We start from the raw sequence: 71,777 nt of genomic DNA, 5'->3' as shown, positions 1-71,777 counted from the left end.
AACCTTTTGGGGTACATTTTTTAACAACCCCCCCCCTCCCATTGTTATTATTAATCATAACAATAAGCATAACAAAAACACAATATTATAGTTTTCAATGTTTATTATGGTCCCATGTGTATATATTCTGGCATGTAGATGATAATGTGTTGATGTTCTCTGTATCCATAGCCAGAATGATTTTGCTGTGAGCGGTGATCGAACATGTTTTCCTGTTATATTCATCAGAGGCGCATGAACTCTGCAAATCCCCAAAATAGTCATTATACAGCTGATTAACAAAACATGCACACGGCAGTATTCATACCTTGGTTTTCGTAGTAAATGTGAATGAAAAAAACTGTTTTGATAATTGTTTTCATACGCATTCCTTGTCCATAATGTAGAGGCCTGTGTGATATTCATTGAAGAGGTGAGGGAGGAGGGCGCTAAATGTGATCTGCATAACATACCAACACCAATTGACATGCCTTTGTTTGCCTCCTCTTCTGTATGCCTGCAGACACAGACACAAAAGTGAGCAGTTCAGTCATCTGCACCAATACAGCTAGACTTCAACATATTGTTATAGCCTACATATTCTTACCTCTTTGTTGATTGATATCCATTGAATTGCGTCCGATTTCTGCTTTAGAAATATTTGTACAACTATGAAAAGATAGATGTTATCATCATAAATCAATATCAATTTAGATCATACAGTTGACAAACCTTATCTTAAATTGAGGAGATCTTTACATTTTTTCAGTTAAGTGACTACTCCTGCTGTCCTTTCAAATTCAAATCCAAATGTTTCTCCTGGGCAGTTAGGTTCCTGAAATAAAAAAACACTAACTAAGGATGTTCCTCAATGAACCCTGTCTCCTATGGTGTTCTCGGAATAACCTTTTGGGGGCAATTTTCAGTGCCAAGAACCCTAAGGTTTTTCAAAGAACTTTGAGAATCTTTGAAGAATCCTTGTTTGAACCCCTAATTTTCAGAGTGTAGGACCGACAAATTTGAATAGCCTATGTTCGTAGGAGCCGGTCTTTGTTAAATGGACAAGAGGCACTCTTTGGAAATGGGGGATGGAAACACACGAATGGAGTAAGCACTGTAGGTAGGCCTATGTGAATTGTGAATAGAAACATGTTATGGATAAGCTACTTGGCTAATGTATGGCTGGGATACAAGAGACACGAGAAGCATTACTGTTGAACGAGCTTTCGTTATTGTAGGTACTAAGGGCGTGTTTTTTTAATGAAAGTAAACGGAAAATAAGCAATTGTTGGAAAATAACTGAAATGTTTCTAAATACAAATGTCACCGGATTATCGCATTTCTCCTTCCATGACATATACTGTCGCCTACATGGACATTTTTTTTACGCACATCCAAAATAATAACAGGGGTTGATAATCTAATAGCCTACATATAGCCTTTACAGACTGACTACTTACTGTATATCACCTGTAAAAAAAAGGCCATGTTTTTTAGAGCCCAATTCATACAGTCCCATTTTAACCACATTATTGGCAAGATAAGACTTTTGTATATTTGTGCACATGCCGGCAAGTTTAGTAGTGGGAGTTGAGGTGGCCTGATGTGGGCGGACTTCTATTTTAATAAATACATTGAATATACATTATCACAAATATATATATTATTAAATTTGTTTTCTGCAGGTCCTAAGAAACATTCTAAAAATGTATTTTCAAAAGAATAGAATGGCATATTTTGAATTGCATCACCGCAATGTGTGGAACCAATGCCGTATGAAAAAGGGAATTTTGATATTTATTTTAAGACGGAAGTCCTAAGTCTCTTTTACAAATGTGCCCTGTATGTATGTATGTATGTATGTATGTATGTATGTATGTATGTATGTATGTACATATTGTTAGGTACTACAGGTCTACAGTTTTTTCTGAGGTCTTGACTGATTTCTTTAGATTTTCCCATGATGTCAAGCAAAGAGGCACTGAGTTTGAAGGTAGTCCATGAAATACATCCACAGGTACACCACCAATTGACTCAAATGATGTCAATTAGCCTATCAGAAGCTTCTAAAGCCATGACATAATTTTCTGGAATTTTCCAAGCTGTTTAAAGGCACAGTCAACTTAGTGTATGTTTGTTTGCAAGAAATTTGTGGAGTGGTTGAAAAACTATTTTTAATGACTCCAACCTGAGTTTAGGTAAACTTCCAACTTCAACTGTAAAGGTGAAGTCCAGATGTGCCTAATGATGAGGTGCATTAATCTAAAGTAAAGGATTGGAATTAAGAATACATCAACATTTGGGCGAGGTGTTTCAGAGTGGCATAGACTAAGACACAGTAGAATAGGATAGTATACAGTATATACTGTACATATGAGATGGGTAACGCAAAATATGTCAAATTTATTCAAGTGACTAGTGTTCCATTATTAAAGTGGTCAGTGATTTCAAGTCTATGTATATAGGGCAGCAGCCTCTAATGTGCTAGTGATGGCCTTGTGTTCGGGTGCAGTGGTGATGAAGAATGGAAGACTTTCCTGGTGTATGGTGAGGGTGAGTGGTGCTATGATGTGGATAATAGTCCCGGATCCCAAAGGCCACGTATCTAGGACTTGGAAAGGAAAAGAAAAGGAGAGCGGGTACGAGGCTAAGTTCAGTGAGGAGACTAGGGCCTCGAGGGACAGCCAGCCAGTGAAATAGGAACCATAAAGGGTTTGGGAGAAAACAATGATACTGGAATACTCTAGATGGAAGGTCATGAGGCCACCTCTCTGCTCTAGTGGACCCCGGGTTAGGGCGCACCGGACACCGCTGAAGCCCCTCCTGGCCGCAATAGGAACAGCTGTCTCCAGCAACTCCGCTCTGCCGCAGAGAGGTGTGGCCCCTACCTCCACGGGTTCAGGCTCTACCTCAGGACAGCCAAAGGAGGGAGGCGACTGGCAAGGTGGACACTGGTGCTCCCGAAAGTTATCCAGACGGATGAAACATCCTGACATGCCAACTCCGTCTAGACCTCCAGACAGACCACTACGGAAAAGCGTACGACGAGCCGGCTCATTCCATCCGCTGGAGGCTACCACAGTGCGAAAGATGAGGCCGTAATTCGCAGCAGTCTGGGCACCCTGCCGGAGCTGGAAAAGTTGCTCACCTCCCTCTCTGCCCTCTGAATGATGGTCGAAGACCACCCTGAACAGAGCAATGAACCTCTCATACGAACCCAGCTCCTCCTCTCTCCCAGACATCCGTTGCCCACTCCAAAGCCCGTCCGGTCAGCAGGGAAATGACCGTAGCAACCTTGGACCTCTCGGTGATGGAGGCTCCCATTTGATAGATGAAATAGAGGGAGCACTGGAGTAGGAAGCCATGGCATTTTGATGGAGTACCGTCATATTTATTCAGGAAGGGACAGTCGGGCATCGCTGACCTGGGCGGACGGCTGGTGGGCTGGCTCACTGTAACTGTAACGTGGTAGGAGGCCTTCTGATGTCGGTATGGAGAACATCGCTGGTGGTGTCGAGGTGGTGTAGAACACGGAGGACCTCCTCCGTGGCCGGACCCAATTTCGCCAGCTGGTCGTAGTCTTGATGGAGTAGATGATCTTGTTAATGAACTGTCTGGAAGAGGGTTGAACCTCCTACTGCTTCCATATTGTGATGTGTTTTTCTATAATGTATACACCAGGAGTCAGAAAACAGGTGCAGAAGGTGAGTTTTAATATTGAACAGATACAACAAAAAAAAACTTCGGAAGCGTTCTGAACGTGAGAGAAATACTTAGTTGTTCCTCCATTAAAAGTTGCGTCGTACCGCGGTACACCCTGCGTGCTGCTGCAGCATTCTGTGGCACGTCATTTAATTCTCAGACATTTCTTCTGTTATTGCTAGTTTGACCACCTGAGGGCATCTTTGAGAAGCATTTGATAGTATTCCGTATTGACTTTACCAGAGAACTTAAAACCTTTTTTGTATTAACATAGTATATGGGAATTATTTTAAGAAATTTGGCTTAATTAATTTGATTAATATTATAGCGTTTCAATCGGTGACGTCACTTGCTCTGAGACCTTGAAGTAGTTGTTCCCCTTGCAGAGGGCCGTGGCTTTTGTGGAGCGATGGGTAACAATGCTTTGAGGGTAGCTGTTGTCTATATATGCAAAGGGTCCCTGGTTTGAGGCCAGGTAGGGGCAAGGAAAGGAATCAAAACTGTTACACGGACACCATTTTTAAATCAGGAGAATCTCCTCTTTGTAATGTTTGTCATTGCTAGACCAGAAATAGTCCGAATGTTTTTATTTTTCCCTACTTTTTCATTAGGCAGACATAAGCACAGTTGACACCATCGAGGTGCGCATGTTTACTTTCTACATCCGCCGTGGAGCCCAGTTTCATAATACGACCATATTTCCCAGCTGCTTGTCGTCATTTAGAAGTAATCACGAAAAAAACAGGCCTTATTTTAGTGCAAAGACCCTGCCAGCTCTTATTAGTTCTGTTGATCACCGTGGCACCAACTCGCCTTCTGAACGTTCTATTCCCAGTTTAATGTTCGACATCACAATGCCTATTTCTCTATTGTTGGCAGTGAGACCTGCTCATGTTGTTTAATAGTTCAAATGTAAACAACAAAAATAATATTGGAACTCTGCGGTCTTCCCATTGTTTCCTATGGGGGAAATATAGGCATGTCTGTCTATTTCGCCAAATATCTCGCAATGTGTATATTTAGATTTTTTTCAAGCCGGGTGTGAAATGGCTAGCTAGTTAGCAGGGTGCCGGCTAATAGCGTTTCAATCTGTGACGTTACTTGCTCTGAGACCTGGAAGTAGTTTTTCCCCTTGCTCTGTGGAGCGATGGGTAACGATGCTTCGAGGGTGGCAGTTGTCTATGTGTGCAGAGGAGCCAAGGTTGGGGCGTGGAGAGGGACGCAAGCAAAACTTTTACACAGGCACCATCTAACCACAAGGCAGGTAGCCTAGTGGTTAGGGCATTGGACAAGAAACTGAAAAGTTGCAAGATCAAATCCCTGAGCTGACAAGGCAAAACTCTGTCATTCTGCACCTGAACAGGGCAGTTAACCCACTCTTCCTAGGCTGTCATTGAAAATAAGAATTTGCTCTTATCTGACTTGCCTAATAAAATAAACAAATCTGGAGAATCTCCTCTTTGTATGTCAGGGCAGCGAGCTCATTTGTCATCGATCATTAGTCATAAGATTTTATTTCTTCCCTACTTTTTCATTCCACAGACATAAGTACAGTTGACACCATGGAGGTGTGGATGTTAACTTTCTACACAAATTGTTTTTTTTCCCAGTTTTGTCCGACGAACAGATAGTAGTGGTAAAATAAAAAGGGATACATTTTTAAATGGAATTCTAAGCATCACTCCAAAACAGGCTCTGTGTATGTTCAATTCCACTAATTTGCTATGGGCTCGCGCTAGTGTTCCAGTTTAGCCAACGTTCTTAAGCCGCTTTGACTCGTTCTATTGTTCAGCCTACAGATCGCCAGAGCGAATTTACGAAAGCACCCGAATGTCCATTGAGAAAGCGCAACGACTATACAATTTAGCTAAGCTAAGAATGACGAGAATAATCAAGTCAATAAACGTTGGGTAGTTAGATAGCCTATAGTTAATATACTGGCAAGTTTGATGTATAACTACTAACGGTAGCTGGCTAACATACCGGTACATACTGCTGTAATGATATGCTATGTGGTTCGTAAGGACAGCGTAGCTAACAAATTGTCAGCCAACATAACGTGTAATGTAACTTATTTGAAAAGTAATTACTTTATTACATTGAGTAGCAAGCTACCCCTTGGTCATTAGGGCAAATCTGGTCTGTGATAGGAGGGGTATTTTTCACTCCTAGCTCAGCTATAAGACTATTCTTTAGTAAAGGTTGAATAGTCTATTGTTCAGCTATTAGCCCTCCTCCCTAACTTGCAACAAATTTCTGTTCCCATCTCATTCCATTCCCTCTTCCTCGTGTCATCATTCTGCTCCTGAGTGGCTCGCTTGTGGGCGTGCTGGTAGGATAAAGCAGCATCTTCGGTTGTGCGTCAAGAATTCTGCATACAGTAGCATGTTTGTATGAAGGTGTGGTTATTCACAGGCAAATTGTTATATGCTATGGAGGTACATTTGTGTCTTTTTGTCGAGAGCAAAACCTTTTTTATTTTCAATCAAAAATAATTGTTCTGAAAGCAACTTTTTTTCAGACACAAAGGAAGTCAAAGCGGACACCTACGAAGATGGCATCTCAGGTAAGCAGCACTGTGCTGTACTGACGTATCCTAAAAATGACATCTGCTGCTTTAGATTGAACGGTCATATCTCAGGTATTATTTCATATCTATAAAAAATAAGCTGTTTTCTATCATTTCAGAGAGCGAGCTGACCAAGGGATCGAAAATGTAGATATTGCCACATGTTCACTGTCCGAGGAACAGGCTTTATTGCTGGCAAAAGTGTCCATAACCAGAGGTAATTCAACTGTTCTGTGTTCTTTTTTCCCCATCTCTGCCTGCCTCTACTGTCACGCCCTGACCATAGTTTACTTTGTATTTTCTATGTTTTGATTGGTCAGGGTGTGATCTGAGTGGGTATTCTATGTTTCATGTCTTGTTTGTCTATTTCTATGTTCAGCCTGATATGGTTCTCAGTCAGAGGCAGGTGTTCGTCATTGTCTCTGATTGGGAACCATATTTAGGTAGCCTGGGTTTCACTGTGTGTTTGTGGGTGATTGTTCCTGTCTATGTGTTTTTCACCAGATAGGCTGTTTTAGGTTTTCGTTACGTTCATCACGTTCTTTATTTTGTAGTGTTTGCATTGATTCGTGTTTTACGTTTGTTCATTAAAACATGGATCGCAATCTACACGCTGCATTTTGGTCCGACTCTCCTTCTCACGAAGAAAACCATTACAGAATCACCCACCACAAAAGGACCAAGCAGCGTGTCAACAGGCAGGAGCAGCGCGAGGAGATGCGCAATAAGGATTTCTGGACATGGGAGGAAATCCTCGACGGGAGAGGACCCTGGGCTAAACCAGGGGAGTGTAGCCGCCCAAAGGTGCAGCGGGAGAAGAAACAACAGGAGCAGCCCAAAGAGGAGTGCAGTATGGAGTATACGACTTGGGAGGAGATCGACAGGTGGGCGGCCGACCCAGGGAGAGTGCCGGAGCCCGCCTGGGATTCGATGGAGCAGTGCGCGGAAGGATATAGGAGAATGGAGTTTGCGAAGCAAGCAAGGCGGTGCGGACGGAGGCCCCATAGTCAGCCCCAAAAGTTCCTGGGGGGGGGCTCAGGGAGAGTGTGGCAGAGTCAGGAGCCAGACCTGAGCCAACACTCCCTGTTTATCGTGAGGAGCCAAGGAGGAGACCAGAACCAGAGCCGGTGTTGGAGGTGAGTGAAACAGAGACTGTGAAGGAGTTAATGGGGAAATTGGAGGAGAGAGAAATGAGGGAGTTGCTGTGTTGGTGCATTTTGCATAGAATTCGCCTGACGGAACGTGTCAGGGATTTGATGGCACCTGGGTTAGCGCTCCATACTCGTCCTGAGGTCCGTTTTAGTCGGCTGGTGAAGTTGGTTCCAGTCTCACGCATCAGGCCTCCTGTGCCCATCCCTAGCCTTGCACGTCCTGTGCCAGCACTATGCATCAGGCCTACAGTGCGCCTCGCCTGTTCAGCGCAGCCAGAGCCTCTCTCATCTCATGCGCTATCGGAGTCTTCCGCCTGTTCAGCGCAGCTAGAGCCTCTTTTCTCTCCTGCGCTATCGGAGTCTCCTGCCTGTTCAGCGCAGCCAGAGCTTTTCTCCTCTCCTGCGCTGTCGGAGTCTCCCGCCTGTTCAGCGCAGCCAGAGCCTCTCTTCTCTACTGCACTATCGGAGTCTCCCGACTGTTCAGCGCAGCCAGAGCCTTTCTACTCTCCTGCGCTGCCGGAATCTCCCGCCTGTTCAGCGCAGCCGGAGCCTCTCTCCTCTCCTGCGCTGTCGGAGTCTCCCGCCTGTTCAGCGCAGCCAGAACTGCCAGTCTGCATGAAGCAGCCCGAGCTGCCAGTCTGCAAGGAGCTGTCAGTCTGCATGGAGCAGCCTGAGCTGTCCGTCTGCATGGAGCAGCCTGAGCTGTCAGTTTGCAAGGAGCAGCCAGAACTGTCAGTCTACATGAAGCAGCCAGAGCTGCCAGTCTGCAAGGAGCTGCCAGTCTGCAAGGAGCTGCCTGTCTGCAGGATGCCGCTAAAGCTGCCAGCCTGCAAGGAGCTGCCAGCCTGCAAGGAGCTGCCAGCCTGCAAGGAGCTGCCAGTCTGCAAGGAGCTGCCAGTCTGCAAGGAGCTGCCAGCCTGCAAGGAGCTGTCAGTCTGCATGGAGCAGCCTGAGCTGCCAGTCTGCAAGGAGCTGCCAGTCTGCAAGGAGCTGCCAGTCTGCAAGGAGCTGCCAGTCTGCAAGGAGCTGCCAGCCTGCAAGGAGCTGTCAGTCTGCATGGAGCAGCCTGAGCTGTCAGTCTGCATGGAGCAGCCTGAGCTGTCCGTCTGCATGAAGCAGCCCGAGCTGTCAGTTTGCAAGGAGCAGCCAGAGCTGTCAGTCTACATGAAGCAGCCAGAGCTGCCAGTCTGCAAGGAGCTGCCAGTCTGCAAGGAGCTGCCAGTCTGCAAGGAGCTGCCAGTCTGCAAGGAGCTGCCAGTCTGCAAGGAGCTGTCAGTCTGCATGGAGCTGCCAGTCTGCAAGGAGCCGCCAGAGCTGCCTGTCGGCATGGAGCTGCCAGTCGGCCTGGAGCTGCCAGTCAGTATGGAGCAGCCAGAGCCGCCAGTCAGCATGGAGCAGCCAGTCAGCATGGAGCAGCCAGAGCTGCCAGTCGGCATGGAGCTGCCAGTCAGCATGGAGCAGCCAGAGCTGCCAGTCTGCAAGGAGCTGCCAGTCTGCAAGGAGCTGCCAGTCTGCAAGGAGCTGCCAGTCTGCAAGGAGCTGCCAGCCTGCATGGAGCTGCCAGCCTGCAAGGAGCTGTCAGTCTGCATGGAGCAGCCAGTCAGCATGGAGCAGCCAGAGCTGCCAGTCGGCATGGAGCTGCCAGTCGGCATGGAGCTGCCAGTCAGTATGGAGCAGCCAGAGCCGCCAGTCAGCATGGAGCAGCCAGTCAGCATGGAGCAGCCAGAGCTGCCAGTCGGCATGGAGCTGCCAGTCAGCATGGAGCAGCCAGAGCTGCCAGTCAGCATTGAGCAGCCAGTCAGCATGGAGCAGCCAGATCTGCCGGTCGACCAGACTCTCCCAGATCTGCCGGTCGACCAGACTCTCCCAGATCTGCCGGTCGACCAGACTCTCCCAGATCTGCCAGTCGTCCAGACTCTTCCAGATCTGCCAGTCGTCCAGACTCTTCCAGATCTGCCAGTCGACCAGACTCTTCCAGATCTGCCCGTCGTCCAGACTCTTCCAGATCTGCCCGTCGTCCAGACTCTTCCAGATCTGCCAGTCGTCCAGACTCTTCCAGATCTGCCAGTCGTCCAGACTCTTCCAGATCTGCCAGTCGTCCAGACTCTTCCAGATCTGCCAGTCGTCCAGACTCTTCCAGATCTGCCAGTCGTCCAGACTCTTCCAGATCTGCCAGTCGTCCAGACTCTTCCAGATCTGCCAGTCGACCAGACTCTTCCAGATCTGCCAGTCGACCAGACTCTTCCAGATCTGCCAGTCGACCAGACTCTTCCAGATCTGCCAGTCGACCAGACTCTTCCAGATCTGCCAGTCGTCCAGACTCTTCCAGATCTGCCAGTCGTCCAGACTCTCTCAGATCTGCCAGTCGTCCAGACTCTCTCAGATCCGCCAGTCGACCAGATTCTCCCAGATCCGCCAGTCGACCAGATTCTACCAGATCCGCCAGTCGACCAGATTCTCCCAGATCCGCCAGTCGACCAGATTCTCCCAGATCCGCCAGTCGACCAGATTCTCCCAGATCCGCCAGTCGACCAGATTCTCCCAGATCCGCCAGTCGACCAGATTCTTCCAGATCTGCTAGTCGACCAGGATCTGCTGAAACCGCCAGCCAGGTTCTGGTAGTTTCTACTACCTGCCTGGGCTTCCTCTCAGTGCTGAGCTTCTTCTCAGTGCTGAGCTTCCTCTCAGTGCTGAGCTACCCATCTGTCCCGAGTTACCTCTGTCCCGAGCTGTCCCTCTGTCCCATGTTATCATTGTGGTGGGTAACCTATTTAGGGACGTTTAGGAGGGGGATTAAAACTGTCATGGAGTGGGGTCCACGTCCAGCGCCAGAGCCGCCACCGCGGACAGATGCCCACCCAGACCCTCCCCTATAGGTTCAGGTTTTGCGGCCGGAGTCCGCACCTTGGGGGGGGGGGGGTACTGTCACGCCCTGACCATAGTTTACTTTGTATTTTCTATGTTTTGATTGGTCAGGGTGTGATCTGAGTGGGTATTCTATGTTTCATGTCTTGTTTGTCTATTTCTATGTTCAGCCTGATATGGTTCTCAGTCAGAGGCAGGTGTTCGTCATTGTCTCTGATTGGGAACCATATTTAGGTAGCCTGGGTTTCACTGTGTGTTTGTGGGTGATTGTTCCTGTCTATGTGTTTTTCACCAGATAGGCTGTTTTAGGTTTTCGTTACGTTCATCACGTTCTTTATTTTGTAGTGTTTGCATTGATTCGTGTTTTACGTTTGTTCATTAAAACATGGATCGCAATCTACACGCTGCATTTTGGTCCGACTCTCCTTCTCACGAAGAAAACCATTACATCTACACAATAAGCAAGTAGATAGTTAGCTAGCTATGTTACTTCAGCTGCATTGCAAGGCAAGCATACACAATTGTACATTCAATTTGCAGGAAATACTTTAGCTAGCTAGATTCATTACATCCTGTTTCACAAGATGACAGCCTGGTTTTATCAGGAGTTCCATTAAACAACACAAAATACACATTCATTCTCCTAACACTAGCTAGCTGGCTAATGTTAGTAAGTCAGATAAATTGCTATTTAGCAAGTTTCATAAATTTACCTTGACAAAAAAAAATGCACAAATGTTTGTCTCTACATTAAAAAACGTATTCCTCTCAATTGTGCATTTTTTGCTTGACTTGTTATGATGTTATAACAACTTACATCTGGATCCACCATAATGTTTTGTCAGCCATGTTTGTTGAAGAACGCCACAAGGCAAGGGTGGCTCGCGTCAAAATTCATCATTGGAACCACTCAATATGATTGGTCATATAAAAACCTTGGGACGCAAATGCATAATGAGTGCTCTAACTCCCCCTTGTGGTGGTCTGGAGCAATGAAGCCGTGACATTGGGTACCTCTAAGTCCCGTGGTGCAAGCTCGCAACTTTTAAATGAGGAACCACTGTACGGACTGATGACAACAGAGCCTAAATAAAGGGGAAGTAGTCAGGGAAGTGATGAAGCCCAGGTGTGTCTAATGATGAGGCGCAGGTGTGCGTAATGAAGAATGCCAGGTGTGTGTAATGATGGGTTGCCAGGATCGGTGTTTAGTAGACCGGCGATATCAAGCGCCAGTAGACGTGACAGAAGATGGCAAAATAAAAATAAAAAAAATGTTAGGCTAAGTGTTTCCTGCTCGGAAATTTTGAGATACTCTGTCCAACTTTCATCACTCAAACTCTCCTATCGAATTAATCTATAGTTATTCAAATTCTCAAAAGAGATTTATTCATGATTATAAACTGGGTTTGAGCCCTGAATGCTGATTGGCTGAAAGTCGTGCTATATATTTTTGCTTAATCATAGCAGTCAAATTAGTTAAATCAACATCCATTGATGGAAAATTATCTGGCGAGTTGAATAAGGGCAAATTATATTTTCTCTTGCAACATATTCAAAATTGTGTATTACTTCATGTCATAGTTTGCAATAATTCTTATTTTTATGAAAACCAAATGTAGCTTCTAATATCATTATAAGTTACATCGATATTCCTTCTTAATTGGTTCAATAAAGTTATGGAAAAAAGGCTATTCTTTTTTCCAAGACCTGGCAACCCTGGACACACACCTACCCAGGCTGTAGGACAGTGCTGGTCAGAAAAATAAGTTAACTAGCTGATGGATGCAAACAATGTTCTCCCCAAAAAACAAATCAAAATTACATCATCTGTTTCACTAGCTAGGCGTCGTCATCTAAAAAAAAACTTAATTTATAAAACAGTTTCCGTATTTGGTTGATGACGGTTGGACCCGGTGCGGTCAAGCCACACTAGCCAGATGACGATAGCTACTGAATGTAGCTGCTTATAAATATTAGCTTGGAGCAAGAGGCCTGGCTAGCTGGCTAGCTTGTTTAGTTTGTTATTTTCTTATTGACATGGATTTCTAAATAATTGCTAAGAATTTGGAAAATGATTGCAGTTTATCTGGTCATTGTTTTCAGGCTGGTTGCATTGGTTCTAGCTACAGTAGCTAAGTACCAAGCTAAAGCTTGCTAGCTAGCTACCCCCAGAAGTTTCTAATAACATCAAAGATATTTGTGATTGACTTTGTCATATTGAAAACCAAAGTCAATGTAATAGGGAGACGGCCTACCTCCAGTTTCTAAACTGTCATCAATGTTGACACAATGCAATATTATTCTGTATTTTGACTAGCTAGGATGAATCAGGTGCAACTGCTTGGGATGTGGCTGGCTGGCAGGCAGAAGCAGCAGGGACTCTCAAAGCAACAGGATCATCATCCTTTCTTCTCTGCCTCTGGGATGGTTGCATGTCAGGAACCTTATGGTCGGAGAGAATGTTGGACTAACTAGCTAACATTTTTTATCCTGATAGTTTTATCCTGATCTTAGGTCAAATGCTCACTCAAACGTTTTCCCATTCAGAGAAACAAATAACTTTGGCTTATTACAAACGTGGTATTGTAAACACATCGTGTCCGGTGTGTGTGCCTGTTTGCAGAGTTTTAATATTATAGGAGAATGTGTCAAATGCACACAAAGAAAAATGTTATGTGCAGTATGTAAACTTGACATGATGAACAGGAATTACATGTACTCACGGGCCAATAAGGTCTGAAAGCCATGACTCTACTAAGCCACGCCTCCTGAAAATAACCTGAGGATTAATTTAAAGGGCCCAGCTGCTAGGTCAACCCGGCATGAGAGTAAATAATACCCAAATGATGGTTTAATGAACCCTTGTTTGGGAAATCCTAACAACCCACCATGTTGGGTTATTCACGCAACCCAACTGGCTGGATCAAAATAACCCAACGTGTGTTCTGTTCGACATTCACCCAGCACTGGGTTACCAAATAATCCAAATTGGGTTGTTTTTAACCCCGCATGCTTTAGAGTGTAGAGAAGACATAGACAAGTCATAAACAAAACATAGACTTGATCACACAGGGACAAGAAATTGTGGCCAACTGAAAAGTATTTATTAATAAGTTTCTGTCCCAATGCTCCATTGCTAGCATCAGCCATGAAATATGATCACACAAACGTTTTCCCATTCGGTCAAACAAATAACTTTGGCTTATTACAAACGCGATATTGTAATCACAATCGTGTCCGGTGTGTGTGCCTGTTTGCAGAGATTTTAATGTTTTTTTATTTTTTTTACAGCTTTGACAGTGCTACTGACCATAGTGGTGGCGCGTGACTTCAATAGATTGCGCATGCAAATTCAGTGCACACAACATTCTATAATAGACTTGTGTTTTTTGATGTGTAAAATAGTGTTATTTGACGTGTATCGTTTGAGTATCTTTGGCAATCTGAAAAAAATTTATTCATACTTTTCTGTTCCACTAATAAAATTGATGTGTACTTTTGTTTTACAGAAACATACACTGGTGCAAATTATACCTCGGTGATAAATATGACAAACTCTGAGCTATGTGTTGCTTATCAGCCATTTCTAGCATCAGCCATTAAAGATGCTCGCACAAATGGTTTCCCATTCGGTCGAACAAATAACTTTGGCTTATCGGGATCTATATGTGGACTAATTTAACTCTCGGACTCAAACATCTTCTTCCTGCCATCCATGCCAGACTTGTCTTCAATGTTCTGACGCCAGTCTCCAACATTACGCAGTTCCTTATCCTGCAATAGCAACATAGTCAAAGGTTCAGGGTTTAGAATTCACTAAATGGTGTCCATGAAACCTTGAGATAGAGTGGTAAAGGCAAATAAGGCGGCTTGTTTGTCACGTCACATAATCGTTCCAGCAGAAGTTGTTTGGCAGCAGTTCTATGGCCAATTTTAAGGCTTGCAGTAGAAGTTGTCCCTAACCACAGATCTACTGTAGATGACCCTTGACCCTTCCCCCAATCCTACTTACAGTAGGGGGATAAAAATATATCTCACTAATATATCTTAGTGGTTTGGGGCAACTCTATATAAATTCAATCAGCCTTCTTAACCTCTGCTTAGCTTATCTATGAACTCATTTCAGTAAGACCAACCTCTTACAATAGAACATAATAACAAGGCCTCAGGTTTGACAATAACAATGTCTCCCAATGGGTCACCTTGACACCCAGAACTAAAATCTTGTGTAATTGCGTCAGATGCTCGATGGGGGGGGGGGGGACGTGTTAGAAAATGTGCTAATGAGACAAGTTAAGTCTCCACCCCTCTAAACGGAATCTCTCAGACAATTTTCGGCAAGTCTATGGTCCAAATGTCCCCTCTCCTTCTGAAATTCGAAAGACTTCCGAAATTGTGATTTGTCTACATGATCAGCAGTGACTCAGAGTAAGTGCACCAGAACAAAGTTAGTCGATGAGACAACTCTACAATATACTGTTGTGTTATTGAACAGTTACACACCTCTTCTTTCACCTCCTTCTTTACTTGTTTCAGGTTGGCTCTCAGATCCATAGACACCTTGTGCTTAGAGCCCAGCAGAGCCTGGAGCATAGCATCAGCAGACATACGCACTTTCCTCAAAGTTGGCTTCTTGAACTTGCCCTTCAAGTCAATAACTTTAATGTTTAAATCTTCAATCTGGTCAATGGAAGAAGAGAACAACAACTGTCAACACATTGTTTCTACTGATGGAATGGATTTCAAGTTTTAGGAGGTGTGAGGGAAAGTGAATTTCGACATACCTCCTTGGTGGATTTGTTCACTTTGTTCTCCAGATCATATCTCTCCTCATCTATCACGTCAATCTTATGGTGTAACTCTTTCAAGAACTCCTGAGGTGATATCAACAAATATCAGACATCAATAATAATAATAATAATCAGCATCATCATCATAATGATAATACAACTACTAATATTATAATTATTTTTATTATCTAATAGTGAAAGCGTTATTCAACACGTTTGAATACAGCAACAAATGTTGTAATTATCTTTATACAAAGGCACATCCATCCACACCCCACTCCAAATATATTCAGGGTTAGACCAAACTTTGATTGTGGAGTGAAATACCACATTAAAGATGCACTCCATATATTTTTTTTTATCTTTCCTGTTGAAAACAATATCCCAAGTATATTTTCTTGACACAACTGCAAACTTCAATGAGTAGGGCATTCAAGGAGTTTGTCTGATGTGATGGCATCGGCCACCCCCCCCCCCCCTTGCTTGAGGAATATAATGTAATTATTAGATTAGTTGTTTGGTTTACCATTAACTGTTGAGTACCCCCTGGTAGGGACAGGGGAGGGCAGTTCTCTTCCATCCATCTTATTCTCTCCTGCTCATTCTCCTTTGCCTCTTCTTCCAGTAAGCCTTTAGCAATGGAGAGCATCAAGCTCTGGAGACAATGAAAAGCATGCAGGTTACACTTATGAAAAGCCTAGCCCGACCGGAATCAGGTAGACTTTTTTGTAAACAGGCTTTCATGTGTTCTCCAGTATAACCCTTGTATTTATGGTTGCTGACATAGCCGAAGGAAGCATGGGTGCTGGAGGTGCTGCATCACTCCCTGATTCATTGAAATAATTTGGGCAAAATTGTATAGTTTTTTAAATTAAAATTTGTATTACTCCTGTCTGTACAGACATAAATAAAATACTACACCACAGAGCATAATTTAGCCACAGAAGATCAAAAGCTTCTAAAAATAACTGTGGATTAAGTTTTATCACAAGCATTTACAGTCGGGAAGGCCGCAATTTGGGCAGCACGCACACAATATGGAACAGATTATTACGTTGTGGCCATAAACATATAATCCATAGAAGGGTTTTGGAACCTCTAACCCTGGAAATTTGATGGTTAAACTCATGGGTGAGATAGCAATGGCTGTCAGTCCTGACTTGAATGGGAACTGCTATCTACGGATTATATTTCTATGGTTGGTTGCCACTGTCAGGCTATAGGCACGAGCGCATCAAACATCACCGGTGAGTAGCCTAGGCTTCATATTTACCATTGGGTGAGTCACTGCCACTGGAAAGTTTGTTTACTAGCCTAGGGTCTCTTCATTGGCCAGAGCTATTGTTTGAATTTAAGACCAGGTCGTTTTTATTACTCTCAGTTTGTCATATTCTGGTAATGTCATGTAAATGACGTAGAATTGCATGGAATTAGTTTATAAAAGGCCTTTTTTTCAGACACAAAAAACGCCTCAACTGTATTTGCAATTTATTATAAATTGCAAATGTAATTTATTGATAAAGGAGTTTTCACTCTCCCCCCCTCCCCCCACCAGCACCCCCAACTCAAAGCATGTTCCCATGGTTGCTACTGCAGTAAAAAAATTATAATAATGAAACAACGATTAACATCAGATATTTGAAAATGTTTACCTTCAGGTAATGCCGCCGACTCGAAGACATCTTTTTCCTGTGGAGGTATAATACATTGTTTGATTTTTTTAAAAAGGTTAAGGGAAAACTTGGACTGGGTCATTTATGTCATAATAAATGTTTGATCATAATCTTTGTTCGTTCTAAGTTACTCACTCTGACATCTTGGCGTTTCTTTAATTGCACACCCTGTGAAAAAAGAGAGGTCAATTATTCATAGTGATGGGCACTGATATGGAAAATTTGTATTGATATACAGTGCCTTTGGAAAGTATTCAGACCCCTTGATTTTCCACATTTTGTTAGGTTACATCCTTATTTTAAAATGTATTATATATATTTTTTCCACTCATCAATCTACACATACCTCATAATGACAAAGCAAAAACAGGTTTTAAGAATATTATGCAAATTCATAAGAAATTTAAACTGAAATATCACATTTACATAAGTATCCAGACCCTTTACTCAGTACTTTGTTCAAGCACCATTACAGCCTTTAAGTCTTCTTGGGTATGATTCTACAAGCTTGGCACACTTGTATTTGGGGACTTCCTCCCATTCATCTCTGCAGAGCCTCTCAAGCTCTGTCAGGTCGGCTGGGGAGCGTCACTGCACAACTATTTTTAGATCTCTCCATAGATGTTCAAACGGGTTCAAGTCCGGGCTGGGCCACTCCCTAAGCCACTTCTGCATAGTCTTGGTTGTTGTCCTGTTGGAAGGTGAACCTTCGCCCCAGTCTGAGGTCCGGAGCACTATGGAGCAAGTTTTCATCAAGGATCTCTCTGTACTTTGCTCCGTTCATCTTTCCCTCGATCCTGACTAGTTCCCAGTCCCTGCTGATGAAAAACATCACCACAGCATGATGCTGCCACCACCATGCTTCACCATAGGGATGGTGTCAGGTTTCCTCCAGACGTGACGCTTGGCATTCAGGCCAAAGAGTTCCATCTTGGTTTCATCAGACCGGAGAATCTTGTTTATCCTGGTCTGAGAGTCCTTTAGGTACCTTTTGGCAAACTCCAAGCGGGCTGTCATGTACCTTTTGCTGAGGAGTGGCTTCCGTCTGACCACTCTACCATAAAGGCCTGATTAGTGGAGTGCTGCAGAAATAGTTGTCCTTCTGGACTGTTCTCCCATCTCCACAGAGGAACTCTGGAGCTCTTTCAAAGTGACCATCGGGTTCGTGGTCACCTCCCTGACCAAGGCCCTTCTCCCACGATTGCTCAGTTTGGCTGGCCGGCCATCTCAGTCTTGGTGGTTCCAAACTTCTTCAATTTAAGAATGATGGAGGCAACTGTGTTCTTGGGGACCTTCACTGCTGCAGACATTTTTTGGTACCCTTCCCCAGATCTGTGCCTCCACACAATCCTGTCACTGAGCTCTACGGACAATTCCTTCGACCTCATGGTTTGGTTTTTGCTCTGACGTGGACTGTCAACTGTGGGACCTTATATAGACAGGTGTGTGCCTTATCAAATAATGTCCATTCAATTGACTTTACCACAGGTGGACTCCAATCAAAGTGTGGAAAAAATCTCAAGGATGATCAATGGAAACAGGATGCACCTGAGATCAATTTTGTGTCTCATAGCAAAGGGTCTGAATACTTATGTAAATAAGGTATATCATTTTTTTTCTTCTAAAAACCGATTTTCGCTTTGTCATTATTCGGTATTGTGTGCAGATTGATTGTGTGTAAAATATTTAATCCATTAGAATAAGGCTGTAACGTGACAAAATGTGTAAATAGTCAAGCGGTCTGAATACTTTCCGAATGTACCGTAAGTTGCAGTTTAAATTATATCATATCAGATTTATAAATAACATTGCAATAGTGGCATGCATTCAGGGTAGGCAGGGCGTACCCATGTGATAATCAAATTCAAAAAGCTGTTATGCTATTTAATGTTTTTTTCCTCAATGATTCTGGTGATTTTATGCTCAAAATCTCAAAATTGTCTAAAACTGCATCAAAACCTGAGTAAAGGCACCAGGGTATTCATGCCATTCTATCCATCCATTCAAATCCATTAGAATCCTCGACGCAAGATCTTATCTGACTCCAGTCACTGTTAATAGACAGGGTCAGCATGGGCATCATTGCTTTGCCTTGCTTGAAGTAGCTTAAATCGAGACGATTATATATTTTGAGATACATATTGCATCAACATGTTGTCTGGGTTTTGTACTGGAGTATGCTGTCCAGAGGCAACCACCATGACACCATCTCCTTCAATGCTAGCTGTTGGCAGGTGAACAGAGTGAGAACTGGACTGTCCATTTGTGTAATGGCTGTCTGTGGTGGAAGAAGGTGAGGACCAAGGTGCAGCGTGGTACGTGTTAATATTTCCTTTAATAAACTGAACAAGCGAATACACGAAAACCGAAACAGTCGTGTATGGTGCAAACACTGAAACGGAAAACAACTACCCACAAACCATAGTGGGAAAACAGGCTGCCTAAGTATGGTTCTCAATCAGAGACAACGATTGACAGCTGCCTCTGATTGGGAACCATACCAGGCCAAACACATAGAAATATAACACACAGAACCAAAACACAGAATGCCCACCACAACTCACGCCCTGACCAAATTAAAATAGAGACATAAAAAAGGAACTAAGGTCAGGACGTGACAATTTGTCTGAAATGTCATTACCATTTAAAACTTGTTACCCAGACATTTACACATCTTTCACATTTACTTTTATTTTGTGGACGTATGGAATGGAAATAACTTTGTGTTAGTGTCAAGAGTGAACCTTGTATTTGCTTTCACAAAGTGGAGAGAGTTTACTTGCTAGCTAGCTAAGGGATTCAATACCGGATGGCTGAAAAGGTAAGAGATAGCTATATTTTGCTAAATAAAGTGATATGTTGTGTTTGCTATGTTGTTAAAAATATGTATGTGAGTGTGATAGCTACTATGGATTACTTGTTTTGATTGTTGTTTTCAAACTACACTAGCAGCCAGCTAGCTCGGGTAGCAAGTGTAGCTAGCTTGTATTTAAAACAATTATGACAAAGTGAAAACATGCTTTTAGAAATGTTTGCAAATGTATTGAAAATGAAATACAGAAATATCTAATTTACATACAGTTCCAGTCAAAAGTATGGACACAACTACTCATTCAAGGGTTTTTGTATGTTTTTACTGTGTTCTACATTGTAGAATACTAATTCAGACACCAAAACTATGACATAACACATATGGAATCATGTAGTTACCAAAAAAGTGTTAAATACATCAAAATATATTTTATATTTGAGAATCTTCAAAGTAGCCACCGCTTGCCTTTGCACACTCTTGCCATTCTCTCAACCAGCTTCATGAGGTAGTCTTTTTTATTTTATTTTTTATTTAACCTTTATTTAAGTCACCTGGAATTCATTTAAATTAACAGGTGTTCATGGCTGAAAGTTAATTTGTGGAATTTCTTTCCTTCTTAACGTGTTTGAGCCAATCAGTTGTGTTGTGACAAGGTTGGTGGTGGTATACAGAAGATAGGCCGATTTGATAAAAGTCCACATTATGGCAAAAACAGCTCAAATAAGCAAAGAGAAACAACAGTCCAACATTACTTTAAGGCATGAAGGTCAGACAATATGGAACATTTCAAGAACTCAGTTTCTTCAACTGGAGGACCACCACAGGAAAGGAAGACCCAGAGGATAAGTTCATTAGAATTACCAGCCTCAGAAATTGCAGCCCAAAAACATTTTTTCACAGAGTTTAAGTAAATAGACACATCTCAACATCAACTGTTCAGAGGAGACTGCGTGAATCAGGCCTTCATGATCGAACTGCTGTAAAGAAACCAATACTAAAGGACACCAATAATAAGATGAGATGAATGGATGATCTCCGCATGTGTGGTTCCCACCCTGAAGCATGGAGGAGGAGGTGTGATGGTATGTGGGTGCTTTGCTGGTGACACTGTCAGTGATTTATTTAGAATTCAAGGCACATTTAAACAGCATGGAATTCTGCTGCGATACGCCATCCCACCTGGTTTGCGCTTGGTGGGACTATTATTTGTTTTTCAACAGGACAATAATGCAAAACACACCTCCAGGCTGTGTAAGGGCTATTTGACCAAGAACAAGAGTGATGGTGCTGCATCAGATGACCTGGCCTCCACAATCACCTGACCTCAAACCAATTGAGATGGTTTGGGATTAGTTGAACCGCAGAGTGAAGGAAAAGCAGCCAACAAGTGCTCAGCATATGTGGGAACTCCTTCAAGACTGTTGGAAAAGCATTCCTCATGAAGCTGGATGAGAGAATGCCAAGAATATGCAAAGCTGTCATCAAGGCAAATGGTGGCTGCTTTGAAGAATCTCAAAGGTAACATATATTTTGATTTGTTTAACACTGTTTTGGTTACTACATGATTCCATGTGTGTTATTTCACAGTGTTGATGTCTTCGCTATTCTTCTACAATGTAGAAAATAGTAAAAAAAAAAATGAAAATCCCTTGAATGAGTAGGTACTGTAAGTATTCACACCCCTGAGTCAATACTTTGTAGAAACACCTTTGGCAGTGATTACAGCTTTGAGTCTTTCTGGGTCAGTCTGTAAGTGCTTTTCACACCTGGATTGTGCAACATTTGCCTATTATTCTTTTCAATATGTTTCAAGCTCTGTCAAATTGGTTGTTGATCATTGCTAGACAACCATTTTCAGGTCTTGCCATAGATTTTCAAGGAGATTTACGTCAAGACTGTAATTTGTCCTGCTGAAAGGTGAATTTATCTCCCAGTGTCTGATGGAAAACACACTGAACCAGGTTTTCCTATAGGATTTTTCCTGTGCTTAGCTCCATTCAGTTGTTTTATTATCCTGAAAACCCCCACAGTCCTTAATGATTACAAGCACATCCATAACATGATGCAGCCACCACTATGCTTGAAAATATGGAGAGTGGTACTCAGTAATGTGTTGTATTGGATTTGCCCCAAACATAACACTTTGTAATCATTATTACTTTAAAGTGCCTTGTTGCAAACATGTTTTGGAATATTTATATTATGTACAGGCTTCCTTCTTTTCACTGCAATGTTGTTGATCTATCATCATGGCCTCATGGTGAAATCCCTAAGTGGTTTCCTTCCTTTCTGATAACTAAACACCTGTATCTTTGTAGTGACTGGGTATACGGACATATATTTTGTTTGCAAATAAATTCATTAAAAAATTCTACAATGTGATTTTCTGGATTTTTTTTCTTATTTTGTCTGTCATAGTTGAAGTGTACCTATGATGAAAATTACAGGCCTCATCTTTTTAAGTGGGAGAACTTGCACAATTGGTGGCTGACTAAATACTTTTTTGCCCCACTGTATTACCTCAATTACCTTGACTAACCTGTGCCCCCGCACATTGACTCTGTACTGGTACCCCTGTATGTAGCCTAGCTAATGTTACTTTATTGTTGCTCTTTAATTGTTGTTTTTCTATTTTCTTCATTCTTATTTGTATTTATTTGTTTACTTCAGTTTGTTTAGTAAATACTTTCTCAACACTTATTTTTCTTAAAACTGCATTGTTGGTTAAGGGCTTGTAAGTAAGCATTTCAATGTAAGGACTACACCTGTTTTATTCAGCGTATGTGACAAATAAGATTTTATTTTATTACGATATACCCATTTCATATCGATACCAATATTATATCGAATTATTGATATTGTTGCCCACCACAAATTATTTTATATACATTTCTAACTAATTTAGTACATTACTTGCCAATGAGAAATTACCAGTTTTTTTTCCCATTGCTGCACTTGAAAGTGGGACATTTCAAATCTTGTCTGTATCATGAATTAGTTTTTGATTTCCTTGGCAACTTTTTGTTATAAACTACCTGGTTTTGTTTTACAGTGTAAAAAAATAAGAATTACAATTCACAATTATGTCAACTTATGTGATGTACCTACAATGGTTAAAGGTCTTAACTTTTCACATATTCTAAAGATTATCAAACTATCAAATTGTTTGTGTTTTCCATTCCTGTTCAGATTAACGTTGATGGAACGTGGGAGGATACCACATCCCAAAAATAATTACACGACTGTGTTCACCTAACCTAAACAGATGTACCAATTAACCTCTCCCGGAATCTCTTAAGGAGGATTGTGCAGTAGTCATGCCAAGTTGAGTCACCTAGGAATGTCCCTATACAGTGGATTCTGCCATAAGTGTTCTGCTAAGGGGAAACACTATAGCCTACCAATGCAAGTGAGGGCCATTTGGCCCTGGAAAAAAACAGCAGGGTCTAAATTAGGCTAAATATATGAGAACCAGCTGTTATCCATGAGAAGTGCCGTAATGGAAGGCTGAGAGATTATCAACAACCTGATACCACCTCTGTTGATGCCCACCTTACCCTCTAGAACATCTCTGGGATGGCAGAGATGTTCCACACCATCTGACATAAAGGTTCCCCTGCCTGCAACAGACCAATGAGACCACTCCAGTGCTTCAAGACTTACAACTACTTTGAGTTGGCGTTTAAACACCTGTGGTCAGAACTGATGTCAAATACCACAATAAAAGCCCCTGGATAAATCTGCTAAACCTAAATATCCTATAAACATGTATTGTGAATTTGATAATCCCAGTGCTTTCGTAAATTATTAGATGTGCCTTTGGCTCTTCTTCTTTGGCAGATGGTGCCATGGACAGTGACTATCCTCAGTAAAAATCAAAGAGGCTTATCAGCTGGGTAAGTTTGAAAAGGAAACTTCTTTCAAAGATGGTCATCATCGGTGACATTGATATCAGTGAAAAACATATCTAATTCCTCAAAATATACATAAAAAGTAGATCTGTGTTCTCCTTGTAATGAACATGAGGGGAGACAGAGTGCTGGTTTCAAGCACAGTGCACAGCAAATGTTTTTTGCAAAGGACCACAGGATGATGCAGGTAGCTGGGTCCAGGAACAGGCAGAATGTCATACACAGGGGGTCCAAAAGGGCAACAGTACAGGCAGGGAAAAGGCTAGTAAGTAGTCCGGGAGATCAGGCAATGGGTAGAGAACAGGATATCCAGCTAAAGCACAGGCAGGGAATAGGCAAAAAGCATCGTTAATCAGGCAGGCAAAACTATCATACACGGGAGGTGTGCATCATGGGCAACCCAGAGCGCTGAACGACATGTGTCACGAAACAAACAATACCTCACAGTGACGGGGTGCAAAGAACTGAACTAAATAGTGTGATACTATTTAGGTGTGTGAACAGGTGATTGAACAGGTGTGTGAACAGGTGATTAGAATTCAGGTGATTGGGATCTGGAGAGTGAGCTGCGTTCAGGGGATCCAGGTATTTGAGAGTGTGAGCTGGAAAGTGAGCTGCGTTCAGGGGATCTACGTGTTTGAGTGTGTGATTTGGAAGCAGGCGTTACACTCCTGACCAAAAGGGAACTCTTCTTGTCGTACTTTGGATATGTACACATCTTTAGAAAAACATTATTTGAGGATATTGCATACTAAAACGTATCAACGCATGTGATAAAAAAAGATTTCTGTGACATGAGTGTTGGTATCATTACATATACATAAAACCATGGAATATCAACATGCAGCCTTCAATGCTTGAAGTTAACTTCACACTTGATTAAACACTGATATACAAATGCAGTGACTTCATTCAGCGCACAAAGACATGTTTAGAAAGCTGACAATCACTGTATCACATTGCAATGGCAGGACAAAAGTCTTAACTGATATCACCTCTGTGATAACATAGTATAATCCTCTATGATCTCCTTTATTATGCGAACCCAATTAATCAACCTGAGGTAGCTGCTTTACCACGGTAACATGGCTTCCCATCCCCACCATCAACATAACCATCCTCAAGTTTGAAATACTCCAGCCCGAGCCTTCATCTTTAAAGTATTAGTTAAATCAAAATAGTTTGTGTTGACACCAAGATAAACACTGGGGGTATTATCCATCAATTATACAGTATGTGTCATGTTTCAGCACTTTGTCGGACCGCATATCAAGGCAGGTGACTGTATGAACATAGCCCACCTATATCTCCGCAATATTGGTTGGATTACCTCTTGTTTACCTCTTTACCTCAGAAATGGACATGGTGTTGATATTAGCAATGTCAAACGGCCCCCATAAACAGCATCTAAGTCGAGAACAACTGAGACACACCTTCCTGTAATGTAGAAAGTGCTGGATCTCTCTTTCACAAATGTTTGCAAGGTACTTCAATAAAAACATGCTGTCATCATAAACATTTGGGCAATAAATCTGCTTGAAACAACAACTCCGACAGAATTCAAGAAAGCAACACTACAAAAGCCTCCAGGTCCAAACAGATGCATTAAGTCCAAAACCCCCAATATAAAGCTAACATAAACCAGCACCAATGGATTTAAAACTAGGAAACAGAAAACGACTAAATGAATAGATCCAACCAATTCACCAGCAGAGCAGGCTGAAAGAATAGCAGTTCTTACCTAAGAGCTAAGTAGGAAGAGGAGAGCGACAGATTTTGGCAGAGGGATAGGTGAGACTGGCAAGTGGCTACAGCAGCAGATGGAATTATAAGATGGTATATATTGCATTCCCCAATGGCCAAGGAAATCCAATCTTTCTGTTTATGGAAGTAAATTCATCCACGGGCCAATAGGCTGGCAAGCAAGAACCCCCTCCTTCACACTTTCCTTTAGACAACAGCCTTATTTAGTACTTCCTTTTTGATTGGTTGTGGGTATCTTGGTTTACTACTGCCAGTTAGATAGGCACCTTCGCTTAGAAAGTGTGAAGAATTGAGAGATCGGTTTAGAGTTGCTAGTGTGTTTGATAGGGAGATTTAGAAAAACATGTCAACAAAGAAGTGGCGGTGTGATATGGAAGTGTACCACCACCAGTTTAAGCAGGGAGAAGAAAAGAGGGAAAGGAGGGAACACTCAGTGATGAACGTTAAGGAGACGGCAGGTGTAAGTGTGACGTGATAAAAGGTCCCAGTGAATTTGTTTTGTCTGCATAGTGAAGGAGACTGTTCAGGAAGCTGTTAATCAAGTGACCATAGACTTATAATGATCAAGAACTGACAACAGTGTGGCCTACAGTGCAAGCTACTGTAGAGAAAGAGTGAGCAGTTAATGGTGACGAAATATATACTGAAGAAAAATATGAACCCAACATGTAAAGGGTTGGTCCCATGTTTCATGAGCTGAAATAAAAGTTCCCAGAAATGTTCCATACATGCAAAAAGCTTATTTTCTCTCATATGTTATGCACAAATTTACATCCCTGTTAGTGAGCATTTCTCCTTCGCCAAGATAATCCAGCCACCTGACAGGTGTGGCATATCAAGAAGCTGATTAAAAGCATGATCACTGCACAGGTGCACCTTGTGCTGAAGACAATAAAAGGCAACTCTAAAATGTGCAGTTTTGTCACACAACACAATGCTACAGATGTCTCACATTTTGGGAGCGTGCAATTGGCATGTTGAATGCAGGAATATCCACCAGAGCTATCGGCAGAAAATGTTATGTTCATTTCTCAACTATAAGCCGCCGCCGTCGTTTTATAGAATTTGTCAGTACGTCCAACCGGCCTCACAACTGCAGACCAACTGTAACCACGCCAGTCCAGGCTTCTTCACCTGTGGGATTGTCTGAGGGAGGTGGGGGAGGGGTGTTGAGGAGTATTTCTGTCTGTAATAAAGCCCTTTTGTGGAGGAAAAAAATAATTCTGATAAGCTGGGCCTGGCTCCCCAGTGGGTGGGCCTGTCCCCCAACTGGGTGGGCCTACAGTATGCCCTCCCAGGTCCACCCATGGCTGTGCCCCTTTCCAGTCATTAGGGCCTAATGAATTAATTTTAATTTACAGATTTTTTTCTATGAGCTGTAAACTCAGTAAAATCTTATGAAAGTGTTTATTTATATTTTTGTTCAGTATATAACAGCATCGTGCTTGGGCTTTTCTTCCAGAACTTATCGGGTTGAGGTGGCGCTGAGCAGTGTTCATCCTAAACAGAGAACAGCACTGAGAAAAAGGGTTCATTCGAACAGAAGAAAGTATTGTATGATTTGATAAAGTGTATGATGTTAGCTAAGGAGCTGTTTATTTTAGACAGCCAGACTACGTTGAATCCAACACTGTGTTGCAATGGGAATATAGCAGTCAATACAAACTGAGTACCATGTGCATACAAAATAATCATGGGTAAAAAATATATATAAAAAAATAAGAATAAATGTAAATCAATCATGTCCTGCAGTCTTAAAGTGATTCATTAATCTATGAGTAGGAATATGGGATTGGTGACCTCATGTACTGTTCAGTTCTAGACTTCGGTATACAAATCCCCGATTGTATGTAAAAAGGGTCTTTTTGCTAATGGGTTGGACAGACAAGTTAGTGAAGACAGCAGCCTCAGCATGCAATCAGGGTATGGGGGAGATAGAAGGGAAGGAAGAGAAGAGAGGAAAACCGTAAGGGAAATGTAGCACCACTGAGCGCCAGAAAGGGAGGACCCCGGGGTGGTGGAATGATGAAAGGGAGAGCTGAAGTCATGCCGGTTATAGAAGTCATGGAGGCTGGTGACAGACAGGCCACAGCAGAGGTTGTGTTTTCCCTGAGTGTGTGGGATAAGGCTAATAATACTGTGATAGGGTCAAGGTTAGGAAGCCCCCCCCCCCCTCTACAGAAATGTGTATTGTCATCAAGATGCAATTTCAAATCAAATCAAATGTATTTGTCACATGCGCCGAAGGTTTAGACCTTACCGTGAAATGCTTCCTTACAAGCCCTTAACCAACAAGGAAGTTTTAAGAAAATAGAGTTAAGAAAAAATATTTACTATATAAACTAAAGAAGAAGAAAAAAAAGTTACATCATAAAATAACAATAATGAGGCTACATTGACTCCGTACCGGTACCGAGTCATTGTGCGGGGATACAGGTTAGTCGAGGTAATTTCTAAATGTAGGTAGGGGTAAAGTGACTATGCATAGCGAGTAAGTGCAGTGTAAAAACAAAGGGGTGGGAATGTCAATGCAAATAGTCCGGAGGCCATTTGATTACTTGTTCAGCAGTCAAATGGCTTGTGGCTAGAAGCTGTTAAGGTGCCTTTTGGACCTAAACTTGGCACTCTGGTACCTCTTGCAGTGCGGTAGCAGAGAGGAAAGTCTATGACTTGGGTGACTGGAGTCTTTGGCTATTTTTTGGGCCTTCCTCTGACACCGCCTAGTATATAGGTCCTGGATAGCAGGAAGCTTGGTTCCAGTGATGTACATGGCTGTACGCACTACCCTCTGTAGTGGCTTACAGTCGGATGCCGAGCATTTGCAATACCAGGAGATAGTGCAACTGGTCAGGATGCTCTAGATGGTGCAGCTACAGAACTTTTGGAGGATCTGGGGACCCCTGCTAAATATTTTAAGTCTCCTGAGGGTTAAAAGGCATTGTCGTACCCGTTTCATTACTTTCTTGGTGTGTTTGGACTATGATAGTTTGTTGTTGATGTGGACATCAAGGAACTTGAAACTTTCGACCTGCTCCACTACAGCCCCGTCGAGGTGAATGGGGTGCGTGTTCAGTCCCTCTTTTCCTGTAGTCCACAATCATCTCCTTTGTCTTGCCTACGTTAAGGGAGAGGTTTTTTTTTTCTTTCTCTGACCTCCTCCCTATAGGCTGTCTCTTCATTGTCGGTAATCAAGCCTACCAGTGTTGTGTCATCTGCAAACTTAATGATGGTGCTGGAGTCGTACTTGGCGACTCCAACAGGGGACTAAGCACACCCCTGAGGGACCCCCGTGTTGAGGATCAGCATGCCAGATGTGTTGTTACCTACCCTTACCATCTGGCGGCGGCCCATCAGGAATTCTAGGATCCAGTTGCAGAAGGAGGTGTTAAATCCCACTGCCCTTAGCTTAGTGATGAGCTTTGAGGGCACTATGGTGTTGAACGATGAGCTTTATTCATAAACAGCATTCTCATGTAAAGTGCCTTGCGAAAGTATTCGGCCCCCTTGAACTTTGTGACCTTTTGCCACATTTCAGGCTTCAAACATAAAGATATAAAACTGTATTTTTTTGTGAAGAATCAACAACAAGTGGGACACAATCATGAAGTGGAACGACATTTACTGGATATTTCAAACTTTTTTAACAAATTAAAAACTGAAAAATTGGGCGTGCAAAATTATTCAGCCCCCTTAAATTAATACTTTGTAGCGTCACCTTTTGCTGCGATTACAGCTGTAAGTCGCTTGGGGTATGTCTCTATCAGTTTTGCACATCGAGAGACTGACATTTTTTCCCATTCCTTCTTGCAAAACAGCTCGAGCTCAGTGAGGTTGGATGGAGAGCATTTGTGAACAGCAGTTTTCAGTTCTTTACACATATTCTCGATTGGATTCAGGTCTGGACTTTGACTTGGCCATTCTAACACCTGGATATGTTTATTTTTGAACCATTCCATTGTAGATTTTGCTTTATGTTTTGGATCATTGTCTTGTTGGAAGATAAAAAAATCCGTCCCAGTCTCAGGTCTTTTGCAGACTCCATCAGGTTTTCTTCCAGAATGGTCCTGTATTTGGCTCCATCCATCTTCCCATCAATTTTAACCATCTTCCCTGTCCCTGCTGAAGAAAAGCAGGCCCAAACCATGATGCTGCCACCACCATGTTTGACAGTGGGGATGGTGTGTTCAGGGTGATGAGCTGTGTTGCTTTTACGCCAAACATAACATTTTGCATTGTTGCCAAAAAGTTCAATTTTGGTTTCATCTGACCAGAGCACCTTCTTCCACATGTTTGGTGTGTCTCCCAGGTGGCTTGTGGCAAACTTTAAACGACACTTTTTATGGATATCTTTAAGAAATGGCTTTCTTCTTGCCACTCTTCCATAAAGGCCAGATTTGTGCAATATACGACTGATTGTTGTCCTATGGACAGAGTCTCCCACCTCAGCTGTAGATCTCTGCAGTTCATCCAGAGTGATCATGGGCCTCTTGGCTGCATCTCTGATCAGTCTTCTCCTTGTATGAGCTGAAAGTTTAGAGGGACGGCCAGGTCTTGGTAGATTTGCAGTGGTCTTATACTCCTTTCATTTCAATATTATCGCTTGCACAGTGCTCCTTGGGATGTTTAAAGCTTGGGAAATCTTTTTGTATCCAAATCCGGCTTTAAACTTCTTCACAACAGTATCTCGGACCTGCCTGGTGTGTTCCTTGTTCTTCATGATGCTCTCTGTGCTTTTAACGGACCTCTGAGACTATCACAGTGCAGGTGCATTTATACGGAGACTTGATTACACACAGGTGGATTGTATTTATCATCATTAGTCATTTAGGTCAACATTGGATCATTCAGAGATCCTCACTGAACTTCTGGAGAGAGTTTGCTGCACTGAAAGTAAAGGGGCTGAATAATTTTACACGCCCAATTTTTCAGTTTTTGATTTGTTAAAAAAGTTTGAAATATCCAATAAATGTCGTTCCACTTCATGATTGTGTCCCACTTGTTGTTGATTCTTCACAAAAAAATACAGTTTTATATCTTTATGTTTGAAGCCTGAAATGTGGCAAAAGGTCGCCGAATACTTTCGCAATGCACTGTAGGTGTACCTTTTGTCCAGATGGGAACAGGTAGTGTGGAGTGTGATTGAGATTGCGTCACCTAAGGATCTGTTGGGGCGGTATGTAAATTGGAGTGGGTCTAGGGTTTCCTGGATGAAATTGTTGATGTGAGCCATGACCAGCCTTTCAAAGCACTATATGACGTGTGTGCTAAGGGGCGGTAGTCATTTAGGCAGGTTACCTTTGCTTCCTTGTGCACATGAACTATGGTGGTCTGCTTGAAACATGCTGGTATTACAGACTCGGTCAGGGAGAGGTTGAAAATGTCAGTGAAGACACTGGTCAGAGCATGCTCTGAATACGCGTCCTGGTAATCCGTCTGGCCCTGCGGCCTTGCGAATGTTGACTTGTTTAAAGGTCTTGCTCACATTGTCTATGGACAGCGTGATCACACAGTTGTCCCGAACAGCTGGTGCTGTCATGCATGCCTCAGTGTTGCTCGCCTCGAGGTGAGCAAGAAAGCATTTAGCCCACCTGCTAGGCTTGCATGACTGGGCAGCTCGTGGACGGGTTTCCCTTTGTAGTCCTTATCCGTTTTCAAGCCCTGCCACATCCAACGAGCATCAGAGCTGGTGTAGTAGGATTCAATCTTAGTCCTTTATTGACGCTTTGCCTGTTTCATGGTTCGTCTGAGGGCTTAGCTGGATTTCTTATAAGCGTCCGGATTAGTGCTCCGCTCTTGTAAGCGGCAGCTCTAGCCTTCAGCTCGGTGCTGATGTTGCCTGTAATCCATGGCTCTGGTTGGAATATGTATGTATGGTCACGGTGGGGACGACGTCATCGATGCACTTATTAATGAAGCCGGACACTGAGGTGGTATACTCCTCAATGCCATTGGATGAATCCCGGAACATATTCCAGTCTGTGCTAGTAAAATAGTTCTGTAGTGTGGAGTCCGCGTCATCTGACCACCTCCGTATTGAGCGAGTCACTTGTACTTCCTGCTTTAGTTTTTGCTTGTAAGTATGAATCAAGAGATAGAATTATGGTCACATTTACCAAATGGAGGAAGAGGGAAAGCCTTGTAAGCGTCTTTGTGTGTGGAGTAAAGGTGGTCTAGAGTTGTTTTTCCTCTGGTTGCACGTGACATGCTTGTAGAAATGAGGTAAAACAGATTTAAGTTTGCCTGCACTAAAGTCCTCGGCCACTAGGAGCGCCGCTTCTGGATGAGCATTTTCTTGTTGGCTTATGGCCTTATACGGCTCGTTGAGTGCGGTTTGTAGTGGTAAATAGACAAAAAATATAGATTCTCTTGATAGATAGTGTGGTCTACAATGTATCATTAGGTACTTTACTTCAGGTGAGCAATAACTCGAGACTACCTTAATATTAGACATCGCGCACGAGCTGTTATTGACAAATAGACACAACCCCACCCCTCTTCTTACCAGACGTAGCTGTCCTGCCGATGCACGGAAAACCCAGTATGTATGTTGTCTGTGTCGTTGTTTAGTCACGACTCGGTGAAACATAAGATATTACAGTTTTTAATGTCCCTTTGATAGAATAGTCTTGAACGGAGCTCAGTTTATTCTCCAGTGAATGCAAGTTGGCCAATAGAACGGATGGTAAAGGCGGGTTACCCACTCGCCGACTAATTCTCACAAGGCACCCTGATATGCACCCCTGTATTTCTTATTTTCTTCATGCGAATGGCAGGGATTTGGGCCTTGTCTGGGAGCAGCATTATATACTTTGCGTCACACTCATTAAAGAAAAAAATCTTTGTCCAGTAATTGCTGTTCTGATATACAGAAGCTCTTTTTGGTCATAAGAGACAATAGCATCACATTATGTACAAAGTAAGTTACAAACAATGCAAAAAAAAACCACAAAATAGCACAATTGGTTTGGAACCCGTAAAACCACAGCCATACCCTCCGGCGCCATTCTTTAAATTTCTTAATGAATGTGGAATTTATAGTTGATTATCGCCACATGATAACTGCTGCCTGGCTCCTTTTTAAGCATTGGGTGTTGTGTGTGATTTTCTCCTCTTCAGAGAGCAGAATAAGAGTTTCCTTATACTGAATCTCAGACCTTGAAGCCCCTATTCTCTTTGTTTCCTAGGATTCCTTTTCCCTGAGTGTGCATTTGTTTGCATCACGACTGATATTGATGGGGGAATCCTAGATGAAATGAGCCTTATGTAAATACTGGGTTGTATTCACTAGACACCAAACAGAAGAAAATGGACTGAAATGGGTAGGAACTACCTTAACCGATAAGAAGCTATCCTTTTTGTTGCATAAACGTTTTGCTATGGAATGCACGAATGAAAACATTCCTGGGAACACTATCAAGCAAAAACCCATTCAGGTTTTTGTTTAAGCCTATACAGAACAATCCAGTCAAACAATATACATAATGGCAACAATGTATCAGGTATTTATTTTATATTTAGACCTACCAATACATTTGACTCTTAAAAACATGACACAGGAAATACATTTCTTCACATATTCTGGTTTTATGTTCAGTTCAGTCAGAACATTCTGGGCCACGATTATACAGTTCACCTAAGAACAAGTTGTAAAACCAAACAAGTTGAGAGACGACCCAAACACTCACCACAAGGGTCAAATTAACCTTCAATAACAGTTTATTTTTCAATATAGCATTTTCCCGTTGAAAATAATAAAACATCTGTCTAGATATAGCATGGCCTAAATTATATGGTGTGCAGAAGTGCACAAAATGTTCAATGACCACATCTAGGGTTGCAAAATTCTGGTAGCTTAAAAAATATGTTAAGGGTCCAAAACAGTTACAGCAATACAGAAATAACCAATTTACATAACTGTTTTATTTCATATTTCATTACGTCATGTATGCCAATAAAAAACATTGATAGCATCAATTAATAGACAGCATTGTATAGCATAAAAAACGTATTGATGCCCAACAACTGCATACAAAGTGTGCAAGTGTCACCGTACAGTACTCTGATAGCTATCATTCCACCCAAACGGGACACAAAGGAACAAAAATGTATTACCACCACTGCCGACGAAAATAAGTAATTCTAATACTACATCTCTGTCAGAGAAAATAGCAGTTGATGATCATTATTATATTTCAAAAGCATTAGATCAGAGGCATTTCACAAATAACGTACATTACTGTAGCAAGCCGCCCGTTTGAGTTTTTTAAACAGTAATGTAACCATTTTTGAAATCATATGAGCCTCTACACAATTTCCTCTGATAAAGTGCTGCTTCCCAATGTGATGTTACTTTGAGTTGATTTTGCAATTCAGACAGTGCTAAACTGGGCAACATTCAACCCTTGGGTTTTGCTTCAGCCTGTGGTGACTGAAGCAAGGTGATGAAACTCTAATCATAGACACAGTCACTACTGGCATATTCCCAGATAATTCAAATGATGGAAATATTACGATTAAACAAACTGCCCCTTCAAGGAGGAAATATTGGGACCAAATGAACTGATTCGAACACTAGAGCACAAGTTAGAGGCTCTGGTGCACAACTGAACAAGTGGACAAGTACATTAGAGTGTATAGTTTGAGAAACAGGCGCCTCACAAGTCCTAAACACCAGTCTCAACGTCATCAGTGAAAAAGCGACTCCGGGACACTGGCGTTCTAACTGGCACGGGCGCAATAAAACCGACCTGACACAGAGCTTCTTCAGATTGAAGACACGTCTAGAAAACATTTTTCCTCCATATTTAACACCTGTATACAGTAAAACATTTAATCTCTTTCCTCTTCTGAGAAACATCACCAAGTCATACATTCAAAGGGTTATAAGTGGGCAAATAAAGAAGAAACGTCCTCTCACTGTCAACTGCGTTTATTTTCAGCAAACTTAGCATGTGTAAATGTTTGTTTGAACAAAACAAGATCAAACAACTGAGACATATACTGAACAAGTTCCACAGACATGTGACTAACAGATATTTAATAATGTTTCCCTGAACAAAGAGGGGGTCAAAATTAGTCTCTGGGGTGGCAGTGCATCTCTTCCTCATGGACTGCACCAGATTTGCCAGTTCTTGCTGTGAGATGTTATCCCACTCTTCCACCAAAGCACCTGCAAGTACCCGGACAATTCTGGGGGGAATGGCCCTAGCCCTCACCCTCCGATCCAACAGGTCCCAGACGTGCTCAATGGGATTGAGATCCGTGCTCTTCGCTGGCCATGGCAGAACACTGATATTCCTGTCTTGCAGGAAATCATGCATACAACGAGCAGTATGGCTAGTGGCATTGTCATGCTGGAGGGTCATGTCAGGATGAGCCTGCAGGAAGGGTACCACATGAGGGAGGAGGATGTCTTCCCTGTAACGCACAGTGTTGAGATTGCTTGCAATGACAACAAGCTCAGTCCGATGATGCTGTGACACACCACCCCAGACCATGACGGACCTTCCACCTCCAAATCGATCCTGCTCCAGAGTACAGACCTCGCTCATTCCTTTGACGATGAACACGAATCCAACCATCACCCCTGGTGAGACAAAACAGCGACTCGTCAGCGAATAGCACTTTTTGCCAGTCCTGTCTGGTCCAGCGACGGTGGGTTTGTGCCCATAGGCGACGATGTTGCCGGTGATGTCTGGTAAGAACCTGCCTTACAACCAGCCTACAAGCCCTCAGTCCAGCCTCTCGCAGCCCATTGCGGACAGTCTGAGCACTGATGCAGGGATTGTGTGTTCCTGGTGTAACTCGGGTTGTTGTTGTTGCCATCCTATACCTGTCCCGCAGGTGTGATGTTCAGATGTACCGTTCCTGTGCCGGTGTTGCTACACGTGGTCTGCCACTGCGAGGACAATCAGCTGTCCGTCCTGTCTCCCTGTAGTGCTGTCTTAGGCGTCTCACAGTACGGACATTGCAATTTATTGCCCTGGCCACATCTGCAGTCCTCATGCCTCCTTGCAGCATGCCTAAGGCACGTTCACGCAGATGAGCAGGGACCCTGGGTATCTTTCTTTTGGTGTTTTCCAGAGTCAGTAAAAAGGCCTCTTAGTGACCTACATTTTCAGAACTGTGACCTTAATTGCCTACCGTCTTTAAGCTGTTAGTGTCTTAACGACTGTTCCACAGGTGCATGTTCATCAATTATTTATGGTTCATTGAACAAGCTTGGGAAAGAGTGTTTAAACCCTTTACAATGAAGATCTGTGAAGTTATTTGGATTTTTACAAATCATCTTTGAAAGACAGGGTCCTGAAAAAGAGATGTTTCTTTTTTTTGCTGAGTTTACATCAACTTGCATGTTCCGCAAGTAGGTGCAACATCAATATACCCAGTTGACAATGACAGAAAGAAATGCTGCCTTTAAAACAAATGTCCATAACAAATGATCCATTGAATGCCACGATTAGATTAGAAAAATAAAGATGGCCGAATTGCAGGGAGAAGAGGGAGTGAAGAGGAGGGGGAGGGAGTCCAGTCAAGTCCAAGCCACTTTCCTTGAGATGGCCTGCTTGAAGCACTCTGGGTGCACGTCTCCTCCAGGACGCAGAGCTCTCTCCAGGGTCACCGGCACATTCTGGTGACACTCCCTAATATTGACAGGATACTTGGCCCTCAGCAGCTCATAGGCAGCGATCAGATGCATATTCTGTTTCACCATGAGGTACTGGATGATACAGGTCGGTGCCAGGGAGTGCCCGTCACGACAGTGGACCAGCACACGTTTCCTTTTTTCCTTGGACGCCTCGATGCATTCGTTGATGTCCTCGAAGCAGCGCTGCTTTAGGGTGGGGCTGCCCTCGCCCAGCTCGTCCGGCACATCGCAGATGTCCACCTTGAGGCGGGACCAGCTGTGGTGGGTGCCCTGGGAGCAGGTGCAGGGGATAAGGCAGAGGCTGGGGCCAGGGTCCCCCGGCAGACTGCTCATGTCGATGATACTGTCAATGTTGTTGCAGCACAGCACGCGCCCATTGTACGCAGTGTTCAGGTTGCCCAAGAAGATGTAGTCCATCACTTTCGATATGACGGGCACAGAGTACTGGAATTGTTCCTGGCCATTCTGTTTGTGCATGTCTGGGGTGTCTGGAGGACCCACCCTGCCCACTGACCCCACGTCTACCCCTGCCGGACCTGTGGCCGCCCTAATGCTGTAGTTACGCAGCTTCTTGGAGCCGGAGCAGGAGGGGGGGTTGGAGTCGGACTCTAAGCTGCTGTTCCAGGGAGGGAAGAATAGGGAGAAGCGGCTGGTGATCTTGGTGAGGTTCTCCACGGAGCTGGAGGCCGTGGTGGAACCAGAGGCACAAAAAAACGAGTCCCTCTCCAGAGAGCCTGTGCTGCCGGCTGCTCCTGCACTGTGGGCCTGCTCCATTTGTAGGAAGATGCAAACGATATCAAACACACACACACACAACACACTAATATAGAGTCCTGCATGGGTTTTTTGGAGCTGCACCCACCCGTGCTGTCCATATCAATTCCGAGCCCCACCCGAGTCCCGTCACTTCCGAGTCCCATCAGGACCTATTTTTCTCTGCAACCCGACCCACCCACATAGAATTGTTCCGAGAACCGAGCTATTACCCACCAAATAATTCGCAACACAATGCAACACAACAAGCTCCTGGGTTCTAAAATCAATTATTATCTTAATTTAAAAAACATTGTTCGACCCACAATATAATTGATCTTAACTGCGAGCCGACCCACTGGCTGAGAGAATGTTTTTTCCACCCAGGTCACTGGAGGGAAACCGTGGAAATCCGACCCAATGCAGGACTCTACATTTAAGTGCGATACGATACCATATGACATGACAATCGTCAGTTTTCAAGGATATTCATTTTGGGAGGTCAGCAATACATTAAAATACTAGATTAACAAAAACAATAGAATGCAGTTAGCATACGTACAGTTACAGCCCTGCTACTCTATAGCCAATCGGGCGTCTGGCATCGCCATCAGCCATTGAGGAAATGCTTCCTTTGAAATCAATGAAAGCTGCTATACTGCCCGTGTTGTGCTCGGTTTTGTCACATCCAATGGTGGCGTCCAAGCTCAAAAATTGCAGAGGTTACATTTTGGATGACTGACACACACATTCATTATATCTTGTGAATTTAAATAATGAGAAATAAAGTTGATTTTTGGTTGCATATGGACTCGCCTATACCACTGGTTATTGTACTAAGATACAGTATATGAAGTCTGGTTGTCCACGCAGTTGGTCCTTTTTGCCGGTAGAAATGTGAGACATTATATCCACAGGAATTAGTGCGTTCAGATTTCAATCACCTGAAGCTTGCATAAAACATGCAAACACGTTCACGAGCTCGGCAAGTATGCATGAGTTTTTATTTTTATCTTGTGAATGCTGAAAATCTGAACACGTAGCACTACCAGTGCTTTGAAAAGTAATTCTACATTCCTGTGGATATAATGTATCACATTCCTACCGCCAAAAGGACCAACCACATGGACAACCAGTCAAGTACATTAAAATATCATTTTATTCAACATTCTGGTTTGAAGAGCTTGTGAGAGGAAACTTAAAAAAAAAAAAAAAGCTCAATATTGGCTGAATTAGACGTGTCCAAATGTAATAAATGATTATTTGATAAAATAAGCAAACATAAAACATTAAACAGCCTAAAGTAATCCAGCTTAACCAGTTGGTTTGGTATAAATCTGCTGGGCTGGGGAAATTAGGCAAACTCAATTTCATAGATGGGGCTGTGGATGCAAGGGACTGGCAGCCCATGAGAATGACATGATATTTGTTTTAAACATATTTTGAAGCTATGTGTGTGTTTTTAAAGACCTCAGATAACAAAAACATGGTATAAAACAACCTTATTTTGTGTTAGGATAGAGTAGGCTCATAGCATGTTTATATTATTCAAGAATCAGATGAGCATATCATTACATTAAATGGCCATTGAACAGCATATTATCACAAATCTGCTCCTTTAATCAGTTGCATGCCTAATTCGCATTCAAAAAAGGTTAAACACTCACCGTGTGTAGTGGTAGCCTATGAATTAGTTGGATTCGCTCTCGTCGTCTCTGAAATGACAACAGATCCTTCTTATCATGCACTGGTTGAAATCTGCAAGAAGCAAACCCTCACTAAGAGCAATCACTCACTTAGGAGGCAATGATTTCAAGGCATGCTTTAATTGGACAGCTTAGCCGCACTCCAGGTATCCTGGAAACGCTAGTCCTACGATGTCACCCTGCTGTATACCGAGGAGCTGAGCACACAGCCCGTAGAAACATAATAGATATAATAGCCTATGGAGGACAGAGGGAACTCAAGCGATAGGGTGTGGGATAGGGAGAGAGTACAGGCCAGATGTTGTAATTACGTCCTTGAAACCAGTGGAGGCTGCTAAGGGGAGGACGGCTCATAATAATGGCTGGAACGGAGTGAATGGAATGGAAACCATGTGTTTGATGTATTTCATACCAATAGGTCAACTCAAAAGGTATTTATAGTATTGACGACAGAAGAGTCCGTGAGCATTGTGTCATACTGCACATTTACTGACAAATATCATGACTGAGGTGTCGTTGTGAAACGTCCAGGGCATTTGCGGTGTCGGTGTGAACGAAGTGTTGGTGCAGTGTTGGACGCTTATGATTGCATGGAGACAGACACACAACATCCACAGGATGGGTGAGCATATTTTACATTTCAAAGAGCCTCCTTAATCTCCTCGGCTCTTCATTTTCAGGTGCATGATGTGCGTCGATAAGAACATCGCCAGACGAACAGGGAAGGCCCCACCTGCCTGTTGTCAAGACACCTGCCCCCCAAAGGCCTTTCTCTCTCCACCCTGCCTATTATTCAACGCCAGTTACGAAAACATTGACAACAGACTTCAAAGACTTTGAGCGTGCAGCGTGGCTTGGGCAGCTAACACCAACATTATGAATTAGATGGAGCCCCATTGACAGATAATCTGCTTGTTTTCTGTCCATTGGCCTCATGTCAAATGGCTCTTGGTGTCATGTGATGTATCTGATACTTTACCAGGGAGTATGCCATCCATGGTTTATTGATTAGGCCCGTAGTCACGATCAGAAAAACAGAGGTTTCATGGTTCTTTGATGTAACTGTGCCCAGGCTTGGGAGGCTTCCCACAGGCCAGGTCACCCAGCGGGAGGCCATGTGTCAAAGGACCGTGAACATGGATGGGCCAGAGCGGATCAGAAAAAGGATCAGAGCTGACTGAATAGACAGCAAAACCTTTGGTTTTGGCTCTGATGCTGGATCACTTAGATACTCAGGTTCTGGGAACACATCTGCAGTTCTGCACTCACACACACACTTGTCATCCATTCATCTCTTTCCAGAAAGTAGCAACAATTCACCAGAATCATTCAGAGGATTCAGAAAAAAAAAATATTTGATTTCCAACGAAACATTTGAAATGGAAACGGGAGAAACTCCATTTGATTTCCAATAAAAAAAAAACGTTTGGAAATTGAGGACATTTTCTTTAAATCCTTATTGAGTTATATTTCCTCTTAAAGTCATAGCTTCTTCTTTGTCTTCGACTGTCCGACCGACTCTGTGAAACCTAGCATGACTACAATCAGGGTCAAATAAAGTACCGTCATTCAAAGTCAAAAACCTTTCTGAGTTACACCCAAGCTTTCATATTTGTTGCAATATTGCAAAATGTGTTGCAATATTATTTGCATTGAGGATATGTCTGACAACATGCCCTCAAATAACTGTATTTACTTCTGTCATACCATATAATGTGTTTACACCAGACCACCGGTGAGAGCTGTAAGCAATATCCCAGTGATGACACTGAGACAAAGCCGGTAGAAACATTATAAACCATCTCTGGCTGAGACTCCAAGCCCTTGATCTGTTGTTTTCATCCCTGTTAATGAGGTATCATAAGGTCCTATAGGCTGACACTGCTGTGGCTCCCTGATTTCCCACTGCCCCAACCCTGTGTCACTTGGGAGAGAGGAGGCTGCTGAACTCAGGTTAATTGAGCCACATGATATTATCACCTGAAATTCAATCAGACACAGTCAATTAGACGGTTGTGGAAATGAGAAGCCATACATGGATTTATTGCATATTTCCATCAATTAAGAGTATACATACAACATGTAAACTATTTGTCCGTTGTTTCATGAGCTGAAATAAAAGATCCCAGAAATGTTCCATATGCACAAAAAGCTTATTTCTCTCAAATTTTGTGCACACATGTGTTTACATCCCTGTTGGTGATAATTTCTCCTTTGCCAAGATAATCCATCTACCTGACAAGTGTGGCATATCAAGAAGCTGATTAAACAGCTGCACCTTGTGCTGGGGACAAGAAAAGGCCATTCTAGAATGTGCAGTTTTGTCACACAACACAATGCCACAAAATTTGAGGGAGCGTGCAATTGGCATGCTGACTGCAGGAATGTCCACCAGAGTTGTTGCCAGAGAATTTTATGTAAATTTCTCTACCATAAGTCGCCTCCAACGTTGTCTTCAAAGATTTGGCGGTACATTCAACTGGCCTCACAACCGCAGACCACGTGTAACGCACCAGCCCAGGACCTCCGTACATTCGGCTTCTTTACCTGCGGGATCATCGGAGACCAGCCACCAGGACAGCTGATGAATAATAAAGCCCTTTTGTTGGGAAAAACAAATCTGATTGGCTGGGCCTGACTTCCCAGTGTGTGTGCCTCGCTCCCAAGTGGGTGGGCCTACAGTATGCTCTCCCAGGCCATGGAGTCTTTTTGTATGCTAGTCATACTGTCTGTGCAGCATTTAGGTTTGACTGTAATGCTATATTCAACTTGAGTATAAAACCAATAAACAATGGGCTACATAGAAAAGAGATTATTTTCCTATTCTTAACTGGACCTATCACGTATGTATTTCATAACATGTCTATAAAAATTGCAACTATTAAAATCTGGATGTCCAGCATGCATATTGGAATATTTTATCAGCGTTTAAAAGTGCTCGAGCCTCCAAGCTGCTATTAGCTAAGTGAAGTAGATGACGTGAAGTTGGTTATTTCTAGCCTCTTCCCACAGTCGCTGGAGTGCCATGAGTCTGGCAAGCAAGTCTAATTTTTCTCAAAAGTTCTTATTAATGAAGGGGATCCTGACTGAGTGTTTGAGTTCGAGAATGGAGTCCACCTGTTCACTGGAAAACAGGTTGTGCCACTGGGCCACAGGTTTACGGGGGTTGGACAGCATGTCTGCCCAGTGCCTCTGCTGGTTCCCTGTAGCATCACAACCCAGGAAGATCTTCCCAATAGCATCGTTCCTGGTAAACTTGTCATGGTCCCACACGGAAATCACCAGCTGAAGCCTCTGGAGGGAGCAATAGCAGACAACAGTCACTGCAAACTGTACTACAGAGGAGGTCCCATCACCTTTGTGTTTAAAGGTGCAATCTGCAGTACAAACCATATTGGTTTTGGTTAACAGCTGAGGAATGGGGTTGAAAATATATAACCACTCTCAAATTTATAGACAGAGCTATGGATGCAAGGACTGACCATCCATTATACCAAAATGATAGTTTAACCATGTTTTGATGCTATACAGTGTTTGTTTCCAATTAAATTGTTTACAAATTGTGGAGTAAAACAAGCTTATACACTGTGTACAAAACATTACCAACACCTGGTCTTTCCGTGACATATACTGACCAGGTGAATCCAGGTTTAAGCGTGTAAAGAAGTAAAATGCTGCTAGGTTTTTTAAAACAGTTTCACATGTGTATCACGAATGGTCCACTACCCAAAGGACATCAAGCCAACTTGACACAAGTGTGGGAAGCATTGGAGTAAACATGGGCCAGCATCCCTATGGAACGCTTTCGACACCTTATAGAGTCCATGCCCCGATGAATTGAGGCTGTTCTGAGGGGAAAAGGGGGTGAAACTCACTCATATTTTGTTTACTCAGTGTATTTTAAGTTATATTCTTTAAAAATGTATTTGTTTATATCGCACTGCAAAGGGGTTGCTGCTAATTTGACAGTAATTTACAGGCAGCTTAGTGGCAAGAAAAATTCTATATATCATACATCGTACACCTACTCTACTATAAATAAATATTCAAACCAAGTACTGTGATAGACATACGGCACAATACTGTAAAGTTGACTATACCTTACTGTAGAAAAAAGTACATGTTATCGTAATCTGAAGGAATGAACAGTATTTCACTGTAATTGTAAGGGATTGATACAAGCAGGTTGGCTGCTAGGTAAAGTGTTAAACATTACAGCATATTAATGCATTTTTGTGTTTTATATCACTTGTACTTCTAGAGGCCTTAAAAGTCCTAACTAGGTTGGAATAATACTGTGAAATCGTGAAAATTATGATGACCTTTTAGTGTAAAAGCTGTTTGAAAAGACCACCTGAAAATTTCCGCTTGTTTTGGTGGGAGGGAGTTTTGTCTTGCATAGTGACATCACCAGGTGGTAAATTAGTTAAGACCAATAAGAAACAAAGTTCCAAACCCCTCCCCACTCAAACCCCAATAACAGCTGGTTTTCAGTTTCACTCCCCACTCAGGCCAGTCCCAGACAGTTCTCGCAAAATTCTTGCTTGAGAAATTGCTATTTGCTAAGAAGCTATTGTTGTGTCTTTTTTTTACCATTTTAATTGTTAACAATCACAGTAAGGTACACAATTTTTACCCAGAAAGGATTTGATATTGACAGAAAAACAGATGGATTGGACCTTTTCTAGGCTTCCAAAATGGCAGTTACTGCAAAACGGACCAAAAGGAAATGGCAAAATGCTCAAACACTTAAAGAGCAACTGAAGGCAATAACAGCCTATGTGGCATCGATATTAGTCCGAAACATTTATTCTACTGTCACAATAGACCACAAAGTGTAAATAGGATAATGTTGGTCATAAAGTCAGTATCGTCTAAAATACAGATGTTTAAGATAATTAGAAAGAAAGTGTATGTCACGGAATGAGGGGTACCTGTCAAACCACGATGTGTTACGACAGGAAAAACTAAATGTCACCTTACGTTATTCAGTGGTGTTTTCCTTGGGTTTAATTTATTTCAATCATGCCCACAGCTGGCAGCACCTAAGTAATCGTCAATTCGTCAAGACGCTTCTCACGAGATATCCACATATCAAAGCACTCCTCCAAGACACACATCTCGTTCTCAGTCGAATTACATAATGAGGAACCGAGGCTCAAACAGGAAGTTCAGCCCCCTTTTAAGGTTTAAGACTTGCTGCAACTCCAATCTGACCCCTATACATTTTAAATTGATGGGGCACCATAACCACATATGAGTTGAATTGGTACAGCATTCTCATTCATGGGTGCAAGAGGTTAGCGTCTTACAAGGCACAACTCAAAATAGAATAATGACAGAAACAGCAATACCATGCACCCACTAGTGGTCAAAAGGTTTTTGACCCTCCAAAGGTCCAGTACAGTACTGTATTCTATGGGGTGGAATGGAATTCCATTCTAAATACAGCAATTATGTCCCAGCCTATAACATTTTCCCACAATGCACCATCATTTACAGTATGCTTCAGTAAAACGTTTGAGTATTTAACTGTTGATAATACCGTAAATTACCGTATAAATGAGAGCCAAAAATGCCTCATCTTAGCCATATTCTGAGATACGATCATACTTACTTGAATTTGTTCAAATGACACCACAAATGTAAAAGATTCGTTGAAGTAGGGATTTTGTGTGCACTTTTTAACAGATGTCTTCTTTCTCTTCCACTTCTTCTTGTCCAGAGCTAGCTGTACTTTTACATAGGGATCTACAGTGTACATGAATGACAGTAGAATGTAGTTTGAGCATCCAGTAATTTGTAATAATCGAAACTAGCCACAATAATCCTGTAGTATTATTTGTAATATTCATAATTTTAGCCTGGAATCCAGACCTGTTTTGTAACAATCCACTCCTTGTTGCTCCATGTTATATGTTTGGCATGTGACGATTAGTACAAGGAGTGGAATTTCAGTACAAAACCGGTCTGGATTCAAGGCTAATCATAACTCTTCACAAAAACAACCATTCAGTCTTCCTCTCAGAGAGCCAGGGCTTGGACCTACCTGATGAGCCCCCTAAATCCATACTCTTTAGGTTCTTGGCTTCCAGGATGACAACAGTCAGTTTGCTGGTGGTTGGGACGTAACGCAATGAGAAGCAGATCTCCCCCAGAATGATATCCTGTAATCACAGAAGGTAACCGACATGAACAACCAGGTGACAGTATGTAAGCCAATATTATCTCAAGGAAAATTAGGTAGAGGTAGACTAAAGAGGTAGACTACAATTACACATCTTGCTTCCTGTTCTTGTATCAGCATTATGACCGGTCCAAAAATCAAGTCACATCCTAACCTCAGACTTGGAGGGGTCACTAAGGTTTTTCCACTCCTCGATCACATGATTCCAGTCGATGGTTCCGAGCTGCAGCCTCAGCTCCCCGATGATGTCATGTTTGGAGAACCTATCGAAGTCGAACACCTTCATGACTAGGGTGGACTCATTGAGCTCAGCTTTGTCAATCTGGACACAAGACAGTCAGATGAGATTGAAGAGTGGGGCAGAGACACAGACTCACTAACATTGTGTATGAAAGAATAGCCTGGCTAAAAAGCTCTTAAACATATAAAACATACAATAGGAATATCAAACTAATACCTCAAATGTGAAGTGTTCATTGAAAATGGGGTTAAGGGTTTTCCTGTAGACCTTAGTCTCGAATGTCTTTGACTTGTTGGGGGTGATGTAGACTTTAACATAGGGGTCAGAGGTGCCTCCCAGGTCCATAGCTGGCAGTGCTGCAGCCTGTTTAATCCCCACTGTCAGCTGCAGGGGATGAGTGATGGCAGGAGAGTCAAAGACAGTAGGGGAAGAAAAAGGGCCACACACACATGCAAGATCACTGTAATTCCAATTGCTGTATGGTATAAACAGACACACTGAAGTCCACCTTTCCAACAAGCCAGTTCATCACATTTCTGCCCTGTTAAGGCTGCCCCGGTCAATTGTAAATACTGTTATTGTAAAGTGGAAACCTCTAGGAGCAACAACGGGACAGCCGTTGAAGTGGTAGGCCACACAAGCTCATAGAACGGGAATGCTGAAGCGCGTAAAAATTGTCAGTCCTTGGTTGCAACACTCACTACCGACTTCCAAACTGCTTCTGGAAGCAATGTTAGCACATTAACTGTTAAATCGGGAGCTTCATGAAATGGGTTTCCATGGCAAAGAAGCCGCACACAAGCCTAAGATCACGATGAGCAATGCCAAGCGTTGATTCTCTGCGAGAACGCGTTCTCTGCAAGCCAGGCCTAATCTCCCAACATCAGTGACTGACCTCACTAATGCACTTGTGGCTGAATGGAAGCAAGTTCCCGCAGCAATGTTCCAACATCTAGTGGAAAGCCTTCCCAGAAGAGCAAAGGCTGTTACAGCAGAAAAGTAGGGACTAAGTCCAAATTATTGCCCATGATTTTGGAATGCGATGTTGGCTTGTGGTGGCTAGGGTGTTTTGATAAAGTTACAAGTTCAAAAGACTAACTAACCTCTTGTGCCTTGTATTCCAGAGAGTAGAGTAGTCTTCCACGGTTTTTAGCTGAGCCGTAGTTTGCATCATCCGAGTCAGGTTGGACCTGCCCATCAAGAACACTGTCATAGCTCGAACCAGCCAATCACATTCATCTGCTACACAATCCCTCAAGCAGTGGCCCATCCTAACATACAGTGCCAGTCAAAAGTTTGGATACACCTACAGTGCCTTGCGAAAGTATTCGGTCCCCTTGAACTTTGCAACCTTTTGCCACATTTCAGGGTTCAAACATAAAGATATAAAACTTCCATAAAGGCCAGATTTGTGCAATATACAACTGATTGTTGTCCTATGGACAGAGTCTCCCACCTCAGTTGTAGATCTCTGCAGTTCATCCAGAGTGATCATGGGCCTCTTGGCTGCATCTCTGATCAGTCTTCTCCTTGTATGAGCTGAAAGTTTAGAGGGACGGCCAGGTCTTGGTAGATTTGCAGTGGTCTGATACTCCTTCCATTTCAATATTATCGCTTGCACAGTGCTCCTTGGGATGGTTAAAGCTTGGGAAATCTTTTTGTATCCAAATCCGGCTTTCAACTTCTTCACAACAGTATCTCGGCCCTGCCTGGTGTGTTCCTTGTTCTTCATGATGCTCTCTGCGCTTTTAACGGACCTCTGAGACTATCACAGTGCAGGTGCATTTATACGGAGACTTGATTACACACAGGTGGATTGTATTTATCATCATTAGTCATTTAGGTCAACATTGGATCATTCAGAGATCCTCACTGAACTTCTGGAGAGAGTTTGCTGCACTGAAAGTAAAGGGGCTGAATAATTTTGCACGCCCAATTTTTCCGTTTTTGATTTGTTAAAAAAGTTTGAAATATCCAATAAATGTCGTTCCACTTCATGATTGTGTCCCACTTGTTGATGATTCTTCACAAAAAAATACAGTTTTATATCTTTATGTTTGAACCCTGAAATGTGGCAAAAGGTTGCAAAGTTCAAGGGGACCGAATACTTTCGCAAGGCACTGTACGCATTCAAGGGTTTTTCTTTATTTGTCCTGTTTCCTACATTGTAGAATAAAAGTGAAGACATATGAAACTATGAAATAACACATAGGGAATAATCTAGTAAGCAAAATCATGTAGTAAGTCTTGAACAAATCAAAATACATTTTATATTTGACCTTCAAAGTAGCCACCCTTTGCCTTGATGACAGCTTAGCACACTATTGGCATTCTCTCAACCAGCTTCATGAGGAAGTTACCTGGAATGCATTTCAATTAACAGGTGTGCCTTTTTAAATGGAATTTGTGGAATTTCTTTCCTTCTTAATGCATCTGAGCCAATCAGTTGTGTTGTGACAAGGTAGGGGTGGTATACAGAAGATTGCCCTATTTGGTAAAATAGGCAAGAGCAGCTCAACTAAGCAAAGAGAAACGACAGTCTATCATTACTTTAAGACATGAAAGTCAGTCGCAAAGACCGTCAAGCACTATGATGAAACTGGCTCTCATGAGGACCGCCACAGGAAAGAAAGACTCAGAGTTACCTCTGCTGCAGAGGATAAGTTAATTAGAGTTAACTTCACCTCAGATTGCAGCCCTTTCTTCACAGAGTTCAAGTAACATTCACATCTCAACGTCAACTGTTCAAAGGAGACTGAGTGAATCAGGACTTCATGATCAAATTGCTGCAAAGGAACCACTACTAAAGGAAACCAATAATAAGAAGAGACTTGCTTAGGCCAATAGGCACGAACAATGGACATTAGTCAGGTTGAAATCTGTCCTTTGGTCTGATAAATCTAAATTTGAGATTTTTGGATAATATCCGCATGTGGTTCCCACCATGAAGCATGGAGGAGGTGTGATGGTGTAGGGGGTGTTTTGTTGGTGACACTGTCTGTGATTTATTTAGAATTCAAGGCACACTTAACCAGCATGCCTACCACAGCATTCTGCAGTGATACACCATCCTATCTGGTTTGCGCTTAGTGGGACTATCGTTTGTTTTCAACAGGACAATGACCTAAAACACACATCCAGGCTGTGTAAGGGCTATTTGACCAAGAAGGAGAGTGATGGTGTAGCATCAGATGACCTGGTCTCCACAGTCACCCAACCTCAACCCAATTGCTTTAGAATGAGTTGGACCGCAGAGTGAAGGAAAAGCATCCAAGAAGTGCTCAGCATATGTGGGAACTCCTTCAAGACTGTTGAAAAAGCATTCCACATGAAGCTGTTTGAGAGAATGCCAAGAGTGTGCAAAGCTGTCATCAAAGCAAAGGGTGGCTACTTTGAAGAATCTAAAATATACAGTATTTTGATTTGTTTGATACTTTTTTGGATACTACATGATTCCATATGTGTTATTTCATAGTTTTGATGTCTTCACTATTATTCTACAATGTAGAAAATAGCGAAAAGAATAAAGAGAAACTCTTGAATGAGTAGAACTTTTGACTGGTGCTGTACATAAGGAGCTAAGGCTACACCTCCACTTCACTCCTCCACAACGGCGACCAATCCAAGCAAGAAGAAATGGATAGAATGGAGCAGACGCTCTGAGTTATCCCACAAAGACCAAGCTAGTACTACTACTACTACCTTTACTTACTAGCGATGTAGTCGTGGAACCAGTCACCCCTTGTAGATTTATCTGATGGTCTGGGTTGTTCTTTCTCTTTTTCTTGCTCTTGCAGCAGTATTTCACAAAGACCCAAATAATACACACCAAAAACAGCAAGACGATGACGGCAAAGATGGTGTAAATGGCCCATCTTGGCACTGCGTGAGATAGAAAAAGACAGCAGTTTGTCTCATTATGACACACTTCTGAAGCATGAGTCAAGAGCACAGCCAGAAAGATTAAGGAGAGATCAACTTGTAACAAGTTGAAATGGAGAGCTTTTTGAAAGCATTTGCCTGCTTTTATTTGACAGCAGCAGCCCCTAGCTGCCAAGTCCTGGGAGTCAGTGTAGTCAAGTAGTCTCACACATCTGAATCATGCAGCAAAGAGCACAGCCAGCAGGAGATATGAACGTATGTAACAAGTGAAAATTGAGAGCTAAAAAATGTGCGCTTGAAGTGGAATTTGGAATTAGATATGTCACATAGAAACAGGTGCCCAGGCAGGCAGACTGCTCTACTCGGCTATGTCTGTTGAAAGTGGGACAGATGGGGGGCAGCGTAGGGGTGCCCACTCATGACAGAGTGTGTGTGGAGGGGGAGTGTCAGAAGAAGAGAGGGGGTGGAAAGATAGATGGAGGGAGAGATGTGGTGGGGGAGTGGTGGAAGAGGTGTGGGCAGTTAGGTGGTTACTTACAGTGAATCTTGTGCAGCAGCGGCGTTAGTGGGGCTGGCAGTAGCTTTGGTATTAAGTCGCGGTAGGGGTTATTTTGCTGTTTGCTAATGGGGTTTAAAGAAACATGGTATATGTATAGGGTGAATAGCTGAGACCTAGAATCAAGAGGAAACAGCAAAAACAGGCTATGAGGAAAAGCAATTTGGGTAATTCATAGCTCAGGTTGTTACTGTGTCTGCTGACAGCAACTGCTACTTTAACACAGCTACTGTACTGTTGCTCCACAGCAGCCTCTTCTGGTTACATAAAGCACTAATCATTTTCATAGCTTTGATGTTGAAACTATTTTCAAACTCAAGTTAAGCCCCCACCCATTCTTTCTTAACATCCATTCTTTAAAAACATTGTGCCTCTGCTTGCAAAAACTTGGTTGCCGTGACAGAGAGCGGATACTTAGCCATAACCATTGTTAAACAACTGCAGAGTTGAGTGCTGACAGCTCCACACAGGCAGTAGCCCATCAAAAGAGGGTGTGCTGCACACCCTGATAACATTATGTGAGACAAAATGGCCATAGCACAGGGAATTACTTTTGGCCAGTATTACCTAGTGTTGATTTTTCAGTGTAACATTTCTAGATTTGATTCAGGAGTTAAATTAACTATGTAAGTTTTAAATTAACACTCATTGGTGTTAACCCCCGTGTTGGTGTTAACAACCAGTGTTGAACCAAAACCACACCCATCAGTATCATATATCCCAGAATTCTCTTTTGTAGGTTGATTTTTCTTTCGAATTGTTTGTTTCAATATCTATGTTTTTGCAGGGACATAGATTGATTGATAAACCAATGTGCTACTTAATTTATTGCACCATTACTAAAATGGTTGTTCCAGTTTAGATGCTTTAGGTAGTCTCATATCTTAGTCTTCCTGACCCTGGCAATCATTCTGAATGCAGGTTGCGGGTGAATAAAAATTCTAAATGTTGGATACCCCACACCGGCCAGCATAATGTGACTTGCAGACCTGATGTGGCCTGTAAACCATGAGTTTGAGGTTAAAAATAGGTTAAAATTAGGCCCTCAAAATAAGGCCTTATGAAATACATATTATATTGTATTAAGGAATTACATTTTAATGATAACATATTCACTTAGGATCTCACTTGAAACTGAATGAATGCAGCAAACATGTCTCCTTCAGTAAGCAATACAGTCATGGGTGGTAACTCTACAATTCATTGAAAAGCACTTTGGGAAATATGCAAATAAGGCTTTAAACTAAGCAGTGTGTTAATTTAACACTGAAAAGTGTGGACCCGTAGAGACACTGGAACAGTGTTAAATGTAAAACTCTCAGTGTTTATTTAACCCTGGAGAATTTGCTGTGCAGTAAATACAGTTCACATTATTTGAGCGTTAGAACAAAAGTGGAAAGACAAAGTACCACAAGAGCTTGTCTCACAAGAGATTGAGTCTTTGTTCCCATGAAGACAACCAACAACCATACAATATCCCAAAAAACACATTATCAATAGATACCTATATTCTGACAGAATCAAGTTTTACAATATAGGAAAAGGAATATGTAAGCACAGAGTTAACACTCACTTTCAGGACCAGTGCAGTTTGTATCCTTATTACCGTAGCCTACTTGTAGACTGTATTACTCTATCCTTCATCCATGCAGTTCTCCAGCAAAAGGGAGTTACAGGATAACAACAAATGAGGGGAAGGAAGTCACTTTGCCCTGAAAGTCTGAAAGTGGCTGGACCAGCCCATAAACGTTCTGTATGAAGTGTTGATCAGTGAGAAGAAGACGTGATCACATGGGGAAGATAAATATTATACCATTATGCATTTTGCATAGTTCATTGCTAAGTAGATAAAGGCCAACTTAATTAGGCTGTAGCCTTTAATATTGTTCCAACTACAGTATCACAGTTTCATTTAGAATATAATTTTTGAGTAGCCAAAGTTACAGGTGTGCGTATTACTAGTATTAAACAACACAATAAGCTGTGTATTCTGGTTTAAACACATCTTTCTGTAGTGTTTAAGTACTCAATCTTCAGCCATACAGTGTTTGCACATTACAAACACACATTTAGGTAATCTATTGACAGAGTTGATGCATGTGTCAGTATACCTAATGAGTAACACAACAAAGACGTTTCCAGAATGAACCACCCATGGTTTTGACTATATTACTCAAAAAATCATGTCTGTTAGACAGTCACGTGATAAGCACATTTTGGAGAGGCTTGAGTGGGTTTCTTTTAAATGTGTAAATATTACACTGGTATATTTCTTGACTTAACTTTTGTGCAATATTAACAGATAAGTTTGTTTCCAGAACTTGTTATTCCAATGATGTGTACTGATCCCAATCATTCCTTTCCTCTATTTTGTTACAACTTGTAAATAGGTACGGTAGGAAACCAGTGGAGGCTGATGGGATGAGCTATAGGAGGACGGGCTCATAGTAATGACTGGAATGGAATCGACGGAACGGTATCAAACACGTCAAACACATCAAAACCAGTGTTCCATTCCGTTCGATTTATTCTACTCCAGCCATTACAATGAGCCGGTCCTCCTGTAGCTCCTCCCACCAGCCTCCACTGTAGGACACTTTGATGTATACCCTAACACATGTAACAGAGGCAGTGGCTACAACAACTCATGGACACACAGTGACACCACACAGTGTGCTTGTGTGTGTGTGTGTGTGTGTGTGTGTGTGTTGCGTACGGGCACGCATGCGGGTGTTTGTGTGTCACACAACATTGGAATGCTTTGCTCCATCTCAGGATTAGAAGAGGAGAGACATTCGATTGACTAATATATATTACAATAGTCTGGAAATGTTTTATACACATGGGGTAATAGTATAGTATCAAATAACATCTTGGAGGGAAAGCAAGAGTAAACAGAAGCATTTTCATTTACATATGAATTAGCATAAACGACGGTTCTGTTACACCACTGGGCAAAGTGACAACCGTCCCTCCATGAGTGAATAGTCACCTCTCCTATCATCTCATTAACTATTTATATTTATCCCATTACGTTCCTGTATTCAAATTACACACATCTGACTACTTTGTATTTATGATGCAAGTTTTTGAGTCCTCTTGGTTTTATAAATATGCAATTTATAAATATGGTTGCCATGACAAATAAACAACATAATCTCAATTTGTGGAGTTCTGCTAGTCCTACTACTCCTGTACAGCGGGTGGCAGTATTGGATAAATATCTGAGATGTTTTTTTTTTACGGAAAAACACTGTAGAAAGGGAGGGCAATTTTACGGTACTCGCTTAGGCACTCGCAGGCACTCTTAGGGTACTGGTTTCAAATGGTTCTTTATTCGGCATAATCTGTTCAACATATGTGGAAGTTTGTCATTATAGCCTATTCAAATAGACCATTTTGCAAGACCAAATGCATTCTAAAGTATTCCTGAAAGTCAATTGGCTTTGTACTTTCGTTTTCATGGTGAAGAAACTTTAGAGTTTGGAGATTGTTTGCGTTATTATTTTTCAAACTATTATCTTTCAAACTGCTTTATCAAGCAAGATGGATTCAATGGTGCGCAACCCGGATGTCAAGCAGGTGAGACATGTCAGATATCCTGCGGCAAAACTGTATTTTCATAATCGTCAACAGAAAAACGACTTGTATACGTCTATGTTCGAGCACTGCTGTTGAATGTTTATGTCTGTCTCTAGAGAGACGCAGCTCAGGCTGTGGTTGTTGCAGTGTCATCAGACGCAATTTTTGACCCAGAAGTTGAGCAAGTCCATGGAGCAACAGAACCTTTGAGAAAGGGAGATGCTTTTTCTTTCATGAAGGTGAATATTCATTGTTTTAAGCACCCATAATGTATGCACAGGTAGCAGTATTACAAAGTGTCATTTAAAAGTGTTATGCACATAGAACTGGAATTACAGTCTTACAGAAATATAGTTGACCTTACTATATTTCTATGGTTTTGCATGCTTTCATCCTCAGTATTATGAAGTGTCATTTAAAAGTGTTATGCACATAGAAATGGAATTACAGTCTTTACAGAAAAATAGTTGGCCTTACTATATTTTTGTGGTTTTGCATGCTTTCATCCTCATCAGGCCATCCAGGTAGTGAATGAAAGACTGCTGACCTTGAACTCTGATGAGACATTGCTGTTCGATGTGATTCTGCTGTCCAATGACAGCGAAGAAAAACACTCACGGATCATTGCCAGTGCAAAACATTATGGTACGGCATACACTCCGAATTAGGCCTACAATAGGGGTATGTACTGTATGTAAGATTAATCACTATTTTGTATTTCTTGTACTCCTCAAAAGGTCTTGATATTGGCAGATTTTGCTTCTGCAACAAGGAGGATTCCATTGAGAGCCTGCAATCAAACAACGTGAAACTGTTCCTGTCAACGGATACTAATGATGTGTGCAAGGCCTTACAAAAAGGTATGGTGTTTCGAAGTCTTACATTAACTCAGAAACTAACCTTCATTTGGTGAGCATTTGTTATCGTAAAGGTTTTAATTAAATACCGCCCTCACTCACTCACTCTCTCACACACACACAATCTTTCCCTCAAACCAACTGTTAAATTCTCCTGTTTCTTTGGACATTGCGTCAGGTGTTCCAGCAGCCCTACTGTACCGTCAGACAGACCCACATCATCAGACAGAGGATCAGCTCAAAGTGGTGTTCTCGGGAGACGTGATTGGATCCTCAGAGGAGATGCTGCATGGCTTAAGAGAACAGGGCTTCACCGAGACCCAGCTGCAGGCCTTCAAAACTGCAAAGGTACAGTAGTTGTCCTATAACAACATACCTGTCCTATCCTTCTAGAAGACATGACTATGTAGAACCAAAACGGGTTCAATGGCTTACTTCATATGGCCTTCAAAAAGGTTCTATTTAGAACTGCGAAGCACTTTTATTTTTAGCAGTGTACATAATACTGTATGGGTTTCCATTGATAATGCACTTACTATATGTGAGTTGGATTAATTACTCGCTTTCACTAAATTAAAGTATTGCTGTTTGTACTCAAGGGTTCCGTGAAAGAGTTTGCCGTATTGATGGGAGAGATGAGGAGGAGGTTTGGGTTGGAGGGCAGCCCCCTCTGCACCGGCCTGATGACAGTATGGAGCTCCAGGGATGTGTGTGCCAGCGCCCTGAAGACTCTACGAGGCTGGGGACTGCTTGTGGATGAGGCCTTTTGCCTGGCCGGAGCCCCTCGTAGCCCCATCCTTAACTTGGTACGGCCGCACATCGTCTGCCTCGATGGCCTGTATCACATGGAGGGGTTCACTGCAATGTCATGATGGATGGCAGACCGATGGGAAGAAGATGTATGTTTGGGTATTTTTCTGTTACATTTTTGGTTCAAGCTTTCTTGTACGCTTTTTGTCTCGAGTTTTATTTTACCTCACCAGCATTTTTATCATTCATACAACAGCTGCCACCTTCAGTATGTCAATGAACCAACTGCTTGAACAGATTGTTGTGTAAATAAATATTTAAATATTCCTTTAATCTTGATTATTTCATTTTTACAAACTACAAAAATTGAATAAACTCCAAGAGCAGCACATAATGCATTCTGACAATTTTCCTCAGGTGGTGCGGTGCATATAGCCTTCGTAAATAAGAATGACCATAACTCCAATATTTGAGCCTGTGAATTAGCCTCAGGTAAGTCATGTGATGCGTGACAGGAATGACAGGTAAATAGCAACAAGTAACCAATGATGTGCAAGAACACCTCTCAGGAGAGACTGTCCAGTGTATGGATCCTTTACAGTCGAACACCACAAAAGTGGTAGAGAAGCCATCAGAACTTGCATAAACAACAAAAAATAAATAAAATAAAGATTTGAAATCTCTGTGTATTAGCAGCTTGATGTCTGAGTCACTCATATACAGTAAGATACAAAGTAGATATGTTTTTAACACTTGCTGCTCCCGAGTGGCGCAGCTGTCGTAAGGCACTGCATCTTAGTGCAAGAGGTGTCACTACAGTCCCTGGTTCGAATCCAGGCTGTATCACATCCGGCCGTGATTGGGAGCCCCATAGGGCGGCACACAATTGGCCCTTGTTATGCCGGTGTAGGCTGTCATTGTAAATAAGAATTTGTTCTTAACTGACTTGTGTAGTTAAATAAAGGTTCAAAATAAAATACTAGTTAATTCATAAAACATCAGTGGAGTGCACTATTAACGAAATTAGTCATGTGTGGTTAGCAACTGGACAGTGCCTATATTATGCAATAATTATATATGAATTACGTAGTGACAAAGATAAGATTTCTGCAGATCATGGTAAAATGATACTGCTTGAACCATTATTAGTAGTCTAAGGACCTTTTTTGTTCGTAAGGCTTGACAGGTCCTAGGGGCACTGAGGAGATCCTTATAGCATCCTGTGTACCATTTCTGTTTGTTTTGCTATCCAGTTATCCCTTCACAAAGTTCAAGACCTTGAGGCAATCTATGTTTGACTCAGAAAGGGATTTCTGTCATCTATTCCTTGATTCCTACAGCAACACCTTTGACGACGATGAAGGTGAGCCCAGCAAAGGAACTATCCTGAACCAAAATATAAATGCAACAGTTTCATAGATTTTTCTGAGTTACAGTTCATATCAGTCAATTTAAATAAATTCATTAGGCCCTAATCTATGGATTTCACATGACTGGCCAGGGGCACAGCCATGGATGGGCTTGGGAGGGCGTATGCCAACCCACTTGGGAGCCAGGCATAGCCAATCAGAATGAGTTTTTCCCCACAACAGCTTTATTACAGGCGGAAATATTCCTCAGTTTCATCAGCTGTCCGGGTGGCTTGGCTTAGACGATAATACGTGAGAACTGGATCCACTGGATCCTGGACTTCCTGACGGGCTACCCCCAGGTGGTAAGGGGTGCGTGCTCAGTCCCCTGCTGCACTCCCTGTTCACTCATGACTGCACGGCCAGGCACGACTCCAACACCATCATTAAGTTTGCAGATGATACAACAGTGGTAGGCCTGATCACCGACAACGATGAGATAGCCTATAAGGAAGAGTTCAGAGACCTGACCATGTGGTGACAGGACAATAACCTCCCCCTCAACGTGATCAAGACAAAGGAGATGATTGTGGACTACAGGAAAAGGAGGACCGAGAACTCCCCCATTCTCATCGACGGGGCTGTAGTGGAGCAGGTTGAGAGCTTCAAGTTCCTTGGCATCCACATCACCAACAAACTAACATGGTCCAAGCACACAACAAAACCTATTCCCCCTCAGGTGACTGATCCTCATAAGGTTTTACAGCTGCACCATCGAGAGCATCCTGACGGATTGCATGACTGCCTGGTATGGCAACCTCTCGAACTCCGACTGCAATGCATTACAGAGGGTAGTGCGTACGGCCCAGTACATCACCGTGGCCTAGCTTCCAGCTATCCAGGACCTCTATACCAGGCAGTGTCAGAGGATGGCCCTAAAAATTGTCAAAGACTCCAGCCACCCTAGTCATAGTTTGTTCTCTCTGCTACCATAGGGGAATCGGTACCAGAGCGCCAAGTCTAGGTCCAAGAGGCTTCTAAACAACTTCTAGCCCCAAGCCATAAGACTCCCGAACAGATAATCAAATGGCTACTCAGACTATTTGCACCCCCCCACCCTCGATGCTGCTGCTACTCTCTGTTGTTGTCTGTGCATAGCCACTTTAATAACTCTACCTGCATGCACATAATTACCTCGACACTGGTGCCATCCGCACATTGACACATTGACTCTGTATCGGTACCCCCTGTATATAGCCCTGCTATTGTTATTTACTGCTGCTCTTTAATTATTTGTTATTCTTATCTCTTTTTTTTTTTAGGAATTTTCTTAAATCCACATTGTTGGTTAAGGGCTTGTAAGTAAGCATTTCACTGTAGGTCTAGACCTGTGCTTTTGACAAATTACATTTCATTTTTTTTTGATCATGCTGTTGACAAAGGAGAAATGGTCACTAACAGGTATTTAAACAAATGTGTGCACAAAATTTGAGAGAAGTATGATTTTTGATCTTATGGACAGTTAAGGTCACAGTAACTGCCTCATGCACAGTAACTCAAGTCATACTTGACCCATTATGCATTGGTTTTGATATCTCTTGTTCATCCTGAATATGATTGTGTTTCCAGGCTCAGTTTTATGGAGAGTCTGGAAAACCCACCTCAAATGTTCAGGGTGACCTTTGATACTGGATCAAACCCTCCATCGTTGATGTCAGGTGCTGTCTCTCATCATATACTGTACACGTGTAGCATTTTCTCAGACTATAGAAATCTTACATAGCCATGATATTTGGAGTAAATTGATATAAGGTTCAGAGAAAGAGAGAGTTAAAAGAGTTGAAACTCAAGGCCGATTTCTTGTCTGAGTGACATAATTCATGCCAATACTTCACTATTAGAAAAAAAAATATTCCAAAAGGGTTCTTTGCAGAGGGATAGGGTTCTACCAAGAACAGTTTTTATCTGAAGAACCCTTTTTTGGGAGATGATGGATCTTTGTAAGGCAAAAATCCGGTTCTACATAGAACCCTTCTGAATCTGAATAAGCTTTTTTTATCATATTTCTTTCCTTTATTTGAAATAGTGACCGAGCATTAGTGTTTACCTCAGTTTTTGAACTTTAACATCAGGAGTGAGTAATCTGATAGTGTAAAAAATATAGGTTTGATAATGTTTTAAACTCTACCTGTATGGGAATATGTGTGCATGTATCTGGTATTCCATTGATCATTTTACATAAACAGTAGACATAGTGGATATTTTTGACAGGATTTCTGTCTTTCAAATGATTATTTTCTGTGATTTTATTCAACTGAGAGTAGGAGAACAAAAGGGAATAAGTGAACCATCTGTGTATAGTATGTTACACAGCGAATTGGCCAGTTTTACCAAGTGTTGATTTTTCACTGTAACATGTATAGTGTTAATTCAGGAGTTAAATTAACTTGACACTCACAGGTGTAAAAGAACCACAGTGTTAGTGTTCATAACCAGAGTTGAGTGTGCTTTTGTCATATTTACTCTGTGTAAAGTAAAACACAGAACCACACCCGTCATTATTATATTTCCCAGCATACTCTAGTGCTGGTTGATTTTCAGAATTGTTTGTTTCAATATCTTTCTTATTGCATGTACATTCATGTATTGTTTAATATGAATCTACACACAAAGATAAATAACATACATTTTTCTAAAATAATCCAATCTGTTAGTAGTTGGATTTATTGCACCCGTTACTGAGATGTTTAGATGATTTAGGTAGTGTCCTTACTCAATCTTCCTTTCACTGGTAGTCATTCTGAATGCAGGTTGAGGGTGATTAATTCCAATTGTTGGATGTCCTCACTCTGGCTGGATTCCAATAGGAAATACACATCACTTTGCAAGCCAGCATAATGTGACATGCAGGTCTGATGTAGCCTGGAAACCTGGAGTTTCCTAACATCACTGTGTTAGGGTATATCTAGGACCTCAAATATATGTATTATGATATTTGTAATGTATTGTCATAAAAAGTATCATTATAAAGGCTAATAAGGCTGGTGGAACCGTTCATAGAGGGTTCTACGAAGAACCCTTCAAAGATAAAAATGTTCTCAGGGGAACCATTTATAGGGGGTTCTAGGCAGAACCATTCATAGAGGGTTCTATATAGAATAATTTACAGGGGGTTCTATGAAGAAACCAAAATTGAGGATTCTCGGTAGAACCCTCTGCAAAGGGTTCTACATACCACCAAAATGGGTTCCCCTATGACACGTGTCAAACCCATGGAATGAGTTTGACACCCCTGCCCTATGGGGACAAACCAAAGAATCCTATATAGTTCTACTTTGCACCTATTTTTCTAAGATGTGAATAAACATGGGAATTGTAGCTTCATGTCTTAGCTAGTTTGTTCAGAAAACACCATATCAAACGGATGAGACGTTTAGTGTTGTATTGCAGGGATTCATCGGAAATACAATGAAACCAAGTCCAGCACATATGTCAAGGATGGAAGAGACTATTCAATGTATTATGGACTGGAAGTGTAACTAGGTATCTCAGCCAGGATACATACACAGTAAGTTTGAAATGGAGGAGAAATACATTTTTTGCCACTGACAGATGATATAGTTTTAAAACATCTTCCTTGCTGATCCCTTTTGCTCTACCCTATATAACAATATGATCTCTCTTCTGTTCCATTGACGTCAGAATACCTCTTTCCCAATGGAGACCTCAGTATCTGTGGCCCACAAAGTGCAATTTGTCTCTCTAGTTTCCTTTATATAAAGACTAAAGGCTTCTGTTTTTACCCTCATCCCACACCCACTTGAGAGATCAACTTTATGTGCATGATCAAACTTCTTAAAAACAACTGCTCTACTATATTCTGTTTCCCTAACTAAATAGTTGAGTGTCATTGGCAGAATTAGTGTTGGGGACGTACACTGTGTAAAGGTGAGGTCGTGGTGGGCACTGGCACCTCCCTGATCCTCAGCCGCTATGTTGAGATCAACGCTCTGCAGAAGGCTGTTGGATCTGTGTCCTGGAACCATGGAAAAAGTAGGACAGAACAGATGACATATTACATTTCTAGAATCACCCAATAATCCTTTATTTTTTTACATTCTGATGTCCACATCCTTGTATCTCCCAAATTCAAGAAGGTAAAAATGATTTTGCGTTTAGGTAGATCCTTAAAGAGGTCCTTGAATACCCATTTCACAACCCTCTAGAGATTCTAATGCCATTCAAGCATGTAAACTGTGAGAGGGAGTTAGCTGGTTACTGTTGTTAAACGCTAGCTGTCATTTCCCTGTTGTTTCACAGTACACGGTTGACTGTGAGAAACTGCCTCCCCACTGTCTCTTTCAAGATCAGTTGAAGGGTCTAACCTCTGACTGGAGAACAACAGTAGATTACAAGTCCCTTCATGAACAGGCAGTTTGTAGAATAAACTCAATGTACTACTCACTTTGACCAGTTGAGGGCAGCCTTCCATCACTATACAACCTTGTTAGTAGATCAAGAGAGGAAGGGGAAGAGAGAGTCCCAACTCAGCAGAAAATCTGTCTCCCTCCAGCAGGTGGCGTTTTTTCATTGTTTTGCCCACCAATCAATTAGTTTTTGTATGGAGGTCAATGAGAGAGTGTTGAATTTGTTCTACGAAAAAATGTATGGTTTATTTGCTACATGAGGTTTATTTGATTGAATAGAAGTTTTGTAATGCTTAATTTGTTACAAGTGTACTGATATAAGTAGGGCATGTGACATCCCAGCAGCTTTGAGAACAAACACTTTCTATTGAAATTGTCTCGAGAAGGCTATGCATATTCATGGTATGAGGCTAGTAGCGTAGCAGCTCTCTCCATTGACTACAGGCGGTTGACGTTAGCAATTTCATTGAATATTCAAAAAAGGATTACAATAATGAGATGTATCCACCAATCCAAAGAAAGGATAGGCAGCCCGCAGTGCCGCTTTGTGGACAATGACTTTCATTTTTTGGTTTATCTGTAGATGTCACTGATGCTCTTTCTTACCTTCTTAACTGTGAGTGTGTGTGCGTGCCTGTACACATCTCATTATACTGTCAATTATCTGCTGAGATTAATTGCACTGTGCTTTCATAGGTTTAGAAGTATTATTTTATAATAACAAACTATGTAAAATTATATTTGGCCTGAAAATGAGGCAAGGAGACAATGAACTTCTCTCATGCTGGTATAATTTATTATAAATGATTTTATCACAGTATTCAAAGTTTAGTTTTTTAAATTGTGTGTCAGTTGAATCTATGACTAGTTTAGTGCATTTTTTTGTGTTCATTGCCCTGGTGAATCTCCCTATTTAAACATTACCTATTTTTTATGTTTTTGTATGTGAAGATATGAATGAATCAAATAAAGACGTAACACCCAGTTATTTGGCCTTTCCTGTGTACATTGTGTTCTTTTAGAGTAGTTGCAGCTGATTGGGTGTAGCTGCGATGTTGCACCAACAGCAATGTTTATCAGGGTGTGTTATGGTTGGCTGTTGCCATGAGGAAATGAATGTGATTTCCTTTGACCCTTCCACTTCAGTCCCATCTACAGTATATGGACTGTCATTAGCCCAGATGCCCTCTACATGCTTTTCTTCCTGGGTACATGCATACTGTACATGTGCATTATTCAATGTCATGAGGATAATAGGCTACTTTATGTTCCGATTTGAACAAGGAATTTGACATTAGGTAACAGTGATATTACCAGTGTTATGTTCAAGACTACCTAAAGCGAGACGGATTTAAGACCAGGACCGGAGCAAATTGAGACCAAGTCAAGACCGAGATCAGAAAAATGCGAGGTCAATTCAAGACGATGATTGCAATTTTGTCAAATCACCACCATAATAAGAGTTCAAAATGTCCCGTATTTCTGTGTTCATATTTCAGAACAACACATGGATTCTTTAGACCAGGTCTGCTCAACCCTCTTCCTGGCGATCTACTGTCCTGTAGGTTTTCAGTCCAACCCTAATTTAGCGTATCTGATTCAGCTAGTGAAGGTCTTGTTGAGCAGCTAATTAGTAGAATCAGGTGTGTTAAACTAGGGTTGGACTGAACCCACAGAACGGAAGATCTCCAGGAAGAGGGTTGGGCAGCCCTGCTTTAGACATTCAGAATAGTGAAAAAAGCATATTGAGGGAAAATAGAGCCACTCTACAAATGATTAATAACCAAAACACAGTGGGGAACAATGAGCCTTCTACACCTTCAGAAAAGGCCTAAGGATTTATAAAAAATAATGATTACAGTAATATAACAAGAACAATAATTATATTATTATTTTCAATGACCTACTGATCTCTTCAGTTTTTGTTGGAAAGGAAAGGGTTTTAAAACTGAAGAGAAAAAAAGATCCAATCAGGATTTTTCTTTGCTGTTCTCCGGGGAGATACATCTAGCTAGCTACATCAGAAGCTAGATAAAGGCTAGATAAAGGTATCTGCCATTCAACTGTATTTGGACAATTTTTTGTAGTGACAGTGGAATCAACCAATTACATTTTGACTTAATGGGTGGGACCATTTTTACAAAAACGTATGGAAACTTCTGCCTTCTTAAAGGCAACAGGTCACAATAGCAATAGAGAGCAATAGTTTTCCCATGGTCTAGCTAGCTAGCTTTTGTTGTTGGCTAGTTTGCAGCGGCTTCAGCGGGTGTTATCAAAGAGGATGTTGTTGCTAATTTGTTAGCGTCTCCATTTTCAAGAATAACTTTCAACAAGAAGGTCATCATCATCTGGTGAGTGGAACTGTGTTTTTTATTGCAGCTTGCTTGCTGTTGTTAGCCATCTCTTTGAAATATGTGTGTGAAACATTGCTGCATTTAAAGTGGAACTGAAAGCATTTTAGCAACATGAAATCTTATTAAAAATCTATTTATATACAGCCCCAGGAAGAATTACACTTTTACATTTTTTTATTCTTAAATTCTTAGAATGTTTGGGAATTAGGTATACTAAGGCATTTGTGACACCTCTATAGTAATATAGAGTGGGAAAGAGTTTGTGCGTTTGGACAATTAATAGACACTGCAATAAATAAAATGGAATAAAAACATCTGTCTTGTCCAGGACCGGAGTCTACACAGACATGTGCACTATAGCCAATCAGAGCTACAGTAGGCCTTTATACAAATAAGCCATATGCCACAAGGGCCTGCCATTATTCACTTTGAACTGGACTGTGTGTTTACAGGCAGTTGCAACAGCGCACCTTTAGATCATTAGAATGCGCTCACCAAAAGCCACAAAATGCACCTGGATGAATTTCTGCAAATATGTCAACACCATAGGTGTCCTCTCACATTTGGGAACTTTACAGTCCTATTGAAAAGGTAGGCTCTCTCTCCTTCAGTTATGCACATCAACAACAAGATCAACAACTAATGCTAGCCAGAGCGAAATGAGCTAAAAATCTAACGAAGGAACATTAGATATACCCTCTAGAACTTTTTCAGCTAGTTGGCTGTCAAAATTGCACTGATAAACAATGGGGAATTATAGCCTCATTGTCCTTCTGCAGCTTGCCTGCCAATGCATGCTTGTCCCAACCAAGCACCTGAGCTAACTGGCTAAAGTTGGCTAGCTTGCTAGCTAGGTACTTCCAGACACAAATGAGAGAACACCTCACTTGGACCATTTTACTCACCATAGCAAAGCTGGTTAGGCTGTTTACATGTTATCTAGAGTGTTCTTCACTAACTATTCATTTTTTTGCCTAAGTTTACTGACGCCAGTCATATTCATAAGGTGTTGTGCGTTAATAAATTCATCAGTTGTTCTGTTCTCTGGCACACTCAGACAAGAGTGCTTTGAAATCGGAGTAGATAGCCAGAGTGAATTTGCTACCGCAAGAGATATGCTAACTGCATAACAGTCATTCAAGTTCTTGCGAGCTAACCAAATAACACCTGCATCTCTAGCTGTGTAGCCACCGAAAAACGATATGAGGGGGAAAAGTCAGTCATACACCCACTCCTCATATGGCATGACATGACATTCATCTATCTAGCTAACATTAGGCTCCATTTTTTTAGCATGCTACATAATTAGATATTCTAGCCTATTAGCCAAGTTTTGACTGACTTGTGATCATTGCCCTCGCTAGTTTGATTGTATTGACAATCCCAGCCTTAGTTACATTTGTCTGTTTGTGCCCAGAATATTGAGTCATTGAAACTGAAACAGTGCATCCCGAATGGAGGCAGAAAAATGTACCAGGCCGGCTGTGATTTACAACCTGATAGCAATATTTTTTTGGACTACCAAGAAATGTATTGGTGAATTACATTAATCATGCATTGAACTGCATCCATCTAATCTGCCAACAATACCTTAGTGTACATCATGGAACTTTGAGTTGAAACCTAGTTTGCATACCCATTGTTGTCTTAGTTAGCATTTACTGGTAGATATCTTAAGTTGATACCTCTTGCCTACCCTACCGGCTAACGATGTCATTTTTCTGTGAGCTGCTCCATGCCAAAACCAGTTGACAGCTGCACACTCTTGCTACCTGCAGATGATATTCCGTTGTGTGTGGCACGCATGTGAATATATTTCACGTGCTTTGAAATCGTGTAAACTACTTTGTGCATGATTTCTCTATTGTACTGCATAATACCTCCACTACACAACATTGATACCCATCAGTAGGGATTAAGAAGTGAGTATACGCAATGCCCACTGAAAAGAAAGTGGGTATGGGGCTTATACCTGCATAGGCATACCCTTCACTACACCACTAGCCCTTTGGTTTTACAGAAAGTGCGCTCTCCTACATGAGTGTGCTGGTATTATGGTTGCTGTCCTTTCAGTATCACAAACCTGTCACACACTCAAGTCCTATAGGTTTGCCATTGCGCACACATGTCTATAATAGATATAAAGCCTTCTAAGACCTTAGTGTTTAAAGAAAATACTTAATATATTTGCCCTGACTGAATGGAAGCTGAAAATTGAGTCCTCACTGTCCAAGACCGAGTACACAAATGTACAAAATATGTTTTATTGTCACATAAACCAGATGTGTGATGTTTTACAGGCCCCTGGGGCAAATTAGGGTTAAGTGCCTTGCTAAGATTTTTCACCTTGTCAGCTCGGGTATTCGAACCAGCAACCTTAATCGCTAGGCTACCTGCAATTACAATTCGATGACAATTTGACACAAACACTGTAGTGATAAATAACAGCAACAAATGTAATTAAGTCTGTGCTATTGACTGGCTCGAGAAGTAGACTTTTTGACCCCATGGTATGTCATGGGCAGTGGTGGAATAAGCACTAAAATTGTCATACTTGAGTGAAAGTAAAAATACCTGACTAGAAAATGACTCAAGTAAAAGTCCCCCAGTAAAATACTACTTGATTAAAAGTATTTGTTTTTAAATATACTTAAGCATTAAAAGTATAAATCATTTCTTATTCCTTATCTCAAGCCAACCAGACGGCATGATTTTCTTGTTTGTTTTTTCATTTATGGATTGCCAGGGGCACACTTATAAATAAAACATTTGTCTTTAGTGAGTCAGCCAGATCAAAGGCAGTGGGGATGACCAGGGATGTTCTCTTGATAAGTGTGCTAATTGGACCGTTTCTCTGTGCTGTTAAGCGTTCAAAATGTAATGAGTACTTTTTTGGTGTCAGGGAAACAGTAAAGTACAGATACTCAAAAAACTTTAAAATATTTTTACTTAAGTACTTTACACCACTGGTCATGGGTACCTCTTGAGCTGACAAAAAATCCTAGTCCTCAAAAACAGGTTCTAGGCTGTTTAAATAAATAAAATAAAATGTATTGAGTAAAACTGAAAAGTCAAACATAAACATGACATGGTTGGTTTTCAGCTCTCCGCTGTGCTCCCAATGGTGTGCATCATACTGCCATACAGTGGATGTAAGTGGTACTACATGACCTATTTTTGTAACAGTCCCTGCTAAATGTTCATTGGCTCAGAGAGACTCATGTGAGGCTGTAGATATGCTTGTGAAAAGAAGACAGCTGATAGAAGTCCTAGTGGAACCATGGGCCTCCAATCTTGGCGGAAGTGAATGCCAAGTTTGAAACGAGAAGCGTGTCGAGTGGAGTTGGAGAAGATGAACAGACAACAGTAGTGTCGAAGAATGGAATGAAATAGAATTGTCTTTAATTGAAGGGGATGTCAAGTGTATTTCGAACAAGGATTTGTTTCTTGATGGGGTGCGACTATTATAATTGTTTTATTTATTGTAATTATTTTTCGCTGAGGATGTTTACCTGGGAGATCCGTTTGGGGTCTCAAAGATGGTGAATCGTATGTTGGGAAAGTCCAGCAGTGGGCTTATCCTGATAAATGGTGTGTCTGAGGAACAAAGGAAGATGGCAGTGGGCCTCACAAGGGTGTCGGTGGAAGTCAAGGAAGAAAACCTCCTGACGATAATCCCAGGTGTGGTTTGCAAAGTATTTGGCCATGTTTCAAGGGTGTGCTGACAGGTGGAGTATACACAAGATTGGAATGAAGAACGGCCATGTTGCAATTGTGGTGGGGATCATGACTCAGAGTTTGTCGAGTGCCCTGTAAGAGTGAAGGAGGTCGAGGTGGCAAAAGTTAAGGTGGTCCATCGGCTCTCCAATCGGGAAACAATCAAAGAAATTGAGAGAGCAAGTGAAGTTGAAGAAATAGTAGTGGATGGGGCACAGCCCATAGTGATAGGCCAATTTGTCAACCAAGATAACCAGACATACTGTACGTGAAGAAAGTGGATTCTGTGGCGTTCATTGCAACTGTGATAAACTCCATGGCTCACGTAGCATGGAAATCAAAGAAATTGGACATCATTGTGGCTGCAGGTCGCGTCAGGGGAGAGTAGGGTTGACAGAGGTTTGGTTTGCAGTGTTGTACGCAGAGAACTTGAATTCAAGGTGTTGGTGAAGGGTGTAGTCACGGCAGTGAGTCCGATCGAATTGACTAGTGATTTGAAGAGTACATTTTTCGTAATGGAAGTTTGGTGGCATTGTGTGCCGATGCCAAACAGCGTGAGAAGGCGCTCAAACTCAAGCAGGTGTGTAAAGGTGTGGTTGATAGAGTGCCGGATAAAACCGCGTGGCAGTGAGTTATTACAGGAGTTCCAGAAAGTGTTAACAGGGAAAATAAATAAAGGAACACTTGAAGGGAGGCTCTCTTATTGATGATAAGAGGCTCCAGATGACACGATATAGGAAGAAAGTGGATAACCTTTCAGTACTACTAAACTTTGAGGATCTGGTACTGCCAGAAAAAGTTAGGATTGGGTACATGATTTAATATGTGCGAGCTTATGTTCCCGAAAACCAGTGCGTTGCTATAACCGTCAAACGTTTGGGCATGTGGCGGCAGTGTGTAAAGGCAAAAGGAGATGTGTGTGTGTGTGTGTGTGTGAAGTGTGGGGGAGAACAGGCATACGGGGAATGTGGAGAAGTGGTCTGCATACCTTTATAAAGCAGAGGATCCCATATAGGCTTGTGGGAAAGGGAGTTGTGCAGGAGTTTGTAGTGGTAGAAGTGTGGTTGGGAGGGGGGAATCTGGTAATGGTGAACTTCTACATCCCGTTTTAAGACTATAGTTGGTGGCCCGTGGGAATGTAGAAGGTCAAGATAGGAGACGGGTAAATTGGTGTGGGGATTTTAATGCCCACAATATGCTCTGGGGAGGGTCATAGACTGATGTATATGGACAAATGTTGGAGGAACTCCCGGATGAGAAAGGGCTTGTGAGTCTTAATGACGGCCCCGGGGAAACAGGTTTGACCCAGTAACTGGCAATTAATCTGCTCTGGATCTTACTCTGATCTCAAGTTCAACGGCAGGAACATGTAGTTGGCAAGTATGGGAGGAACCTACAGTGGATAGCGATCACTATCCAGTCATGTGTATGGTAGGAAGAAGGGTGGAAGATACAGGGGGAGATAGATATCTGGGAAAGCGGAATGGGGTTAGTTTCAGGAGTTTAGTGAACAGGGGATGTTGCAGGTGGATCTCAGTGACAAGTAAATGACAAGTAATTGACCAATCCTGGCACTAGGAATTGAAAACAGAAGAGAGCTGGCTTTAACAGTTCGTAAATTGCCAATTAGCGCGAGTTTGACAATTGCACTGGCATAATGCCAGCAGAAAATAGAGCCTAAAAAACAGATCCCTAAGTGTTTCTGAAATTAGTATAAAGTGATATAAAGTAACACATTATAGAGAGAAAATACATGTGGGCTATAGCCTTTCTTTAATTGGTAATGAAAGGATTGATGAAAAATGCTGTATTTTTCCATGAATATGGGGTTTCTATGGGTAAAATTACAGTTTTGAGTGTATATATACATCACACAACAAAAAAACATAACATATTAATATATGCCCATGTCATCCATGAGTAACAAAAGTAATTGGACAACCAACCTGAAACATATTTCAAAAGCTGTAGACCCTGAAGCTGTGTCCCTGTCAATGTCCAATAATAATCTGTTTTTTAATACTTACCCTGTTGAGCTTGAGTTGATCTGTGATGCAAAAATACAAGCAGAAAACTCAACACGGTCCTCAAAGATACACTATATACACAAAAGTATGTGGACACCCGTTCAAATCAGTGGATTCTGTTATTTCAGCCACGCGTGTTGCTGACGGGTGTATAAAATTGAGCACACCAGTGTCAGTAGTGTCAACAGTGTCAGTAGAATGGCCTTACTGAAGAGCTCAGTGACTTTCAATGTGGCACCGTCATAGGATGCCTTTACAAGAAGTCAGTTTGTCAAATTTCTGTCCTGCTACAGCTGCCCCGGTCAACTGTAAGGGCTGTTATTGTGAAGTGAAAATGTCTAGTGGGCCCGCTGAAGCACGTAAAAATTGTCTGTCTTTGGTTGCAATACTCACTACAGAGTTCCAAACTGAATCTGGAAGCAACGTCAGCACGAGCTGCTCGTTGGGAGCTTCATTAAATGGGTTTCCATGGCTGAGCAGTTTCACACAAGCCTAAGATCACCATGCGCAATGTCAAGCGTCGGCTGGAGTGGTTAAAGATGCCACCATTGGACTCTGGAGCAGTGGCAACGTGTTCTCCTGAGTGATGAATCACACTTCGCCATCTGGCGGTCTGATGGACGAATCTGGGTTTGGCGGATGCCAGGAGAACGCTACCTGCCCGATTGCATAGTGGCCACTGTAAAGTTTGGTGGATGAGGAATAATGGTCTGGGGCTGTTTTTCATGGTTCGGGCTAGGCCCCTTAGTTCCAGTGAAGGGAAATTTTAATGCTACAGCGTACAATGACAATCTAGACGATTCTGTGCATCCAACTTTGTGGCAACAGTTTGGGAAAGGCCCTTTCCTGTTACAGCATGACAATGCATCCATGCACAATGCAAGGTCCATACAGAAATAGTTTGTCGAGATCGGTGTGGAACAACTTGACTGGCCTGCACAGAGCCCTGATCTCCACCCCATCAAACAACTTTGGGATGAATTGGAACGCAGACTGGAGCCAGACCTAGTCGGCCAACATCAGTGCCCGACCTCACTAATGCTCTTGTGGCAGTAATGTCCCCACAGTAATGTTCCAACATCTAGTGGAAAGCCTTCTCAGAAGAGTGGAGTCTGTTACAGCAGCAAAGGGGGGACCAACTCCATATTAATGCCCATGGTTTTGGAATGAGATGTTTGACGAGCAGGTGTACACATACTGTACTTTTGGTCAAGGTGTACACATACTGTACTTTTGGTCAAATATCCAAACTTCTCTTTGAGGACCATGTTGAGCTTTCTGCTTGTGTTTTTGCTTCACAGATCAACTCAAAGCTCAACAGAGTAAGTATTACTAAACTGAGTAATACTACATCCAAGATTAAAACATGCCCTGCTCCGTTGCCCTGTTCAACTGTACTATCAATCCTAATGAAAATGGGTAGGACTAGTGTGGCCTTTGTACTTGTCTGCAGTGTCAGTCTGGCCTGAGGAGAGAGAACTGACTTCAGTCCCAATCTTTGTAACTATAGGGCTTATCTGTTCTTTTACGATCAGAAGAGAGGAGCATGTCTATGGTGGACTTTTCCACTCATAAAACACCCACATTTGTTCTGGAGACGTCAGACAATAATGCGAGCCGCATGACTCCCGTTTCCTTTGCAAAGAAGTTAATGAAAGCAGATCTGTTTTTGAAATTGAGATGAGATCTATTTGTCTGATCATTATATGAGAAATGTGCACGTTTTGAGGGCAGTATGGGAGCATACTGTATCCAGTCCAATAGGCTATAGCATACGGAGAATTAAACCAAAATGTGTTAAAGTAGAGTGAATAACCTGTATGAAGAAATGATGTAAGGCATGACCTTCCTAAAATACGAGGAATAAGGCCATATATGGTTCTATTATGGAACGACTAGGACACAAGTTCTGAAGGATAATGAAAACAGGAATGTGTGGAGGCACTTTTAGTCAGTGGCTATAGATGTCATGCCTGTGTGCTGTAAATCTACAACAACCATCCCCATGAGCCAGACAACAAATAACAGAAGTTACAAGAGATCGTCCGTTTTTTTTGTTGTTGCTTTAACTTTGTGAAAAGGGACAGCATGACGAATGATTGCGCAATATGATTTTACTGTTGCACCGCACACAAACCAAGCACACAGAGAACAGGAAACCGTTGGCCAGTGGGAGTCTGCCTCGTATAAGGAGGGAACAAAGCAGGAGACAGACAGGCCTATATTACTGACTATGTAAGCATCACTGTTAACTACACCGTAACACATTTCCTGTTGTTTTTATGGTAACTTACTGTACATGCAGTGAGTTGTCTGTAAGTTAGAGTAAAAAAAAATGTACAGTATGTTACCATACTGTTACTGTATTATGTTTTACCGTTGCTTTTACATTATCTGGCTGCTTGTAATTTACCATAAAACAGTACAGTGCGTTACTGTAATCTTTTTACAATAATTGTAATTAATTAAATTAATTGAGGGGAAATGGGGTTTGTATTTTACAGTATTTTACCATAATTGCATGGGATTGGTGCAAGCAGGTTGGCTGCTAAGTAATGTGTTGAAATTACAAAATTTCAATATATATAATATATATATTTTTTAAGATCAGTAGCACTTCTAGAGGCCTTAACAAAGGTGTCAACTGGCTGCTACTCCAATCTGTCTCCAATACACATTTTTTGAGTATTACAGTGGCTTGCGAAAGTATTCCCCCCTCCCCTTGGCATTTTTCCTCTTTTGTTGCCTTACAACCTGGAATTAAAATATATTTTTGAGGGGTTTGTATCATTTGCAAAACTATTCACCACCCCAAAGTCAATACTTTGTAGAGCCAAAATTATTTTTTTCTGGGCACTCTTAGGTAAAGCCCAGCTCTGTGGAGTGTATGGCTTAAAGTGGTCCTATGGACAGATACTCCAATCTCCACTGTGGAGCTTCGCAGCTCCTTCAGGGTTATCTGTGGTCTCTTTGTTGCCTGGTCTGTGAGTTTTGGTGGGCAGCCCTCTCTTGGCAGGTTTGTTGTGGTGCCACATTCTTTCAATTTTTTTGTAATGGATTTAATGGTGCTCCGTGGGATGTTCAGAGTTCCGGATATTTTTTATAACCCAACCCTGATCTGTACTTCTCCACAACTTTGTCCCTGACCTGTTTGGAGAGCTCCTTGGTCTTAATGTTGCTGCTTGCATGATGGTGCTGACTCTGGGGCCTTTCAGAACAGGTGTATGTATATATATATACTGAGATCATGTGACAGATCATATGACACTTAGATTGCACACCTTTGGACTTTCTTTAACTAGTTATGTGACTTGTGAAGGTAATTGGTTGCACCAGATCTTATTTAGGGGCTTCATAGCATATGCACGCACCACTTTTCCGGTATTTTTTTTTTTCAATTTTTTTTTCAATTTCATCTTCACCAATTTGGACTATATTGTGTATGTCCATTACATGAAAACCAAATAAAAATCCACTTTAAATTACAGGTTGTAATGCAACAAAACAGGAAAAATGTCAAGGGGG

The 71,777-nt window shown here is 42.0% G+C and overlaps 4 protein-coding genes across 7 annotated transcripts; 1 reads left to right on the top strand and 3 right to left on the bottom strand.

Moving 5' to 3' along the window:
- Positions 1-13,348: 13,348 nt before the first annotated feature.
- LOC110492948 (troponin I, fast skeletal muscle) lies at positions 13,349-25,376 on the bottom strand. The gene is made up of 7 exons (XM_021567377.3): positions 25,194-25,376; positions 16,865-16,897; positions 16,709-16,745; positions 15,583-15,711; positions 15,051-15,140; positions 14,770-14,946; positions 13,349-14,040 (listed from the first exon to the last, which is right to left on the bottom strand). The coding sequence occupies exons 2-7, from the start codon at positions 16,870-16,872 to the stop codon at positions 13,945-13,947; spliced, it is 537 nt and encodes a 178-aa protein (XP_021423052.1). The 5' UTR covers positions 16,873-16,897; positions 25,194-25,376; the 3' UTR covers positions 13,349-13,944.
- A 10,371-nt stretch (positions 25,377-35,747) lies between these two features.
- On the bottom strand, positions 35,748-36,647 carry LOC149985172 (dual specificity protein phosphatase MPK-4-like). Its single transcript, XM_090203857.1, has one exon. It carries the CDS (start codon positions 36,636-36,638, stop codon positions 35,748-35,750), a length of 891 nt encoding a protein of 296 aa, XP_090059983.1. The 5' UTR covers positions 36,639-36,647.
- A 3,692-nt stretch (positions 36,648-40,339) lies between these two features.
- syt8 (synaptotagmin VIII) lies at positions 40,340-50,863 on the bottom strand. 4 transcript variants are annotated; one of them, XM_090203842.1, is made up of 8 exons: positions 50,763-50,863; positions 48,464-48,633; positions 45,855-45,941; positions 44,968-45,135; positions 44,665-44,832; positions 44,373-44,490; positions 43,941-44,074; positions 40,340-41,617 (listed from the first exon to the last, which is right to left on the bottom strand). In XM_090203842.1, coding segments are annotated over exons 1-8 (1,086 nt in total). In that variant the 5' UTR covers positions 50,764-50,863; the 3' UTR covers positions 40,340-41,377. The 4 variants fall into 4 exon arrangements, with proteins under 4 accessions (XP_090059968.1, XP_090059975.1, XP_090059972.1 ...); XM_090203849.1 differs by lacking the exon at positions 50,763-50,863 and adding an exon at positions 45,647-45,715 and having other exon boundaries at positions 48,464-49,016; XM_090203846.1 differs by lacking the exon at positions 45,855-45,941 and having other exon boundaries at positions 50,763-50,854.
- Positions 50,864-52,275: 1,412 nt separating this feature from the next.
- LOC110492911 (cytosolic 5'-nucleotidase 1A) lies at positions 52,276-54,705 on the top strand. The gene is made up of 6 exons (XM_021567373.3): positions 52,276-52,771; positions 52,888-53,010; positions 53,287-53,416; positions 53,509-53,631; positions 53,807-53,976; positions 54,228-54,705. The coding sequence occupies exons 1-6, from the start codon at positions 52,736-52,738 to the stop codon at positions 54,498-54,500; spliced, it is 855 nt and encodes a 284-aa protein (XP_021423048.3). The 5' UTR covers positions 52,276-52,735; the 3' UTR covers positions 54,501-54,705.
- Positions 54,706-71,777: the final 17,072 nt, after the last annotated feature.

Source organism: Oncorhynchus mykiss, chromosome 2 (assembly GCF_057628025.1).
Source record: "Oncorhynchus mykiss isolate SJ-2025 chromosome 2, ASM5762802v1, whole genome shotgun sequence".
Classification (NCBI taxonomy): domain Eukaryota; kingdom Metazoa; phylum Chordata; class Actinopteri; order Salmoniformes; family Salmonidae; genus Oncorhynchus; species Oncorhynchus mykiss.
Note: the sequence above shows the minus strand (reverse complement) of the source record. Positions and strands in the feature narration are given on the sequence as shown.

Bases quoted from the DNA above. Each gene is read 5' to 3' on its own strand.
- LOC110492948 (XM_021567377.3), bottom strand. The intron at 15,712-16,708 runs GTAAACATTTTC...CATTGTCTCCAG, and splicing joins GTCGGCGGCATTACCTGAAG to AGCTTGATGCTCTCCATTGC. The intron at 15,141-15,582 runs GTAAACCAAACA...ATATCACCTCAG, and splicing joins GGGGTACTCAACAGTTAATG to GAGTTCTTGAAAGAGTTACA.
- LOC149985172 (XM_090203857.1), bottom strand. From the start codon at position 36,638: ATGGAGCAGGCCCACAGTGCAGGAGCAGCCGGCAGCACAGGCTCTCTG.
- LOC110492911 (XM_021567373.3), top strand. From the start codon at position 52,736: ATGGATTCAATGGTGCGCAACCCGGATGTCAAGCAG. The intron at 53,632-53,806 runs GTATGGTGTTTC...ACATTGCGTCAG, and splicing joins GTGCAAGGCCTTACAAAAAG to GTGTTCCAGCAGCCCTACTG. The intron at 53,977-54,227 runs GTACAGTAGTTG...TTTGTACTCAAG, and splicing joins AGGCCTTCAAAACTGCAAAG to GGTTCCGTGAAAGAGTTTGC.
- syt8 (XM_036934029.2), bottom strand. From the start codon at position 46,483: ATGAAGAACAAGGAACACACCAGGCAGGGCCGAGATACTGTTGTGAAG. The intron at 44,491-44,664 runs GTTAGGATGTGA...CTGTGATTACAG, and splicing joins GTGACCCCTCCAAGTCTGAG to GATATCATTCTGGGGGAGAT. The intron at 44,075-44,372 runs GTAGGTCCAAGC...TGTACACTGTAG, and splicing joins GGATTTAGGGGGCTCATCAG to ATCCCTATGTAAAAGTACAG.